General features: G+C 41.2%; 1 protein-coding gene across 1 annotated transcript; it reads right to left on the bottom strand.

Annotated features, from left to right (window-relative positions):
- On the bottom strand, window positions 28,063-31,223 carry LOC8057630 (translationally-controlled tumor protein homolog; the record flags this gene model as incomplete). Its single annotated transcript, XM_021462078.1, has 5 exons — window positions 28,063-28,513; window positions 29,501-29,552; window positions 30,071-30,228; window positions 30,323-30,448; window positions 31,143-31,223. Coding segments are annotated over 5 exons (468 nt in total), but the record flags the coding sequence as incomplete, so codon positions are not given.

Here is a 66,973-nt window from a genome sequence, read left to right as displayed (position 1 = left end):
CATATTCTATATACATACACATATATATATATATATATATATATATATATATATATATATATATATATATATATATATATATATATATGTGCGCGCGCGCATTTTTTATACTCCCAAGAGTAATTACTCCTATGCGTAAACGGGTACATTAGCAATCCAATAGCGTCATCTCAGGCGCATCACCGGGCTAACCATTGGTACGCACCCAGGCACCAGGCCATGGAATTCTCGGTTGCATGCAGGCGTACATGCATTTGACGGCAACAAGTCATGGATACCATGGCGCACTCCCGGAAAATTAGGATGCTAAATAGATCGGTGTAGACTTATATGAATTTTTTGGTATGTGTCAGTATAGTTACATACTATTTTTTGTACGTACATATTATTAAGAATAAATTACCAAAGTATACGTACATACATGGTATATGGGCTGCATGAAAATGCATACATAATGTTTGTTTTTTTGTGCCAGACCCATTAAAGAACGGCGTTGGTTGTTTTTTTTTTAAAATTTGTGAGGAGTTTACGGCCGGTTGTTGTCATATCTAGTTTTCAAGTTTTATTATATATATTTTAGAATGGAGTATCGTGCATACTTTTAGAATAAAGTATTTATATATACTTTTTGTAATAGAGTATATGTACATACCTTTTTAATAGAGTATATGTACATACCTTTTCAATAGAGTATATGTACATACATTTTAGTTTATAGTATCCGTACATACTTTTTAGAATAGACTATTTGTAATACTTTTTTTTAATAGAGTATGCATACATACATCAAGATTTAGATAGTATAAGTGCATACTTAAACTACACGATCGAAGTATATGTGCATACATTCACTTATGGGAGATATATATACAAAACTATTCAACTATTTTTATTAGAATAAAATAAAATATGTGTACATAATGATTGGAGCACATGCAGTACGAGTTCATACATGTTCCACGGAAAAAGTCATCATTGTGAACCCAGCTTGAAATAAACAAAAAACAATAATAACAATGTTGGAGTCATATATGCATATTCAAATTATTTAGATGAAAAAGAAACACGAACACATATACTAGATCGGCTCAGATTGCCATTCAAAGTCAAAGAAGAGCACGGAGAATTAGTGCTTAAACTTCCAGCGGATTTTCCATGGTGAGTATTCTATTGCTTGCGCATACCCTAAAAGACAATCAGATTTTTAATATATATACAGAGGATTAACGGGCCGGGTCAGCTTTTTTCAAACCGCTAAGCAGCCCGCCACCGTGGTTAAACGTGAGCATTCGCCGGACGTATGTAGGAGTAGGAAAAATTTACCATATATATATATATATAATACATATGTAAACATGAACCATAAAATTACATCATACATACATCACATATATATATATATTATAGATATGTAAATATGAAATCAAACATCAACAATAAAATTACATATATACACGTCAATGTTATCCGCACAACTATACAATATTTACATATCATTTTGCTTCAGATTTGGACTTGTTATATCTGTCAGCACTCTACATTTATCACTTGCTCAATCGCCCTCATGATTAAAATATTCTCCGTCACTTGGAATTATTTCTCTTACAATAAAACCGCACAAGTATGCTACTATATTTTCTAGAGTTGTTGGTGTAAAGGGCACGTCCTTTCCTAGCTTTTGTGGTTGGAAAGAATGTTTAAAATCATTATTGACACATGTCCAATATATACATTTGCAGCTTTAATGAGAAAACTTCATACAGATATTATTTACCATATTTTTGTCCCTGACGTATCGTCCCCGCAGCCTTATAAACTCACAGACGTAGTACCCACAATAGACCGATCCAGGTGGTTGCTTGTGGCACTATATAATGAGCAACAAATTATTCTAAAATTATCATGCCTTATGTATTATTTATATGATAATATGTGTTCAGACAACTTACAGGATAGTGGTGTTGTATCATCAATGGCACCCTAGGATCTGAGCGTGCGGCGTCAACCGATCCTTTTTGTTTCCTGTAAAACTGCCATGCCCTGCACATATCGAATATAAATCACTAAAGTTATTTTAAAACTCTAATTCATATAAATACGCATGTGGTTGCATGTTGGCTCACCATTCTAACTGAACCAAGAATGGTTGATACTTCTAAGGAGGAAAATGTAAGGAGTCTAGGACAAGCACCTTCCCTTCGATGGGATAAATATAAAAAATAATATATTGGTCACTGCATGAATAAATCACTGAGCGACACATGTATGTTGTAACTTTCCATCATCTTTACTTTCATTAGAAGCATGCCAGATCATAAGTTCCACATATTTAGGGTTTGCAAACAAACACCTTAAACGATCAACCATGGGGAGATATCATATCACCAAAGCAGGGATTCTTCTCAACACATAATAGTCCACTTCTTCATTGCTAGTGGGCTTTGAACGTTTGTCTTGTTGAGTCTTCGTTTGGGTCTTCTTTCGCTTCCTCCCTATAGAAACAGAGGTTGGATTCTCTTCTTCCCGATAATCTTTGTTCGTCTTGTACCTACTGGCACCACAGTTTGGTTAGCTATCTAAGTCTTTATATTGATCACCCCGATATAGAATATATACAATGATTTCTACATGCGTGGATCTTCTCAACACCTATCGTAAGTGGACCGACTAGCTTCTTTGCATAGTACGTGTTAGCAGGCACTTTGTTCTCCTTAGGAAGAAGGTCTCCAAGTACACGCAAGAAATCATTGATGCTAGCATTGGACCAACCATATCTAGTCTTTATCATCAAGAACTGAAGAATAGCCCATAATGTCGACCACTGTTTGGTACAATCCTTCGACTCATCATACAAAGGCTCCTCTGCTGCCTTAGCATGCTAAGTTCCATTGACATCAGATGTAGCATTATGAGTTTGATTGAGATCTGGCTAGCATGATGGGTTTCATTGATATCTGGCATAGCATGACATTTATTGACATGTGGCATTGGACCCTCCACATTGATATTCATTGCAGTGTTGTCAGTTGTCCGCATATAAGGTGCAAAACTACCCTTACCATGTTTTGTCCAAATCAAGTAGTACTCCATAAATCCTCTGCAAACCAGATGAGAAATGATTGCTTCTACATTGTCAGATACCACAATACTTTTGCAGTGTGTGCATGGACAGCATATGTGCTTCACCGTTGTTCTCTGAGCATGTATCTTCATGGCATCAATAAATTTTTGGACCTTCACTACATATGATGGGTCTAATCTTGATAAGTTGTACATCCATAATGACCTCTCCATATTTAGCTGTAATTAGTTAAGAACAATGTAGGTCAATCTAAAAACAAAACTAATATAACCCCCCAAAACAATCATAACTAAGATACTAACCTCCTTCGATTAAACAGAGATGAAAACCTCCCCCTTACAGAGTTTACAAGTTATGGAATTTACATAATCGTTTAAACTCGTTTTCATAACTGTAAGAAACAATTGAATAACATATAGGAATAATTGAAGTATTTCTATGATAATCTTTACTTTTTAATCAAAAATGCCTTAATATAACCATATTTCAAAAATTTACTCACAAAGATTTCAAAAAGTATTCATTTGCCATTTTATGATTTTTCAACAATTCAATATATGAATTTATAAAGTGTTATTCATTTGAGAAAGATAAACTAAAACTCAATCAAAAATATAAACTTCAAAATGTGCTCTTCATTACTCTATTGCATAGATCTACTCACAAGGATTCTAAAAAGTATTTATTTTCTATTTCTTGATTTTATACAATTTACTATGAATTTACATAAAATTATAGCTAAAACTCTCTCTGTCTTGCCCTATGAACCCTAACCCTAAGCAACAATGCATAATGAACCGTAGATCTAGAGCATCTCCAATACAATAATTGAACCAAAAAATCACAAAAAAATAGCATCTAGGGCACTAACTAACCTTTTGGAAGTTTCTCACCAAAGAATTGAAGATCAAAACCTCCCCCTTGGAAACTGTTCTTGTCTGGACCGCCACACTGTACAGCTCACGGGAGTAACTGTTTTTGTCTAGAGGTGGACAAAGGGTATTTATAACAAGATTAACACAAACGGTTTATAATGAGGACCCTCTATGTAAATACAATTAACACGGTGGTTTCCTATACAAACCGCCTGTGTAAAAAGGTATATTTTCACAGGCGGTGTTGTTAAGACAACCACCTATGTAAATACCATTTACACAGGCGGTTGTTATTGTAAACCGCCAGTGTAAACATATTTACATAGGCGGTTCTCTTGACGGGACCACAGAATTGTTTCTACTGAACGTCATGAAATTGTGAACCGCCTATGAAAAAAACAAAGTGCCAACAAAAATGAGTTTTGTACTAGTGATGTTTGCTCTCAGCAATGTCTTTGTCGGGTGCCCGACAAAAAGATCCTGACAAAGAAATCTTTACGGACGGTTTTTTGCTAGCGGCTCTTTGCCGAGTTCAAAGTAGCCTCTGTCCAGTGTTTTTGGCTCCCGGTTTTTTGCTCGCGGCAAAACACCTAAATCCTGTAGATCATAGGGAAGACAACTCAAGAATGTACTTCGATCAGCCTCTTGGCAAGTAGTACACACCATGCCGAAGGGGACCACATAGACTAGCACGCTAACCATTTTATTAGTGGATGTGAGTATATGACACCAAACATAGATATTCATCATTCTATATATAGGGATACATGCAGTGCACACATGTGAGTAGTTAGGTCACCACCGTATGTATGCAATACGAGGGTTCAGAGTACTCCATAACAAGCTTATTATAAGCAGTTATTTATTAATAACTTATTATGCACGTACTGAACTAAGGATTTGTCCCATTGGCTATCACAGTAGGTCCCGTTGCCACCGGTGCTGCCGCTATAAGCTCCCCGACCACCCCGTCGAGCAGAAGCGCCGCCACCAGGTTGTTTAGTTATTAATTCTAAGTTCAGTTCTTTATTTTATTATTATTTTATTATATATTTGTTCATACTGAGTACTCTAGTTATTTATTGTAATTAAAGTAGTAAACGCTAGCGTAGATGTGGTCTCTAGGCTATAGTTCACTTGAGTTTTCGTTCAATTCCACGGATAGTTGTGGTAGCCTCAGAGGTGACAGCCCTGTTAGGCCTTTATATTCCACCACGTTCGGGTTGGTGTTTCGTAGAGCTTCTAGGCAGCCTTCTTCCAATTACCTTCTTCTTAGTCTTTTTCGAGAGTTGGAAAGAACCTTCTGCTCCATAGTAAGTGTAGTATAATTAGTCTGATGTTGATCACCCAATCAACTTAGAAAACTCTACAAGGTTTCTCTCCACACACTAAAATATACATATATATCTTCCTTCATCCTTAGACGGTCTAGATTCTCTAGTACACTTTACGTTCCCTATGAAAATCGATACTCTGAAATACTCCTGGATGAAAGCTATATCGATATATGTGCGCTTGCAGATTTTTTTTTATACCCAACAATAACACCGTGGAAACCCCAAACCATAGAGGCCCGGGGCCTCTGTCTTTGTCCCGGGCCTTGGCTACCACTAAAGGCCAAGGAGTGGCCAAGGATCGGGTCTAGGCTACTGTCGATCGAGGTAGTTTTTAAAGGTGGGTTTCCTAACGGAAGTGCACCTAGAAATGCATTTTCAGGGATGGTTAAAAGCTGATCACTATGCCCCATCTTTACAATCGCTGGCGTTATAGCGGTTTGGCAAAACCACCCCTGAAAACCCAATTTAACTGCCCCTAAAGAAGTTTGATGTACTAGTGTGATGTTCCGTCGAACCACAGCTTGGAAACTTGGTTTGGTGGGATATACAAATGAAACGTCATGGGGAAGACAAACTCAAGAAAGTACTTCAGCCTCTTGGGAAGTAGAGTAGTACACACCAATGGAATAGCGCGCGTATCATTTTATTAGTGGATATGACACCGCCATACATAGATATTCATTCTATGGGGATACATGTACTGCACACAAGTCAGTGGTTAGGTGACCACCATACTATGTATACAGTTCGAGTATTCCATAACAACCTTATTATAAAGCAGTTATTAATAACTTACTATACGCACGCACTGAACTATGGGTTCGTCCCATTGGCAGTGGCAATCGGTCCCATGTCGTCGTTCACAATATTGTCGAGCAGAATATCCGTCATTTGGACTACGTTGTCCACTGCTGCATCAAATATCATTTGCAAGCCATCAAATGTCTCCTCGATTAACTCCGCCGTGTTAAGCACTTGTGCCCAGATGGGGTGGCAGGCAGTGGTGCTGACGAGAAAGGCAACGAGAAGGAGCTTGGCACCCATTGTCCCTCTTGCTAAGGACTGATGATGCAGGGGATGGATATGGTTGGTTGGCGAAATGGAGGAGTTGGCAGGGGTGGTATTTATAAGGAAAAAGTTCAAATTACACCCCTCAAGTTTGGTATATATCCAGATTACCCCTTAAACTTACAATTGGTTCAATTTACTCCAACTATTTCAGTTAGTCTAATTTACCCCTTAACATGATTTGTTATTTCAGTTTTTCCACGTATTAGTTGAGTTTTAATATCAACTTTTGTGATATAATAGAGAACATCATAGTTATGTTAGAAAAAATATATCTTAACTTTTTACCAAAATTTTGATACCTTAGGAAATTTAACAATAAATTAACAGTAGGGATACAATATCATATAAAATATAATGATGAAAAATTCATAATGTATTTTTCTAACACAAAATACAATGTCCTCTATTACCATGCAAAATTTGAAACTAAAATTTAATTTGTACATAGAGAAAAAAAAAGAAAAATCTCTTTAAGGTGTTAGTTGGACCAGCTTAAATAGTAGGAGGGAGTAAATTGAACCAAATGTTTGTTTGAAGGGTTATTTGAACATACGCCAAACTTGGAGGAAGTAATATGGACTTTCTCCTGTTTATAAATACACAGTTCATCCCGTCCAACCAATGGAGTAAATTGTAAATTTAATATGCACACCCTAACAACCAACGGTACTGATATAAGTACCGTTCCTAATTGACGCTACTAGCCAGCGAAGTTGCACATAAGGTTGAAAAAAAAAGTAAAGTTCACCACCGGTCTCTAATCTTGTATTGGATGGTTCTTAAACTCGCAAATCAACCGCTAAGGTCCTCGAACTTGTTTGTTTATGTTATTCCGGACGCTAAACTTGTTCACATGTGTCATCCCGGTTCCTAAACTTAGAAATCACCAATTTAGGTCCTCAAATTTGTTCAATTGTGTCATCCGGTCTCTAAAGTTGGTTTTGAATCTCATATGGGTCAAAACAAACTGATCAAAAACTCTATATCAAAAAATAATTCATAACTTTTTCATATGAACTCGACTCAAGATAAACTTTATATCAAAGTTGTAGCTCTCAACGCAATCTACAACTTTGTAGTTGAAAGGTTTTTTATTTGAAGTAGTTTAGTGTCACAAAATTTAATTTTAAATTTTAGAAACTTACAAAAAATATTTTGGGATCCTAAATAATTTCAATTTATTTTAACTATAAAGTTGCAGATCGCATTATTGGCTGTAATTTTAATATAAAGTTTCTTTTCATTTGAGTACATATAAACAAGTTCTAAGTTATTTTTTGATATAGAGTTTTTAGATTCGCCCTGTTTTGATCCAGATGAGACTTAAAAACAAGTTAAGGAACTAGGATAACATAACTAAACAAGTTTGATGACTTATATGGGAGATATCCAAGTTTAGGGAATAGGATGGTATAGCCGAACAAGTTTAGGTACCTAAACGTTTATTTTACAAGTTTGGAGACCAGAATGACACATCCGAACAAGTTTAAGTACCGATAATAGACTTTACTCTTGAAAAAATATAGACACAGTGAGTAACGACCAACGTGCTAGGATAGGATGATTGGATCGCCATATATGGGTGATTTAAATATTTTACTCAAGGACTTCAACGCATAATTAATTTCCGTGAATTAAGGTTCTTTCCTAAAACTCTGTAAATTCTCATTTAGAGAGATATTTGTAACACCCTAAAAATTCTCTTGTTTTAAATAGTTGAATTTGATTTATTGAATCAATTTTGTGAGCATCAAAATATAGGAAAAATAATAATTTTTGGGAAATTAAAATTTACTGTAAGATTAGAAATATATTGATGCATACATGCTGCAACATTCATTTTTGTGATGAGTGAAGTTTTGCAAAGAGAATTTATTCAAATTCAAATTTAAAAAAATGAGCTTTGAAAATTTATTGAAAAATAAAAAGAAAAATCCTATTCCCTCCCCCTCTCTCTCATTCCAGCCCGGCCCAACTCGCGCAGCATCTGCCAGCCCGCCTCCACCTTTCCCTTTCTCTCCCTGCCATGTGGGACCCACCCGTCAGCAACTTCTTCTTCCTCCAACCGCCCCCTCCCTCTCCCCTTTCTCTGCTGCGCAACCGCACGAGCCGAAGCCGCTCCCACGTTCTCCACTCGCTAGCCCCCGCGCCTTGGCGATTTGAGTTGCGTGCGAGCCCGAGCCCCATCCTCTCTCCATTCCCCTCTCTCCCTGCCCCTACCTTCGCCTTGGAGCGCGCAGCAGCCGTAGCGAAGGACGCCGCCGGCGACATCCGCGCTCAACTCGAAAACCATGCACCATAGCTCCCGATCCATTTGTGCCGGCGAGCTTTGGCCGGAATCCATGGCCACCGCCGTGTCTCTGCCCAGCTCTGGCCGGTGTGCCACCCCTCCCTCTCTCTCTCTTTTTTTCTTTTTTTTTCTTTTAATCATGCGCATCCAAGCTTGATCCAACGGCCATGATTAGAACTTACCCCTTCGCGGGGATTTTTATTAAAGAGCCCCTCGACTTCATAGATATAGAACCCGCAGTCCTCGGCCAACTCTAGATCCAGATTTAAATTTGATTTAAATTTTATTTTCGACTTCAAAATAATTACAGAATTGCCACTGCAATGTTTTGGCCATAAAATATTCGTTTTAACTCCGATTTGACCCGTTCCAATTGCGTTAGATTCGTAATCACGAGCTTTACATGTTAGTCTAATTGTTTCACCAATTTGAAATATTTTAATTTTGTGACCCTATTTAATTAATTACTTTTCTATATAAGATCCTAGAAAATTCATATCTTCTCCGTTTTAGCTCCGATTCGATCCGTTCAAGTTGCGTTAGTTTCATAATTTCATAAGCTTCGCGTTGGTACCTTTGTTGGCTAGATTCACCACAGTTAGATTCCCTAGTTAATTACAAGTCCGTAAACGGCTGTTGAAGTCCCGTTAAAAGCGTAACTTTCATGTCGTAACTCCGTTTTCCGTGAATTTCTCGTTGACAAGATCGTAGCAGCGTGTAGATGATTTTGGAAAACTTTTATTTAAATTTATTTACTGCTGGTGTACTGTTCTAATTATAATCTTGTTTGCTTCGTGTATGTCTGTCTCCGATTGTTTGTGTGTTGATAATCGATGATCGAGATTAGACAGTGGGTATTACTTCGGTTATCAAGATCAGAGTCTTGGAAGCCAGTAAAATCAGCAGGACTAGCAGGAGCAATTGGATCAAGGCAAGTATAGCATTTGGATTTTAATTCTATGACTATGATCTTGTGATAGATTAATATAAAGCAACAAATGATAATGATGACTTTTTAGCAACTTGAGGATTTATTCGTAAGTGATAACCGGGATGAAAGTGCAACCATGAGGGCTATAATGGCTCTGGCTTTAGTCAAGTATGAGTAATTTTTCTAGCTTGTTAGAGGTTACCCGTGTGGCGCAAATGGGGGATAGCAGACCGTGGATCCCCTGCGGGGTAGAATCACACGGACTGACTAACGAAACCAAGCGGCCCTAACTTGTTAGACGAACCTTTAAAAGACTTCATAGAGATACCTGCCGACCTACCTTGGTAGTGGGTTACGAGGCTGATCACCTCAGACGTCATGGGTAAAGATGTACAACCTCTGCAGAGTGTTAAAAACTGGTATACTAGCCGTGCTCACGGTCACGAGCGGCCTTGGGAACTCTTACATTAAGGGTGATGAATCTTGTGTTAAGAAACTCATTGATTATTGTTTAATGCTCTATATTATTTATGTCACATTGATTATGAGATTGTGGGATCTATACAATCTAGTTGTTATACTTGCGGAGTTCGTCTTGAACTCACTCTTGCTATCTCCCCCACACCTCAGGAGAAGTTTTGGGCTTGTGATCAACCAGTCAGTTGGATCCTGTAGAGTGAAGTTAACACCCGAAGTTTGGAGTTATATTCCGTGGTTTGCTACCTAAGGTTGTTTCTGATTTACTATGTACGCTATGTAATTTATGCGTTGTCCTTTGATATTACCCCTTATTTGTAGCTATACGTGAGGCTTGTCTTCTAAAACTCACATATGGTGCACATCTGATTTTGTTCTTAAAATCGGGTGTTACAAAGTGGTATCAAAGCAATGCTGACTGTAGGACGCAAGCCTAGCTAGAACCGGACGTTTTAGAATGCTTCTATCTCTCCTTACTTCTTGCTTTCACCTTAACCTTGTTAATTGCTAACAAAAAAATTATGCTTACCTCTGCCCTATTCTATTATAAAACTTTGTCTCTATTCTAAATCCAACCTCCTTGTCTATTTAGATGGCTCATAATGAAGAGACCTTTGACATGAAGGAACAAAAGGACTCAGAGATGCCACTCGTAAAAGCATTAGACAAGGAGAAGCTTCTAGCCATGCAAAAGCAAGTAGTGGAAGGAATGACTCAGATTGGGAACTCTCAACAACGCATCTTAGGACCAGTTAAGAGACAAGTAGCAGAAGCTTGGAAAAATGTGAGAGCCCATAGTGGTGTTGGTAGTAGTACATCGAGATATCAGGATCAATGCCATTGTTGTAGGCATTATGGTCTTCCTTGTCTTCAGAATAGGTCATCTAAAAAGGAAGTTAAGGTAAAACCAAATTGTGTGACCAATGAGGATAAGAAGAGGAAGGCAAAATCACTAGAGCCAGCATTGGAAACTGAACAACATTCAAATCCTATGTTGTCACATTTAGCTTTGAACCCTGGCCATGAAAATCCAAACCTTGGAGATGAAGAAACTTCTCAAGCTAACCCCACTGCTCATGAGGTATGCATAGATGGATGGACCATCACTTATAAAGAGTTTCAACCTCGAAGGATCAACCAAGTTAGGAAGAAAGCTAGCCAAACAGAGACAAACCTTCAGAGTCAGCGAGCTGATAACACACCGAGCAACACCTCAGTGGAAAATGATATCATGAAGGATCCAGCTAAGAAAAAGTGTTATCACTGCCAACAGGAAGGACACTATGTAAACTCTTGTCCACAGAGGAATCAATAGATGCATCATGAAAGTAGCCACACTGAGGTTAAGATATAGGAGTTTGTGCCTTGTGTAATAAAAACGTTAGCAGCGAAAGTCGAGTTTGTGTGCCTTGTGAACCTTTACTGCTTGGTTGAATTGTCTTTATGGTTATGTTTGATTTGGATCTTTGTAATGAGTGTAATGATCTTGTGAGTTTCTTCACAATTTCATTTAGTTTACATGACTAAGGCATAAGGATTAATGACATAAACAGTTGGGTTTTGGTTTCTCTCTTGTTACCTTATCCTGCCTTTCTAGAGTATTTCATCTTTATCGGTTTATGACTCTGTTCTTGGATGACTAAAAATCATGAGAAAATTCTGGATGATAGTAGACTTCAATATATTTCTCTGACCACAAGAATCACCCTCATAGCTCTTATTGTTTGGAAGTTACAAAAATCACAAGACGATACAGATGTCCTGTCAAGAATCTGGACCAGTTTTGGTTGCCTGCTGTTTTGGACAAATATAACTATAGAATTTGGAAAAGTTTTCTATAGAAAGGTTGTAGCAAATTCTCTAAGCTTTCTAGCGGTATAAGCTATAGCCCTATTGGATTAACAGAACAAGAGTTATGTCCATTTTACTGCGCTGGTGATTTTCATATCGCGAGGAAAATCAGGATATTTGTTTCTTCCTTGCACATAAGTTCCTTGGGATGTCAAAAGAGTCTCAATGCAAGATAACTTGTCAAGAAAAAGTGCAAGCTACCTTCCTTGTGCCTCCTAGTCGACCTTTCTTAAGGGGGGTAGTACCTTGATATCACGGGTTGATGCATTCTCAATTTATCTTGAAGAGAGTGTTGTCTCTTGAGATATTCTATGATTATGATCATCTCTCCTTCTCGTGCTACTGATGTTGGTCACCTGATGATAGGGAGTGTAGTATCCCATGGATCAGGAGCCCTATATGATGTCTCTTACTGATACGTGCGAAGAGAATGATGATCCTACCTTTGAAGGATGTTATGAGTATGATGAAACTGAGTGCTATCAAAATAATGATACTCAAGAGCAAGTTGGAAGTGAATGAAATCAGAATCCACAACTGCGAAAGAGAAAAAGGAAAAGCTGTAAGAAGCCTGCTCATGGAAGTAGGGTGCAACGAGACTATATCAATGGGAGACTGAGCAATGTGGATAGGCATAACATTCATGGAGCTACCAAAGTGGTTGGTGACTATATTCAAGTAGACTCAGTGCAAGTTTTTGCTCTGTTTGACCCGAGTGCTTCGCATTCTTTCATTTCTACTGACTTGGTAAAGACGATCGAGTGGGTGAAGTGCCCAACGAGGAAGCCTTTACTAGTTCACACCCCAGTGGGAGAAATACAAGCAGATCAGGTGTGCTCAAATATCAATCTGGTCATAAACAAGGAAAACTTCACTGTAAACCTCATTGTGCTAGAGTCGCTTGGTATTCCCTTGGTCCTTTGTAATGGATGGTTGTGTGCACACAAAGGAGTGATCTATGGTATCGAGTACAAAATGCTCTTAACAACACCGTCATGGAAAAGAATTGAGTATCACGGTGGTCCACTCCTACCTGAGGAGGCAAATGCATATTAAGTTTCCATGTCTCTTGGAGTTGTAAGTTAAAAGAAGTTAGTAGTCAAGATGGACTTTGGTCAATTATGAATAATAGTTATTCAACGGAAGTTATGTTCACGAGGTGTGGCCTTGAGACAAGCGTTTAAGTTTGGTATGCAAGTTGTGAAGTTGAAAGGATTATCAAGATATTTTCCTGTTTCTCTGACAGGATCGGAGCCTCTTCCGAATCTCGAGGACGAGATTCATTTTAAGGGGGGTTGAAGGGTCGAGATGGGGGACTAGAGGGGGGTGAATAGTCCTTTCTAAAAACTTATTGCGTCGGCTAACCGAAACAAATGCGGAATTAAAACTATCGGTCTAGCCAAGACTACACCCCTCTATCTAAGTTCTCTAGCACCTTGAAAAGATCCTAAACAAGCAAGCAAGGTGCTACCTTAGCAAGAGCTCACCTAACCAAATCTAGAAGCAAGGTCACACAAACCTATGCAACTAGTACTTTGCAAACCGGGGGAGCTCCTACACAAACTAGTGAGGCAAAGCGCACAAAGCCGAAGCTCACTAGCAAGCTCAATAACAAGGCAACTAATGCCAAATTAGAGAGCGCAACTTACTTAGCTACACAAACTAAGCAATGTGACTAACAAGGTTACACAAACCAAATTAGTCACGCAAGGGAACTACTTCTAGCTACACAAGCAAGAAGGTAACTAGCAAGCTACACAAGCTAACTAATTACAAGAGCAACTACACAAGCACAAGAATATGAATGTAAAAACAAGCTTGTGTTAGGGACTTGCAAACCAAGGGGAAGAACCAAGATGACATGATGATTTTCTCCCGAGGTTCACTTGGTTGCCACCAAGCTACGTCCCCGTTGAGACAAGCTCCAAGGTTGCCGCCGGTCCTCTTGCTAGTGGTGACCCGCAAGTCACACTCTCCCACGTGGAGTGCTTACCACAAGCTCTAGCACTTGACACGGCCGGACCACTTGTCGCTCTTCACGTCTCACTCAACTAGAGTTGCTCTTCGCGATCCCCGCGGGGTGAGCACCGTACCCCTCACAATCTCTTTTTCGGAGCACCGAACAATCTCCTTGCGTGCTTCGATGGAGTCACAAGCCACCAAGCCATCTAGGAGGTGGCAACCTCCAAGAGTAACAAGCGCCACCGGCTTGCAACACGAACACCTAGTGCCACTCGATGCAATCTCTCAATGCAACGCACTAGAATTGCTCACTCACACAATCGGATGATCACTATCAAGCATATGTGAGTTAGAGGCTTCACTAGCACTCCCTAAGCATGGACACTAAGTCCCAAGGGTGCTCCACACCAGCCAAGGCCGGCCACCACTTCTATTTATAGCCCCAAGGGCTAAACTAGCCGTTGCCCCTTCACTTGGCAAAACACGTGGGCACCGGACGCTCACAGGGAGCCACCGGACGCTCAACACCCAGCGTCCGGTGCTCAGCTGACCGCCACGTGTCACTAGCCGTTTGAAGTCGACCGTTGCCGCCAACGGCTACCACGCGCTCGCGCCAGACACAGCACCACCGGACGCTCAACTAGTCCACACCGGACGCGTCTGGTGCACACCGGTCCCGTGCGCAGAGAGCTCCGCGAACTCGCACGGTCACCGGACGCAAGCCACCGGACGCACCCTGACCGTACGGTGCTCACCGGACTCATGCGCAGAGAGGGTCGCCAAACCGCCTGCACACCGGACGCTGAGCACCGGACTCTCTTCGGTGCGTCCGGTGCACTCTGCTGCACCCGACAGCACACCGGACGCTAAAGGCCAGCGTCCGGTGCCTCCGCGCAGAGCGTCCGGTGAGTGTTTCTCAGTGAGAAACACTTCCGTGACTTCTCCAAATTTCCTACCGGTGCAATAGAAAATATGCACTTAATTTTCTCAAAAGCGTCGAATCCCACACCTCTCTCAACCCTAGGAACACCACCTCCTTTGTAAAGTGTGCCAACACCAACAAGTGTACACCACCATTTCCATGTGTGTTAGCATTTTCACAAACATTTTTCCAAAGGAGTTAGCCTCTCAAACTTGCCACGCCACTCGATCCTAACACGTATACAAAGTTAGATCGCTCAAGTGGCACTAGATGACCGATATGCAAACAAGTTTGCCCCTCTTGATAGTACGGCCATCTATCCTAAATCCGGTCATAAACTTCTCTACACACCTATGACCGGTGAAATGGAAATGCCCTAGGTTATACCTTTGCCTTGCGCTTTCCATTCCATCTCCTCCAATGTTGATGCAACACATGCACCAACCAATCACCAAATGATATAATCCACTTCATATCATCACATGACCGTATTAGTTCATCGATCTTGACCTCACTTGCTCTTCACCGTTGCCTTGGTCCATCGGCGCCAAGTCTTGCTCAAGCTTCACCGTCACGCGCGGTCCCTCGCTTCAAAGCCTCCGACTTGCCCTTCACTCTTGCAACCGGTCCATCAAGCCAAGCCTCATCTTGATCTTCTCCACCTTGGTCACATGACTCCATGTCATGTCTCATATGCAATGAGCTCCTCCATCATCACATAATCACCTGTGGACTAATCTCCTCTGTATCTCACATAAACACTATTAGTCGGTAGAATTGTAACACCCTAAAAATTCTCTTGTTTTAAATAGTTGAATTTGATTTATTGAGTCAATTTTGTGAGCATCAAAATATAGGAAAAATAATAATTTTTGGGAAATTAAAATTTACTGTAAGATTAGAAATATATTGATGCATCCATGCTGCAACATTCATTTTTGTGATGTGTGAAGTTTTGCAAAGAGAATTTATTCAAATTCAAATTTAAAAAAATGAGCTTTGAAAATTTATTGAAAATGAGCCGTAGCGAAGGACGCCGCCGGCGACATCCGCGCTCAACTCAAAAACCGAGCCGTCCCTACTGAAATTGGTCGCGCTGGTGAGCTCCTCTTCTTCCCCGAGTTCTTCCCAACCAATTTTTGCGTGAATTGGTACCCTCCAGCGCTCTAGTCGCGTGCTCCAGCAAGCTCTATGGCCGCCGGCCATGGAGCATGCCTCGTGGGCGCTCCCCGGCCGCGCAGTAGGCAGGGGTGGGTTCGTGTCGTCCTTCTCTCTCCCCCGGTGCTTTCGGAATCGAAAACCATGCGCCGTAGCTCCCGATCCATTTGCGCCGGCGAGCTTTGGCCGGAATCCATGGCCACCGCCGTGTCTCTGCCCAGCTCTGGCCGGTGTGCCACCCCCTCCCTCTCTCTCTCTTTTTTGCTTTTTTTTTCTTTTAATCATGCGCATCCAAGCTTGATCCAACGGCCATGATTAGAACTTACCCCTTCGCGGGGATTTTTATTAAAGAGCCCCTCGACTTCATAGATATAGAACTCGCAGTCCTCGGCCAACTCCAGATCCAGATTGAAATTTGATTTAAATTTCATTTTCGACTTCAATATAATTACAGAATTGCCACTGCAATGTTTTGGCATAAAATATTCGTTTTAACTCCGATTTGACCCGTTCAAATTGCGTTAGATTCGTAATCACGAGCTTTACATGTTAGTCTAATTGTTTCACCAATTTGAAACATTTTAATTTTGTGACCCTATTTAATTAATTACTTTTCTATATAAGATCCTAGAAAATTCATATCTTCTCCGTTTTAGCTTCGATTCGATCCGTTCAAGTTGCGTTAGTTTCATAATTTCATAAGCTTCGCGTTGGTACCTTTGTTGGCTAGATTCACCACAGTTAGATTCCCTAGTTAATTACAAGTCCGTAAACGGCTGTTGAAGTCCCGTTAAAAGCGTAACTTTCATGTCGTAACTCCGTTTTCCGTGAATTTCTCGTTGACAAGATCGTAGCAGCGTGTAGATGATTTTGGAAAACTTTTATTTAAATTTATTTACTGCTGGTGTACTGTTCTAATTATAATCTTGTTTGCTTCGTGTATGTCTGTCTCCGATTGTTTGTGTGTTGATAATCGATGATCGAGATTAGACAGTGGGTATTACTTCGGTTATCAAGATCAGAGTCTTGGAAGCCAGTAAAATCAGCAGGACTAGCAGGAGCAATTGGATCAAGGCAAGTATAGCATTTGGATTTTAATTCTATGACTATGATCTTGTGAATAGATTAATATAAAGCAACAAATGATAATGATGACTTTTTAGCAACTTGAGGATTTATTCGTAAGTGATAACCGGGATGAAAGTGCAACCATGAGGGCTATAATGGCTCTGGCTTTAGTCAAGTATGAGTAATTTTTCTAGCTTGTTAGAGGTTACCCGTGTGGCGCAAATGGGGGATAGCAGACCGTGGATCCCCTGCGGGGTAGAATCACACAGACTGACTAACGAAACCAAGCGGCTCTAACTTGTTAGACGAACCTTTGAAAGACTTCATAGTGATCCCTGCCGACCTACCTTAGTAGTGGGTTACGAGGCTGATCACCTCAGGCGAAAGGGTAAATCATGACTCATGGGTAAAGATGTACAACCTCTGCAGAGTGTTAAAAACTGGTATACTAGCCGTGCTCACGGTCACGAGCGGCCTTGGGAACTCTTACATTAAGGGTGATGAATCTTGTGTTAAGAAACTCATTGATTATTGTTTAATGCTCTACATTATTTATGTCACATTGATTATGAGATTGTGGGATCTATACAATCTAGTTGTTATACTTGCGGAGTTCGTCTTGAACTCACTCTTGCTATCTCCCCCACACCTCAGGAGAAGTTTTGGGCTTGTGATCAACCAGTTAGTTGGATCCTGTAGAGTGAAGTTAACACCCGAAGTTTGGAGTTATATTCCGTGGTTTGCTACCTAAGGTTGTTTCTGATTTACTATGTACGCTATGTAATTTATGCGTTGTCCTTTGATATTACCCCTTATTTGTAGCTATACGTGAGGCTTGTCTTCTAAAACTCACATATGGTGCACATCTGATTTTGTTCTTAAAATCGGGTGTTACAAAGTGGTATCAAAGCAATGCTGACTGTAGGACGCAAGCCTAGCTAGAACCGGACGTTTTAGAATGCTTCTATCTCTCCTTACTTCTTGCTTTCACCTTAACCTTGTTAATTGCTAACAAAAAAATTATGCTTACCTCTGCCCTATTCTATTATAAAACTTTATCTCTATTCTAAATCCAACCTCCTTGTCTATTTAGATGGCTCATAATGAAGAGACCTTTGACATGAAGGAACAAAAGGACTCAGAGATGCCACTCGTAAAAGCATTAGACAAGGAGAAGCTTCTAGCCATGCAAAAGTAAGTAGTGGAAGGAATGACTCAGATTGGGAACTCTCAACAACGCATCTTAGGACCAGTTAAGAGACAAGTAGCAGAAGCTTGGAAAAATGTGAGAGCCCATAGTGGTGTTGGTAGTAGTACATCGAGATATCAGGATCAATGCCATTGTTGTAGGCATTATGGTCTTCCTTGTCTTCAAAATAGGTCATCTAAAAAGGAAGTTAAGGTAAAACCAAATTGTGTGACCAATGAGGATAAGAAGAGGAAGGCAAAATCACTAGAGCCAGCATTGGGAACTGAACAACATTCAAATCCTATGTTGTCACATTTAGCTTTGAACCCTGGCCATGAAAATCCAAACCTTGGAGATGAAGAAACTTCTCAAGCTAACCCCACTGCTCATGAGGTATGCATAGATGGATGGACCATCACTTATAAAGAGTTTTAACCTCGAAGGATCAACCAAGTTAGGAAGAAAGCTAGCCAAACAGAGACAAACCTTCAGAGTCAGCGAGCTGATAACACACCGAGCAACACCTCAGTGGAAAATGATATCATGAAGGATCCAGCTAAGAAAAAGTGTTATCACTGCCAACAGGAAGGACACTATGTAAACTCTTGTCCACAGAGGAATCAATAGATGCATCATGAAAGTAGCCACACTGAGGTTAAGATATAGGAGTTTGTGCCTTGTGTAATAAAAACGTTAGCAGCGAAAGTCGAGTTTGTGTGCCTTGTGAACCTTTACTGCTTGGTTGAATTGTCTTTATGGTTATGTTTGATTTGGATCTTTGTAATGAGTGTAATGATCTTGTGAGTTTCTTCACAATTTCATTTAGTTTACATGACTAAGGCATAAGGATTAATAACATAAACAGTTGGGTTTTGGTTTCTCTCTTGTTACCTTATCCTGCCTTTCTAGAGTATCTCATCTTTATCGGTTTATGACTCTGTTCTTGGATGACTAAAAATCATGAGAAAATTCTGGATGATAGTAGACTTCAATATCTTTCTCTGACCACAAGAATCACCCTCATAGCTCTTATGGTTTGGAAGTTACAAAAATCACAAGACGATACAGATGTCCTGTCAAGAATCTGGACCAGTTTTGGTTGCCTGCTGTTTTGGACAAATATAACTATAGAATTTGGAAAAGTGTTCTGTAGAAAGGTTGTAGCAAATTCTCTAAGCTTTCTAGCGGAATAAGCTATAACCCTATTGGATTAATAGAACAAGAGTTATGTCCGTTTTACTGCGCTCGTGATTTTCATATCGCGAGGAAAATCAGGATATTTGTTTCTTCCTTGCACATAAGTTCCTTGGGATGTCAAAAGAGTCTCAATGCAAGATAACTTGTCAAGAAAAAGTGCAAGCTACCTTCCTTGTGCCTCCTAGTCGACCTTTCTTAAGAGGGGTAGTACCTTGATATCACGGGTAGTACCTTGATATCCCGGGTTGATGCATTCTCAATTTATCTTGAAGAGAGTGTTGTCTCTTGAGATATTCTATGATTATGATCATCTCTCCTTCTCGTGCTACTGATGTTGGTCACCTGATGACAGGGAGTGTAGTATCCCATGGATCAGGAGCCCTATATGATGTCTCTTACTGATACGTGGGAAGAGAATGATGATCCTGCCTTTGAAGGATGTTATGAGTATGATGAAACTGAGTGCTATCAAAATAATGATACTCAAGAGCAAGTTGGAAGTGAATCAAATCAGAATCCACAACGGCGAAAGAGAAAAAGGAAAAGCTGTAAGAAGCCTGCTCATGGAAGTAGGGTGCAACGAGACTATATCAATGGGAGACTGAGCAATGTGGATAGGCATAACATTCATGGAGCTACCAAAGTGGTTGGTGGCTATATTCAAGTAGACTCTGTGCAAGTTTTTGCTCTGTTTGACCCGAGTGCTTCGCATTCTTTCATTTCTACTGACTTGGTAAAGACGATCGAGTGGGTGAAGTGACCAACGAGGAAGCCTTTACTAGTTCAAACCCCAGTGGGAGAAATACAAGCAGATCAGGTGTGCTCAAATATCAATCTGGTCATAAACAAGGAAAACTTCACTGTAAACCTCATTGTGCTAGAGTCGCTTGGTATTCCCTTGGTCCTTGGTAATGGATGGTTGTGTGCACACAAAGGAGTGATCTATGGTATCGAGTACAAAATGCTCTTAACAACACCGTCAGGGAAAAGAATTGAGTATCACGGTGGTCCACTCCTACCTGAGGAGGCAAATGCATATTAAGTTTCCATGTCTCTTGGAGTTGTAAGTTAAAAGAAGTTAGTAGTCAAGATGGACTTTGGTCAATTATGAATAATAGTTATTCAACGGAAGTTATGTTCACGAGGTGTGGCCTTGAGACAAGCGTTTAAGTTTGGTATGCAAGTTGTGAAGTTGAAAGGATTATCAAGATATTTTCCTGTTTCTCTGAGAGGATCGGAGCCTCTTCCGAATCTCGAGGACGAGATTTATTTTAAGGGGGTAGAATTGTAACACCCTAAAAATTCTCTTGTTTTAAATAGTTGAATTTGATTTATTGAGTCAATTTTGTGAGCATCAAAATATAGGAAAAATAATAATTTTTGGGAAATTAAAATTTACTGTAAGATTAGAAATATATTGATGCATACATGCTGCAACATTCATTTTTGTGATGTGTGAAGTTTTGCAAAGAGAATTTATTCAAATTCAAATTTAAAAAAATGAGCTTTGAAAATTTATTGAAAAATAAAAAGAAAAATCCTATTCCCTCCCCCTCTCTCTCATTCCAGCCCGGCCCAACTCGCGCAGCATCTGCCAGCCCGCCTCCTCCTTTCCCTTTCTCTCTCTGCCATGTGGGACCCACCCGTCAGCAACTTCTTCTTCCTCCAACCGCCCCCTCCCTCTCCCCTTTCTCTGCTGCGCAACCGCCCGAGCCGAAGCCGCTCCCACGTTCTCCACTCGCTAGCCCCCGCGCCTTGGTGATTTGAGTTGCGTGCGAGCCCGAGCCCCATCCTCTCTCCATTCCCCTCTCTCCCTGCCCCTACCTTCGCCTTGGAGCGCGCAGCAGCCATAGCGAAGGACGCCGCCGGCGACATCCGCGCTCAACTCAAAAACCGAGCCGTCCCTACTGAAATTGGTCGCGCTGGTGAGCTCCTCTTCTTCCCCGAGTTCTTCCCACCAATTTTCGCGTGAATTGGTGCCCTCTAGCGCTCTAGTCGCGTGCTCCAGCGAGCTCTATGGCCGCCGGCCATGGAGCATGCCTCGTGGGCGCTCCCCGGCCGCGCAGTAGGCAGGGGTGGGTTCGCGTCGTCCTTCTCTCTCCCCCGGTGCTTTCGGAATCGAAAACCATGCACCGTAGCTCCCGATCCATTTGCGCCGGCGAGCTTTGGCCGGAATCCATGGCCACCGCCGTGTCTCTGCCCAGCTCTGGCCGGTGTGCCACCCCCTCCCTCTCTCTCTCTTTTTTTCTTTTTTTTCTTTTAATCATGCGCATCCAAGCTTGATCCAACGGCCATGATTAGAACTTACCCCTTCGCGGGGATTTTTATTAAAGAGCCCCTAGACTTCATAGATATAGAACCCGCAGTCCTAGGCCAACTCTAGATCCAGATTGAAATTTGATTTAAATTTCATTTTCGACTTCAAATTAATTACAGAATTGCCACTGCAATGTTTTGGCCATAAAATATTCGTTTTAACTCCGATTTGACCCGTTCAAATTACGTTAGATTCGTAATCACGAGCTTTACATGTTAGTCTAATTGTTTCATCAATTTGAAACATTTTAATTTTGTGACCCTATTTAATTAATTACTTTTCTATATAAGATCCTAGAAAATTCATATCTTCTCCGTTTTAGCTCCGATTCGATCCGTTCAAGTTGCGTTAGTTTAATAATTTCATAAGCTTCGTAGATTCCCTAGTTAATTACAAGTCCGTAAACTGCTGTTGAAGTCCCGTTAAAAGCGTAACTTTCGCGTCGTAACTCCATTTTCCGTAAATTTCTCGTTGACATGATCGTAGCAGCGTGTAGATGATTTTGGAAAACATTTATTTAAATTTATTTACTGCTGGTGTACTGTTCTAATTATAATCTTGTTTGCTTCGTGTATGTCTGTCTCCGATTGTTTGTGTGTTGATAATCGATGATCGAGATTAGACAGTGGGTATTACTTCGGTTATCAAGATCAGAGTCTTGGAAGCCAGTAAAATCAGCAGGACTAGCAGGAGCAATTGGATCAAGGCAAGTATAGCATTTGGATTTTAATTCTATGACTATGATCTTGTGAATAGATTAATATAAAGCAACAAATGATAATGATGACTTTTTAGCAACTTGAGGATTTATTCGTAAGTGATAACCGGGATGAAAGTGCAACCATGAGGGCTATAATGGCTCTGGCTTTAGTCAAGTATGAGTAATTTTTCTAGCTTGTTAGAGGTTACCCGTGTGGCGCAAATGGGGGATAGCAGACCGTGGATCCCCTGCGGGGTAGAATCACACAGACTGACTAACGAAACCAAGCGGCTCTAACTTGTTAGACGAACCTTTGAAAGACTTCATAGTGATCCCTGCCGACCTACCTTAGTAGTGGGTTACGAGGCTGATCACCTCAGGCGAAAGGGTAAATCATGACTCATGGGTAAAGATGTACAACCTCTGCAGAGTGTTAAAAACTGGTATACTAGCCGTGCTCACGGTCACGAGCGGCCTTGGGAACTCTTACATTAAGGGTGATGAATCTTGTGTTAAGAAACTCATTGATTATTGTTTAATGCTCTACATTATTTATGTCACATTGATTATGAGATTGTGGGATCTATACAATCTAGTTGTTATACTTGCGGAGTTCGTCTTGAACTCACTCTTGCTATCTCCCCCACACCTCAGGAGAAGTTTTGGGCTTGTGATCAACCAGTTAGTTGGATCCTGTAGAGTGAAGTTAACACCCGAAGTTTGGAGTTATATTCCGTGGTTTGCTACCGATTTACTATGTACGCTATGTAATTTATGTGTTGTCCTTTGATATTACCCCTTATTTGTAGCTATACGTGAGGCTTGTCTTCTAAAACTCACATATGGTGCACATCTGATTTTGTTCTTAAAATCGGGTGTTACAATATTTGAATAAAAACTTTTCCTATATCGTCTCACCATTCAAGAGCTCTATAACAGGCAAAGCTCTAGCTCTAGGAAATATATGGATTTCCTAGTGCTGGTCACTTGTAACTCTTGGAAATCATGAATCTGGAGCTATAGGCACGTAATGTGCATTTAATCGTTTGTATTTTGTAGATCAACATATAAATATTTAAACCGCTTTAGTTTAGTCTACTAATTACAAATCCAGCGTCCCATCTTAGAGTTATATGCCAAAGATGCCCATCTTATACACTCTTTGGAGAGTCAGTTCCGCTCTTTATGTTTAGGTAGCGAGAAACCAGAAATAAATGATGTTACTATTTCAAGATCTAATTAAAAAGCTGGTGGATTTTTTTGATTCCCATCAATATAGACTTGTCCCACATAAAGTTCATATAATTTACAAATAAAGTCCGATGAAAACAAATATATTATATAAAAAAGCACTAGTACAGAAAAGCTTTTTAGAGGCGGTTAAAATAGGTTTTCAGAGGCGGTTACAAAAACCGATACAATGCAAACGATTGTAAAGATATTCATTTCCAGTGTCAGTCTTTTAACCGTCTCGGAAAACATATTTTCACGTGCGGTTCGCTTACCACCTCGGTAAACGTGTATTTTGAGATACGGTGCCCTTAGTAGCACCGCTTCTGAAAACATATTTCACGGGCTGTAAACGTTTTGCAGGTACAGCGTCATTACTATCCTTGCCTCTAAAATTTATATCTTCAGGCGGTTGCTGCGATGCAACTGATCTTGAAAAAGGATTTTATCAAAGACGGTTGCTTCTCTTAGTAGCACCGCTTCTGAAAACATGTTTCACTGCCTCTGCAAACGTTTTTCAGGTACGACGTCCTTACTACCACCACCTCTAAAATTCATTTCTTGAGGCGGTTGCTGCGATGCAACCGATCTTGAAAAAGGATTTTATCAAAGATGGTTGCTTCTTCGCAAACCGCCTCTGAAAATGGGTTCCAGACAATTTGAATTAATTTTACATTTCCCACCATTTTTAATTCCAAATTTGACACCATATGTACAATATTGTATTGGTTTCTCAATAAAATTGTTACATGATTGCAATTAATGTTTACTTGATGTTTACATAACAATTTCAGATTCATCCTCAACTACTCTAAAATAACTTGAATAGGTGTCCGACTTGAACTAGAGAAGCTCTCTCATCCCAGTTCGAGTGTTTATCCTTCCTGAAGATAATGCTGCTCAATCTTTTTCGAGGATGGAGATGGCCTGAGCTACACAAAACAAAAAGGATGTAGTATATCGTCCCACTGAACAAAAAATGTATCATTAACAGTAAATTCAATAAGAAAACATGAATGAACAAGTTTAAACTAAATCATAGGATCTCGAATCATAGTAACAACTTACCAAAATCAGAGAACTTACCAAAATCAGAGGAGAGCAGAGGCTTGGGCATCGCTAATCTGGTTGGGGGAGGATATAAAGGGCCAAGAAAATGTCACTTATGTCCTGCCTCAACCATATCAGAGCTTTAGAGGTATGAGTAGGAGAGGAAGAGCGACGACCAATAGCCGCTGCCACCACGACGATGGACAGGGCGACGGCGGAGGCATATCTCTGGCGGTGTTGGTGGAACGGGAGGAAGGACGACATACGAGGGGGAGAGGGAAGGGAGGCAGACCTCTGGCGGTGTTGTTGATGGAAGATGAGGAAGGACGATGGACGGGGGGGAGAGGGAAGGGAGGTAGACCTCCGGCGGCAGTGTTGGTGGAAGAGGAGGATGAACAATGGACGGGGCGAGAAGGGAGGAAGAACAGGCAGCGACTGAAATTTTGGGGCAGGCGTTTTGAAACAGCGCGCCAGAGCTTCAAAATTTTGATCAATAATCAGTTTGATCTTTTCTCCCACCTTCAGAAGAATGAAGCATAGATAGACCTATATCCTTCATTTGAATTTTCTGAAAGGTAACTATCTCGATTTTGTTTTTTCTCATATATGAAATTTCTATAGAATCCTAGATAAAGACCTTTTTCCATAAGAAAGAAAAAAGAACTTACTATCTTTGGGATCTGATACTACACCGCTGCTTAATCCCTTAGTGGATCGGCTTTATTATATGAGCGGATTACTAAATTTTGTCCCATATCGTGGTATAATGAAGCAGTTTTTTTAGTTGTATCGACCCAGTCGCTCACTAATTGATCTTTACGGTGTTTTCTCTATCAATTTCAACTTTATCCATAGAATTGTAGTATAGGCTCTACTTTCTTCCTATTTTGATTCTCGTGAAGTGTCGTTCCTTCCTACAGATGATAGGGTAAAATCGTTGTTTTGACGATCCCTATGTAGAAAGCCCTCTTTTCTAGTATTCACTAGAAAATTTCCTTCTTTCTTTTTTTTCTTCTTTCTATAGTGGAGATAGTTGCTCGTAATGACAGATCACGGCCATATTACTAAAAGCTTGCGGTAAGAAGGGGTTTCGTTCTAGCACCCGGAAATAATATTCCAAAGCCTTTGTATGCTCTCCATTGCTTATATATATATATATATATATATATATATATATACACTATTTAGAAGCCTGACCTATGAATACTAGGCCTTGTTTAGTTTCAAAAAATTTTGGGAAATCGATACTGTAGCACTTTCGTTTGTATTTGACAAATATTGTCCAATCATGAACTAACTAGGCTCAAAAGATTCATCTCGTCAATTTCGGCCAAACTGTGCAATTAGTTTTTATTTTCGTCTATATTTAATACTTTATGTATACGTTTAAAGATTCGATGTGATGGAAAATCTGAAAAATTTTGCACCCGCCGTGGACACCTGACCGCCGGTGAGCTTTGAAATTGGCAGCCGCTAGGAATTAATGTTGCCTTTTGAGTTCATGTACTATATGGCCTGTGAATTTTTCCCGGTGATCTATCGGGTGCAATAAAGGGCAGCGCTTTTTTCTTTCTAGCATGCATGCATTTGCGTCATTGACCGGCTGATGCCACATTAAAAAAATACCGGGTCCAGTGCATGGCATTTAGGGTATGATAACACATTAACACGTGAAATTCAACCGGGATAATCGTTGGGGCATCCGATCACGTTTGAACTATTTTTTGTTACTGGTAGTATCATTTTATTAAGAACAAAATTCCATCATGTCTCAGGAGAATTAAATTCTCCCGTGCTAGTCACCGGGTGACCGGCCGGCGTTCAAATTTTTTTATTGCTGATAATATCTTTTTGTTAAGAAAATAATTTCATCATGTCTCGTCAGAGATAAATTCTCCTGAGCTAATCATCGAGGTGTTTGATATCACTCGGACTAACTTTTTATTACCTATAGTATTATTTTGTTACGGAAATAATTCCATCTTGTCAAATAAGAGGTAAATTCGTCTGTGCTAAGCACCGGGGTGTCTGATAATCGTTCAGAATTTTTTTATTACTGATACTATCATTTAGTTAAGAAAATAATTACATTATATCCCTTGAGCTTTAAATTCACATGTGCTAATCACTAGGGAGTCCAGTCAATGTTCTGACTTTATTTTATTACTGATAGTCGCAATTTGTTACTAATAGTATAAATTTGTTAAGTAAATAATTTCATCCTAACATGTGAGCGGTAAAGTATCATTTTATTAAGTCAGAATATTTTTTATTACTGATAGTATCGTTTTATTGAGAACAAAATTCCATCATGTCTCGTGAGAATTAAATTCTCCCGTGCTAGTCACCGGGTGTCCGGCGTTCAAATTATTTTATTGCTGATAATATATTTTTGTTAAGAAAATAATTCCATCATATCCCATTAGACATAAATTCTCCGGAGCTAATCATCGAGGTGTTGGATACCGCTCGGATTAACTTTTTATTACCTATAGTATTATTTTGTTACGAAAATAATTCCATCTTGTCAAATAAGAGGTAATTCGTGTGTGCTAAGCACCGGAGTGTCTGATCATCGTTCAGAATTTTTTTATTACTGATATTATCATTTAGTTAAAAAATAATCACGTTATATCCCTTGAGCGTTAAATTCGCATGTGCTAATGACTAGGGCGTCCGATCAATGTTCTGACTTTTTTTTATTACTGATAGTAGCAATTTGTTAAGAAAATAATTCCATCATATCCCATGAGCGGTAAATTACTGGAATTCCTTTCTTTGCCGACTGACAAAGGCCCTAAAACAGGTGGCAAAGACTTTGCCGACTACTTTACACGTGGCAGTCGGCAAAGAACACATGGCAAAGAATTCATCGGTAAAAAAACCTTTGCCACCTGCCAAGTGAAAAGCAGTCGGCAAAGCCTTTGCCACCTGCCAGTATGGCAGTCGGCAAAGGGAACGTACGCCGTTGTGAAATGACGGAGCGCATCCCGTTTGCCGACTACTACGCGACAGTCGGCAAAGACTTTTCTTATTTTTTTATAGTAGAATTTCTTTGCTGACTGTCTTGATGGGTAGGTGGCAAAGGCTATTTTAATTTTTTTGAACAGAAATTCTTTGCCAACTGTCTTTATTAGCAGGTGGCAAAGGATTCTTGCCCAACTGCCTTTATTGGCAGGTGGCAAAGCTGCCATGGTTCATGAGATTCCAGCTTTGCCACCTGCTTTCCACATGGCAGATGGCAAAGCTGGAATAAGTAAAGTTTTGGTCTGTTTTTTCTGTTTTGCATCACAACAATCAAGTCACACTAGTATAGTACCCGTGCTAACGCTACGGCATCATCTATGAATGCAAATTAAAGAACCAATGAACTAATATCTTTTAGTAATGAAGCATAGATTGGGAAAATATTCATAATTCAGACAAAAAGCAGTTTAAACAATTTTAAATAACAAACATCACCTAGTCACACATGCTAGCTCTACAATCCTGCAGTATAGTTATAAACAGAAAGCCCCAAATAAGATATTGCAAGTACTAAACAGCAAGATGGCTTCATATCTTCAAACTCCACTATCTTCAGATGGTGCCTTTAGAGCTTCAATTAGCTGGTGCTTTTTCTGGATGTCCAATGACTCAAGATGCACCAGTTAGTAGGTCCTCTCTACCCTTGGTATTAGAGCTTCAAACATCAAGCACCATCTTCTCTACTGATGCAGATATTTAATATGGCATAGTTGCTCCCAATCCCAATTCTACTGCTGCAGATATCTAATATGGCATAGTTGCTCCCAATTCCATTTCACCTAGATTTTTTTCATAAAAAAGAAGGGCACATAAGAAAGCATGCCAGCAAATTCTGAAAAAATGAAATATAACCTATGACGGTTAAGGATTACACTATTTAAGAAGGAATGTAGCTTTCTAATATGCCGATAGTGATTAAAATTGCAAAAGGCAATTGCAATCGTGCCACTTTCAGGGCTCAACAAACACCCAGGTAACATTTTCTGTACCAAGAGATCATTGTCTTAACCCCCCCTTTGATTTTAGGTAAAAAAGGCCACATATAATTATGTCCAAAGCATTCATAGATGGAATATGTGTAAAACAGAAAAACCAAAGAAACTAAAGGAGCTCCAAAAAGAATATTGGTATAGAAAGATGCGACACAAAAGAAAAGGTAAAACATATGTAGTATTTACCCAACCATTCATGAAGACTTTATAAGTAGAAAACAAAGAGACTATTATGTGTTTTTTTACCTCTTGCAAGGTATAGAAAAATAATTTCTTATAGCCATGAATCTATGTTGTTGGTGTGAAGAAAGTTTAGACAGCGACAATTCAATATTTAAAAATTTAAACCTAACACTACATGAAAAGAACTAAATTTCTAAGAATTCTTAGATGTTCTGTCCTTTTGTTGAAAATCAAATAAACACACACACTCACTAAATGTTTCAATACTATTTAATAAACTAAATGAGAAATCAATTGCTGGCAAAATACTTATTAACAGCTAAATGCTTCAAAGTTATTCTTTTTTTAGGACTGAGTAGCAGTGGAGTCCAAAACTAGGATAACAAATTTCTTTTGACAAAAGCGATGAGAATAAAATCACTGTCAAACACCAATTAATGATTCAATTTTATAAAGTGAACTTATAGTTTTTCTAGAACTTCTTGACAAAATCAACACTATATTGGTGTGCTTATCAAGGCACAGACAGAGAGGTATCCCGTTGTGACCCCTTCATCAATCTGGAGAACAAGCTGATGGTCAGAGGCTCACTTCGCAAGCCGCAGGGATTAAAGTTCTCAAGATAAAAGACTGCTCATTACACCTGTTAAGAAGATGACCATGATGAAGGTGGATGGTAGTTACCCGTATCTGCATACCTAAATTATGCAAAGCAACATGAATTTAAGACCACAGCAAAATTAAGGTGCAGATTTCAATAAACCATTACATTGTGCGTGTAAAATAGGTATTGAAACAGCACATAAACCATTACATTGTGCGTGTAAAATAGGTATTGAAACAGCACACCACAGTAACATAAATATAAATAAGACTATAACAGATGCATGAAACAATTGTGCATGGCAAATAAATAATCACAACGACAGACACATTTGTCCATGTGAACATTCAATGACCGAGAGAAACAACATATGAATTTATTAACAAAAAGGAAATGAATAAGACAACACAGTTTTTTCATCTAAATTGACTAGCAGAAAAGATAGGATAGTAGTTCACATAGTATTTTACTAACATAAATAAACCAACAATACATGAAATGCATTTTCAACAGATTATGACATGCATTATCTATAGAACTTTGAGTATATAACTTACAACTGAAGATCTTTGAGCTTGCTAAGAAGGAACTTGGTGGCACCCTCAATGCCCTTCTTGAATTCATCTGCCTTGTCTGGCTCCAGCTTGCCAGTGAGGTTCTTGATGTAGCGCTTAATGTTAGTCACAAATGTTTTATTGTCAAATGTGGGTTGCTCCTGCAAACAGGAATACACAGATTAGTACAAAAAAAACTATGCACAGAGTAGACTGAAGAAAAAACAACTCCTGCCACATTTAGAGGGCAGCAACCTGGAGGCGAAAGGTGTCAACAATGTCAACAACCCTTTCAGTCTGGTCATCAACACCCTCATCTTCACCACCCTCGGCAGATGGATTGGCACCAATATCCACATCGACAGCTCCTTCGACGACCCACTGCAAGCATCGGGCACCATGTAAATAAACAAAATAAACCAAACCAGCTGAACGACATAATGAACTAAGCAAAACAGAGTATTAGAGCAGCACATATCATGAGTCATATATGTCTATAATTTACTAAGACAGGTTCATGTGCAAACTGATAATTGTCAGTGGTACCAAACACATAGAATACTCAAACTCAAGGCAGGCGCGCACATAAAAATTAAGTGTTGGCAGCTGACTGCCAGTTACACAGTAATGAAACGCACACAAAAAACCTGAGTTATCAACATCACTTGACTAACCTAGCTAACAGTAGCACACATCAATCTGAACCAGGAATAAACTACATGACATGCCACATAATTTGGTCATGCAAGAAAAGCACAAAATAACACCAGGAATAAACTAATGGTGTGCCAAATAATTTGCTCCAACAAGAAAACCACAAAATCACTATAAAATACAACTGAGGGCAGCACAAGCAGTACATCCAGATGGATGGAGGACTGCCCACCCCCCTAAACACAGTACATCAAGACTGATGGATGGCCGCCTACTCCCATACTAAGCACACAGTACACAGGCTAGAATAAATCAATTCTCTAATAAGCACACACGTTCGGTTCGGATGAAGGAATCAAATACTAGAATTCATCAATCAATTCTCTAACAAGTGCACGGCGTTTGGATAAACGAATCATACCTTGCCCTTGACCTCCCAGAGGACGCCGTCAAAGATCTCCTTATACTGGAAGGAGTCGGAGAGGAGCTCGTCGCCTGCAAGACATTAGCAACAGCAACTCAACTCAGCAGACCCCCAAAAAGAAAAAATAGCCAAGGCAAATAAACCGATCTAGATCGGCCACGACTAGACCCCGACGGCGAACGAGATCCGCCACCCAGTTGCCGATCGGGAGCCAGAGCCAAGCGAAACCAAGCAAAGACAAAAAAAAATGTTAACAAGGCCCCGTGTCATGCCCTGGCTGCGCCCCGGCGACCCTCTGGCAGGGCGCGGCGCGGCCGGGGCGCAAGCGGCGCGCGGGAGAGGCCGACGGCGGGCGGGGCGCGGGGCAAGGCCGGCGGCGGTGGAGGGGCGCGGGGCAGGCCGGCGGGCACGTGGTAGGCCAGGGGGGGGCGGCGCGGGTGGGACAGGGGAGGGGGCGGCGGCGCAGGTGGGGCAGGGGAGGTAGCGGTGGCGCGGGTGTGGAAGATGAGAGAGGGAGGGGATAAGGTTAGATGGGCCTGGCCACAACTTTAGGGATGAGCCCTTTGCCGACTGCTCCAAGCCCAGGCAGTCGGCAAAGCCCTGTCCAATATTTTAATTAATTCTTTGCCGACTGCCGTAGACGTTAGGCAGTTGGCAAAGCCCTGTCTAATATTTTAATATAACTCTTTGTCGACTGCCGTAGACTGAGGCAATCGCCAAAGATTTTACGTATTTTTTTTCTTTTTTTACAGCTATAAACTTGCTTTAAATCTTTTGAATTTTTTAACATAGGCTTCACATGTGATTTTGTAACACCTCGACAAATTTCGTAATTTTGTGACATTTTTTGCTATATTTCGTTAATTAATTTCTTTAAACTGAATTTTCCATCGCATAATCCAACTTTGAACTGCAGGTGCATGAAATAATAAAACTTATGCATTAAAAAATAATATTCGTGTTGGAGAGTTTATTTTGAGGTCATGTCCAAAAACTCACCCAAAATTTTGAAGTCCTTGTCCAAAGAACATGACCATCAAGGTATGGTATAGTGCTTTTTAATTATATAAAATTTGACCAAACTCGAAAAATTACGAAACTTGTTGAGGTGTCATGTTATCACATATGTAGCCTATGATAAAAAATTTAAAAAGTTTAGACAAAGTTACGATGTCAGATGTGTAAAACCCACACATCTTCGCATGGGTTCACATGTGATCACATGTAAAGGTGTTTGGATTTTGGACATTCGACGTCGCAACTTGCTCAAAACTTTCTCAAACTTTTATCATAGGCTTCACATGTGATAACATGACACCTCCTCAAGTTTCCTAATTTTCCGATTTGGTTTGAATTTTATATAATTAAAAATCACCTCTACCACACCTGGATGGTCATGTTCCATGGATAAAGACGTCAAAATTTTGGGTGAGTTTCTGGAAACGACCTTTAAATAGACTCTCCAACATGAATATTATTTTTTGAATGGCTAAGTTTCATTATTTGATGCACCTGCAGTTCAAAGTAGGATTCTGCGGTGGAAAATACAATTAAAAGAAATTAATTAACAAAATATAGCAAAAAGGGTCACAAAATCATGACAGTTTTTAAGGTTCACTCTTATTGTATGTGGAGGCTATGAAAAAAGTTTGAGAAAGTTTGGAGCAAGTGACGATGTCGAATGTCCAAAACCTAAATTCAAATTTCAAAAATAAAAAAATTTATCTTTGCCGACTACCTGATGGCCTAGCAGGTGGCAAAGGGGACAGCGATGGGGCCGTTAGTGGCCCGTGACCTTTGCCACCAGCTTTTCTTTGCCACCTGCCAGGCAGCCACCTTTGCCACCAGCTTTTCTGTGCCACCTGCTAGGCAGTCGGCAAAGGACGTCTTTGCCGACTGTTTTTTTTTTTGCACCTGCCAGGATAATTGGGAAGTCGACAAAGAATTCTTTGCCGACTGCTTTTAGGAGCGGTCCGCAAAGTGTATATTTGCCGACTGCCCTGCTTTTGGCAGGTGACAAAGGATTTTAGCAGTCGGTAAAACTCAGTTTTCCTATAGTGTGAAATCGTGTTGTGTAAGAGCATGAAAGGTATTCTTCCATTCCGCAGAAAACACAAATCCCCAATGGTTCTATGCGATGGAGATTGGCTCTGCTTCTATATGTTTAGCCAATGCGCATCACCCATTCGCAGTTGAGTGTTAGGGCGCCGGCCCTCACTATGCTAGCCTTTCCTGCAGCTCTTTCTCCACAAGCAAGCGATACGCCAACCTCACTGTATGGTGTTCACCAGACGAGGCCCAGAGGTCACCTTGACGCCGCGTCGATGCGCCCAATTTAGGAAACAGATAGGCCGACCGCCTATTGCTCCCGGGCTCCATCGATCATGCCAAATATTTGTGGTCTCCCCATCACCTATTCTTCTGATTAGGCCACATTGGAGAGCCTTCCTGCCCAAGGCGCGTATTTTTTGTGCGAAAATGCATGCATGGCTGCAGGGCCACAAACCTGCGACCTCGGCGTCATGTGCTCCTTCCTCTTACCACTACGTCACACATTCACTTGCATCTATATGATTTTCTTTCCCCACATATTATTCTAGACCAAGTTTAAATTGATCATTTAAGGTTGTAAACAAATTCAAATAAAAAATTATCAACTACAACTTTTATTTTGGTAGTTCCTTTATCTGAGGCCGTTTACGAAATTTAAATTTTAAATTTGATAAATCCAAGCATAGTTTTCAAAACAAAATATTAACAACTACGAAGTTTTATAGCTTTTCTAGATCTACAGTTTTTGTTTTTGTTGTTTGTCCATTAGAGGTCATTTAAAAATTTTAAAGTTCATTTTTTTAGAAATTAAAACGTAGTTTTCCTTGACGGGATGATTTCAAATAAAAAATTAATCAACTATAAAGTTGTAGAAATAACTTTATGATTTCAAATAAAAAATAACTTTATGAGATCTACAACTTTCATTTTAGTTGTTTCTCCATCCATGGTCATTTGAAAAATTCAAACTTTAAATTAGTGAAATTTGAACATAGTTTTCCTTGACAAAAAAAATTAGGCCTTGTTTAGATGTGAATTTTTTTGGATTTCGCTACTGTAGCACTTTCGTTTGTTTGTGGTAAATATTATTCAATCATAGACTAACTAGGGTCAAAAGATTCGTCTCGCGATTTACAGTCAAACTGTGTAATTAGTTTTTATTTTCGTCTATATTTAATGCTTCATGCATGTGCCGCAAGATTTAATGTGACAGAGAATCTTAAAAACTTTTTGGTTTTCGGTGTGAACTAAACAAGGCCTTAAAATAAAAAAACTTGTCGACTACAAAATTCTATAACTTTCTGATATATTGTATAACATAATTTTGGTCATTTGTTTATATGACTAGTGGTAGTAACATTGTTCATAAAATTAACATCTCTCTCTTGTAGTAACATTGTTCACAAAATTCTATAACTTTGTTGGATGAAGAAATGACCAAAATAAAAATTATAGATCTTTTTCAGCTAAAATCATTTAATATTTTAAAATGATATTTGAAGTTGCCATTTTTTGAAACTAAAATTCAAATAGATAAAACACAGACACATGAAAAGATGGAGAAAATAATAGTTGTAAGAATACAATAAATATATAGAGCATGATTTTAGAAAAATTTAAGAAAAAATCATCAAATTTGAAGTTAGTATAAGACGGAAAAACTAGTAACAAGTTTTAGCCAGAGATTAAAAATAGAAATTATAGTTCTTCAATAATTTTAAACTGAATTTCGAACAACATTTTAAAGTAGTAAATAATTTCAAATAAAAAGTTGTAAATAACAAAGTTCATTAACTTGTCGAGGTCTACAACTTTTATTGGTTATTTCTCCATCTCAAGTCGTTTAAAAAATTCAAATTTTAGCACTTCATTTTTACTATTGGTCGCCTATTTATATGGGTGGTTCAATATTGTAGTTGTATAGCTACAAATACTTTTTGTAGTAGTGTAGCTCTTGTGACATGATCCTGGCAGACCAAAGGGAGACAAATATTATTTCTAAAAAGTGTCCTCCTTCATTCCTTCATAGCAACCGAGCGCATGACCATGTATGGCGCAGGGCACTTATTCTTCAACCGTGAGCTGCACACAACTAGGTGCTTATTAGGCCAACAGGGGTGCTTGTGAGTTGTGATCCTAGACCAAGCAACGGATGCTTCAACCCCGTGAGCTGCACGCAAGCCAACATCCTAGAAAAAACCTATGCGAGCATTGGGACGAAGCTAGGCACTTATCAAATGGGAATTTTCGGTTGTTAAACGTCTATCGTCGCAAGCGAGTTTACATCCTAGGTTATATAACTAGTATTAATTGTCTCTTCTAAGAGTTTATTGCATTGTACACGTGTCATGTTAAGTCACCTTCTGGAGTTATAATAGTTGTTGTGTTATACAAAGCATCTCCAACAGTTTCCTAAACGAACTTGCTATTTCTTGTTTATTTGGCAAAATTATAAAATAGTCACTCCAACCGTTTGGTAAATGAGTTGCTATCTTTTGGCAACTTGCTATCCAGCAGCACAGCGCGTCCATATCTGTTAACTTGCTATCCAACAGATTAGTTGATTTGATTGTTGGTTGTGGGTCTTCTTTTTAAGTTTATCAAGCCCAATTGACAAACTGTTGGAGAAAGAAAAAATCTCACTTGCCATATGTTTTAGCAACTTGCCAAATCACGAAATTTGACAAGTAAGTTTTACGAAACTATTGGAGATGAATAGACTGTTAATTTGTTACTGCGTGTATATCTCTTTTAATGAAGACCAAAACCTGTCATGATTTATCTACTGTTCACGTGTGAATTAATTAATAGAATGCGAAAATTGTTTGCTCATTGATACAATAACACGCCAATTCTCCATACATGGATGTTTATTCCACAGGAATTAATACATGATACATTCGTACATGCTCAAAACGAGCAAAATTATTGTTACCATAGCAGTTATATATATGTTATTGATTTATTATCAAGGTATTGTTAGGCCCTAGAAAAATCATATGCGAGCGTTGGGAAGCTAGGCGCTTAGGCCAACATCCTAGAAAAATCCTATGCGAACGTTGGGAAGCTAGGCACTTAGTAAATGGGGGTTTTCGGTTGTTAAACGTCTATCTTCACACAAGAGTTTACATCGTAGGTTAAGCTATAGCTAGTATTAGTTGTCTCTTCTAAGAGTTCATTGCATTGTACTTGTACACGTGTCATGTTAAGTCCCCTTCTGGAGTTATAATAGTTGTTGTGAGGGCGTGCTCAACAGTTAGCTATTTGTCTAGCTATTATGATGTGGGCAGTAAAAAAGTAAGAAATAGAATAGTCACTAGCAACAAACAAATAGCTGATCTATTTCAAGTAGTCCAAGAGTCTAAGAGATGAATATAGAAAAATAAAGATATATAAAGTAGTATTTGCTTTTGTCTCTCACCTCCACGTCAGCTAGCTACATAGCTAGCACCGTTACGGCTGCATATAAGAATACAACTATTTAAACGTAGCATATTGACTATTAATTTGTTACTGCATGTACTCCTTCCGTATCAGATTTATACTCTCATATCAGATTTTAGAAGTCATTTATAACATCAACACAGTCTCCAAAACACAACTTTGACCTCTTATTTTTATAAAAAAAATTTAGAAAAAAGTAATATATCTATACATATATACTTTTATGAAGTATTTTTCAAGACAAATCTATTTATATGATTTTCACATTTGCAAACCACTAGTACACAGAACCACTAGAAAGACGGTTCCCAATCTCTTTCCACAGGCGGATTGGCGAATCGCCTGCACTAGGTGCCTGTAGAAATAAAGTTTCTACAGGCGGTTTAGTTATGCCACCCGCATGTAGAAATATTTTTATAAAAAATACGAAATTGGCTTTTAAAAATAGACAAAAAAAGATTTTAATCCTAGGGAAGGCCCACTAGCTAATGGCCCGCCCATCTCCTTTGAAGGAGCAAGTCACGCATTTTTTTCGCATAAAATTACGCGCTACGCGGCTGATGGGATTCGAATCTGAGACCTTGCCCTCGCGCGTAGCCTCCTCTACCACTCCATCTATCACTTAGTTGTGTCAATATTAGAGTTTAGTTCCCCACATATTATCCTAAACCGAGCATATATTGATTATTTGAGGCCCTAAACTGATTTCAATGGAAAAGTTGTCAACTACAAAGTTTCATAACATTTTAAGATCTACAACTTTTATGTTGGTAGTTTCTCCATCCGAGGTCATTTATAAAATTTGAATTTCAAATTTGAGAAATTTAAACATAGTTTTCGATGGCAAGATGATTTCAAATGAAAAACTTATCCACTATAAAGTTTCATAACTTTTTGAGATATACAAGTTTCGTTTTGATGGTTTTTTCAAACGAGGTCATTTGAAAAACTCAAAAAATTCAATTTTAAATTATTTCTACAGGCGGTTTTCTTAAGGAACCGTCTGTAGAAATATGATTTTCACTAGCAGTTTCTTAGGAGAACCGCTTGTAGAAATACATGATTTCTACAGGCAATTTTGTTAGGAAAACCGCCTGTGAAAATTGATTTTTACTGGTGGTTTTTTAGTCGGTCAAGCCAATTTCTTTCCACAGGCGTTGTTTAATTGAAACCGCTTGAAAAAATTATATTCCACCGCTAGCGTAGTGCTTCTTTGTACTAGTGAACTCAATAATTTAGAAGTTATTGATGATTTATGTTCTTAATGTTTGATTCAAACCTTGTCAAAAGCGACTTCTAAATCCTATGCGGAGGGAATATATCTCTTTTAATGAAGACCTACACCTGTGATGATTTATCTACTGTTCATGTTAATTAAATTAAATAATTAATAGAATGCAAAAAATGTTTGCTCATTGATACAACAACATAGGTGGTCGCCAATTCACCATACATGCATGGATGTTTATTCCACAGGAATTAATACGTCAAACCTTGGTACATGCATGCTTAAAACGAGCAAACCTATTTTTACCATAGTACTTATATTTATGTTATTGATTTATTATGAAGGTATTTTCTTTATTGAACCAGAACGTTAACTTAACTAAGGGTACATAGGTCTCCAATCATTCAGTGTGACGTTCGATAAATCGATGCATGGAATCACGCGGCTTGCTGTGCTCCTAACGTCAACAGCGCCGTCCTGATTGTCTCCACTGATTCTTCCACCGATGCCCTTACCGCCTCGGCCGCATTCACCGCTGCTTCCACTTCTGACTCCAGCCCTGACAGCGCCTCCTGCAAGTTGGCCACTACCGTCGCCGACGCCGTCTCCGTCGTGGTCGCCAACGCCGCCGCGGTTGCAGCTGCCGTTTCTGCCACTGCCAGCTCGGCCGCGATCTCTGCCAGCCGAGCTTCTGCGATTGCCTGCGTGTTTGATCAGGATGTCATCGATGGTTCCTATCCATGCCATGGAGCCCGCTTCACGGCCTTGCGCTCGTAACCCGAGTCTCGGGGCAGCACTCGTAGACTCTTGTAAGAGTGGCGCTGCTAGCTACGCAGGGAAGAACCAGGAAGAACCAAAAATATACGATAGGAAGAGTACTTGAAATTAAAACATAGTATTGTTACATCTGGTTCTTCATAACCCTAGAATTGCTCTCATCCTCCCTTCTTATACTAGCCTCTAGTTGTTCCAGACTGGGCCGAATACTCGGGTGTTGGGCCGTCGCTTCCTGCTGGGCCGAGAGTCTTGGACTTGGACAGCTGGGTCGCTAACATCCCCCTGGTCTTCAGAACCGGCATGTCCCCAGGCCGGTGCTCTTGGAAACTGCTGACGTAGAGGTAGCAGAGGCTCCCAAGTGGCCAGCTCCGGTGGTCACTGGGACCACTGGATGAGGCCCTGCTCCACAGGTCGGTCACCCGAAGTCCAGCGACGTTGCAGAATTTTCACCGGAACCTGAAACTCCTGCAGGTCAAAAGGAAACGAAGGAGACACCAGATGCGAACCAACCGCAGCCTTTAGTTGAGACACATGAAAAACATTGTGAATAGCTGCAGACGCAGGAAGCTCCAACTTATAAGCCACTGCTCTAATGCGTTGAATGATCTTGAAGGGCCCAAAGAACTTGAAGGAGAGCTTGTTATGAGAGCGGCGAGCCAACGAAGACTGGACATAAGGTTGCAGCTTCAAAAAGACTGAATCACCGACTGCAAACTGTCTTTCGGATCGATGTTTATCAGCTTGGCGCTTCATGCGGGCAGATGCTCGAAGAAGGTGTTGCTTGACCACAGCTTGCATAAGTTCACGCTGTTGCATCCATTCGTGAAGATCGGGCACATCCTGTAACGCATCGACATCCAACCCGAAATGCCGTGGCGGAAACCCATAGAGCACCTCGAATGGAGAACGGCCCAGAGCAGAATGAGTGGAAGAATTGTACCAAAATTCAGCCAATGATAACCAGCGGCTCCACTGAGAGGGGCAAGTATGCACGAAGCAACGGAGGTACGTCTCCAAGCATTGATTCACACGCTCAGTTTGTCCATCCGTCTGTGGATGGTAGGAAGAGCTCAGGTGGAGGTCGGCACCAGCAGAGCGAAACAACAACTGCCAAAACTTGCTGGTAAACACACGGTCACGATTAGAAATGATAGTCTTAGAACATCCATGCAATCTGTAAACCGTGTCCAGAAAAACCTGAGCCACCACTGCAGCAGTAAACGGATGACGGAGGGGAATGAAATGCGCAAACTTTGAGAATTTATCAACCACTACCAGAATTGCATTGGCTGTCTTGGACTGAGGCAGGCCCTCGATGAAGTCCATAAAAATAACTTCCCAGGCGGCTGATGGCACCGGAAGCGGTTGTAGCAACCCGGGATAGCGGGCACGATCAGGCTTGGCTTGGAGGCATATCACGCATGACTGTACGAAGGAACGAGTTGCTGATTTCATACCAGCCCAGTAGAACAGTTGCTTGATACGATTGTAAGTGACAGGAAATCCGGAATGGCCACCCACTGGACTAGAGTGGAATGCTTGGAGCACAAGCTGCTGAGCGGCAGGACAGGAGCCAAGCCAAATTCTGTTCTTATAACGAATGACGCCCTGAGACAAGGTGAATGGAGGAACCGAGGCCGGGTCAACAGCAAGGCGCACCAGCAAATCCCGAGCCTTAGGATCCGAAGCATAAGACTGGGTGACTGACGCGAGCCACTGGTGCTGGACAGAAGAGATAGCACTCAACTGCTCCGGATGAGAACGGCATGACAGAGCATCAGCGGCGCCATTCTCAGTGCCTTTGCGATATTCTATCCTGTATTGCAGCCCCTGTAAACGAGCAAAGACCTTTTGTTGCCAAGCTGTGTGGAGGCGTTGCTCGTTCAAGTGAGTCAAGCTATCAGGATCGGTGTGGATCACAAACTCAGCATGAAGTAGGTAGTGACGCCACTGATCCACAGCCATAAGCAGCGCCAAATACTCCTTCTCATAGACTGTGAGTCCTTGATTGCGAGGGCAGAGAGGCCTGCTCAGAAACGCAAGTGGATGACCATCCTGATGCAACACCGCGCCAACGCCTGCTCCCGATGCATCAGTGTCGATATGAAAGGGTTTAGCAAAGTCAGGAAGGGCTAATACCGGTGCTGAGCAAAGCGCATCTTTCAGCAACTGGAATGCCTTGTCATGGATTGGAGTCCAGACAAACAACTGATCCTTCTTGAGGAGCTCTGTGAGTGGCTTAGCAACAATGCCAAAGTTGCGGACAAACTTGCGATAATAGCCGGCAAGCCCTAGAAACCCTCGTAGTGCTTTAACTGAGACCGGAGTTGGCCAGTCCACAACCGCCTGAATCTTGGACGGGTCTGTGGCCAAGCCTGCTGCTGAAATAATATGACCCAAGTAAGAGATGGACTGCTGAGCAAAACTGCATTTGGACAATTTGAGCTTCCACTGATCGGCACGTAGCCACTGGAATACGAGCCGAAGATGCTGAACATGTTCCTCAAACGAGTGGCTGTACACCAATATATCATCAAAGAAGACGATCACAAACTGCCGCAGCCCGGGAGCAAGTGTAACATTCATGGCGCCCTGAAAGGTGCCAGGCGCGCCAGTCAGTCCAAACGCCATGACACGGAATTCATACTGGCCAAAATGTGTCTGAAATGCGGTCTTGTGCTCTTCTCCAGCCTTAAGCAAAATCTGATGGAAACCAGCCCGCAAATCCAATGTTGAAAACCAGCGAGCACCATGGAGCTCATCCATAAGTTGATCAAAGACGGGCACAGGGAACTTGGACTTCTGAGTAATGGCATTGAGGTGCCTGAAATCCACACAGAAACGGTATGTGCCATCCTTCTTCTTCACCAGTAGAACTGGGGAGGAAAACGCACTAGCACTGCGCTGAATAATACCATGAGTCAACATGTCCTGCACTTGGCGCTCGATCTCATCTTTTAATTTGGGCGAATAGCGGTACTGCCTGAGAAACACAGGTTGAGCGCCTGGAATCAGCGGTATCTCATGATCACATGCGCGAGAAGGAGGCAGAGACACTGGTTCCTGAAACAAGTCCTCAAACTCAGACAACAAGGATGTAATTGCCGGAGGAACTGGGGCACACTGAGCTGCAGGACTGGGCAAGGCGGCTATCTGCTCGAGATGAAGCAGCATGTACTGAGGAGCAACTGGATCATGTCCCTGGAGAACCCGGACAGAACCCTCATACGGAACTGCCAACCACTTATGCTTCCAATCCACTTGCATTGGGCTGAAGGCCTCCAACCAATCCATTCCAACCACTACATCAATACTAGCCAACGGTAATACTCTGAAATCAGAAAAGAACAAGCAGCCATCGACAGTCCAGGGAATAGAACGAACCAGACCCTTACTGAGAAGGATGCTGCCACCAGCAATCTGCACAGAGCTTGACACCCCTTGGATCGGCGCATCGACCAACAAGTGTACTAGGGACTCATTCACAAAAGAAGAGGAACTGCCCGAATCAATAAGAATGGTGACAGGGATATCTTGTAACTTGCCTGTCAGCCTGATGGTGCGAGCGGCCGGCACGCCCGAGACCGCAGACTTGGATAGAGCCAACAATATCTGCTCGGAGGACGAAGAGCCGGGGCAGGAGTCCGCCAAAGAATCCTCAGAAGAGAAGGACTCCCACAGGGCATCAACAGCCTGCAGGACCTCCGGAGAACACCGATGGTCCTTGCTCTAGTTGGCGCCGCACTTGTAGCACAATCCAAGCGCGCGCCGATAGGTCTTGAGGGCGGACAGCTTAGCATCCGCTGGTGGGGACCCGTTGCCGGAGGCGGCGGAGCCACGATCGGCGGCGCCGACGGCCGTGGTGGAGGCGGGGGCAGGGGCAACGCCGGCCGAGACACCGCGGGCGGGGCCGGCAGACGGAGTTGAGCAGACCAATCACCACGCCTGGCCTGAGTGGAACCAGAAGGCCCAGACGCCTCTTCCTGCAACAATGCAATAGAGCTAGCAGCATCGAGAGTTTGGGGTCGCATAACCAGAACAACAGACTTAATCTCAGGACGTAAGCCATCAATGAAACGCATGGTGAAATACATGGGGTCTGTGTTACTGGAATAGGCAGAGAGCTGATCAATCAATTCCGAGAACTGCTTGACATAATCAGCGACCGAGGATGTTTGACGGATATGGAAGAGTTGGCGAATGAGAAGTTCTTTCTGATCACGATCAAAGTGATCATGCATCATACGACAGAAGTCCAGCCAGGAACAGTGCGGAATCTGCGACTCAATGGATTGAAACCAGAGTGTGGCAGGACCATCGAGATGCATTTCAGCCACGGAAATCCACATGGATTCGGGCACTGTGTACATGGCGAAATACTTCTCAGCACGTGAACGCCACAAACGAGGATTGTCACCATCGAAACGAGGAAAGTGGAGTTTGGGAAGGCGACCGGTGTTAGGAGTGTTGAATTGAGGTGAGCTAGGTTGGGATGAAATAAGCGGCGGCGGCGAAGAATAAGCCGGGTGAGGTATGTAGGGGTGCGAAGGTGGAGGGTTTGGTGGAGGGCGATGGTAGGGAAACATTTGAGGGCGGAACGGCGACGGCCAAGAGGAGGAAGGAGATGGATGAGTGGGCAACGGTGGTGGCGGGGGAAACACAAACTGAGAGTAGGAAGAAGCAGGATCCGGAGGCTTACCATTGGCCGGGATATGATGCAGGGTCGTGACAGACCCATGGCCACTATCCCGTGTAATCGATGAAGAGCCGTGCCCCTTGGGCCCGTCGACGTTGAGCCCGGCAGACACGTGCGCGGACGCCGACGAAGGTGAAGCCGCGACGCCGAGGCGGGGAGACATTGTGTCGAACACCCCATGGTCGGTCGTCGAAGACAGCTTGGTGATTTGGATCCGGAGGTCCTCCACCAGGGTTTCGGTCCCCGAGACCGCAGCCTTGAGTGCCTGGACGCGCTCGTCTTGCTCGGCGCGGATCTGGTCGAGGCGGAGCGACTCGAGGGCGGCGACGCGGAGTTCGACGCCGGTGGAACGCGCTCGATGGCCGCGAGGCGTTGGTCGATGGCGGCGTCGCGGGTGGAGCGGCCGGACTCCCAATCCGCGAAGCGGCGCTCCCACTTCGTGTCCTGGTCGTCGAAGCGGCGGTTGAGCTCTTCCTTCGTCTTCTGGATCTTGTCCAGAAGAAGCTTGGTGTTCGGATCCATGGCGCCAAGAGCTCGTTGACGGCGGGTGTAGTGGCGATGTGGGGGATCGGAGGCCAGGACTCGAACTGAATCTGATACCAATTGTAAGAGTGGCGCTGCTAGCTACGCAGGGAAGAACCAGGAAGAACCAAAAATATGCGATAGGAAGAGTACTTGGAATTAAAACATAGTATTGTTACATCGGGTTCTTCATAACCCTAGAATTGCTCTCATCCTCCCTTCTTATACTAGCCTCTAGTTGTTCCAGACTGGGCCGAATACTCGGGTGTTGGGCCGTCGCTTCCTGCTGGGCGAGAGTCTTGGACTTGGACAGCTGGGTCACTAACATCTCTCTACCTCCACGCTGCGCCCACGTAGGGTTGCCGGCGGTGGCGACGAGAAAGAGGACGGTGAGGAGCTTGATACCCACACTGCTGCATGATCGGGCATTAGCACCGGTCGGGAAGGGCCTGTTGCCCCGGTTCCCGAGCCGGTGCTGCCCTTCCGGGACTAAAGGCCCACCCTTTAGTCCCGGTTCGGGCAACCGGGGCTAAAGGCACCCCCTTTAACACCGGTTGGTAATACCAACCGGTGTTAAAGGGTCCTGCTAGGGCTGCCACGTTGCAGGACCCTTTAACACCGGTTGGTATACCAACCGGTGTTAAAGGGGTTTTTTTTTTTGGTTTACTTCTTCGGTTCTGTTTATTGTTTATATATAATATATAATAATAGGTTTTTCAATACATGTTTTTCTGATACAATAATATATTTATATTACACGCATATTAAGCATATATAAATGAAAATTATAGGCTTAGCTTAATAATTAAGCTTTGCCTATAATAAGATGAATAGACCACATCAAAAATTAAATAGATATGTAAATAGCTTTATATATATATATAGTTTTATATGTACAAAATTCGTAACACATATATACATAGAGTTTTTTCTCCCAATGTCTACAAACGATACAAATGATCATCATTGTTTGGAATAAGAGTTTCGTTGCCGTTGAAGTGAAACTCGCCGTTTGGATTGATCACTTGGTCGCGGAGAAATACTGCTATCGTCTCTTGGATAGCTTTGATTCGGTCTTGTTGTAGGACCTTTTCCCTCGGCCATTCCGTCTTTAATTTGAAATAAATAAAAAAGGTATTAGTTATCTAAGTTATTCAATATAATTCAAGAGATAATGAAAAGAGACATGTAACGTACTCTGAGCGTCTCTATGGGTGTTTGATTGACTTGTGCCATCATGAATTTGCACACGTAATATGCACATAGATTGTTCCCCCCTTCTTGTCTTAAACACCACTGTACGATATATATAAAAATATTCACGACCACGACAATAAGAAGGCTAAAAGTTAGCGAAAGTTTGTTAGCTAGTAGAACTTACTTGTGGATGTATTATGTTAAGCGGCGCTTTACATCCACTGAGATGTTCATGGTCAATGAATCTTTTCCAAACCCTATACACAGCCATTGTGGATCGTGAACTAATAATTACAGAGTCATATTATGATATTTTTGTAGCTGAGATCGACATTACGTACCTTTGAATAATGTTTACCATTTGTTGATAATTTTCTTGTGGTTTTCTCATTGAGTCAAAGATTATCAACCGGTTCTTGGGAATTTCAATGACCATGAGTATCCAGTGAAAGTTGTTTACACACACATATATATAGTCAGTCCTATAATGTAAAATAAAATATGCATGCACTTAATAACTATATAACTCACTCGAAGTTGAAGGGGAAGAGTATTTTTTGTTTTTCTTTTTGGTCCACAAAGAACCTCATAAGATTGGTGCAGACTTCTGTCTCATGATCTGCTGTCCACACTGCCTGCGGAGCCTTGAAAACAATATAAGGGTCAACGAACCCAATACTATTGTCATTTTTCATTCTGAGCTCTCTCATTTGGTGCCTGCATATATACATACAAATCCTAAGTGTGTAAGGATTATATACATGTAATTAAAGAACTTAGAAGTATAATAAAAAGAAAAAAATACTTACAGACAAAAGCAGCTGACAAGAGATTTGTCAAGAGCGTCGAGGTGGCATAATTGGTGCAATTCTTCGAACTGCACGTATATGAGGTCATCTCCACAGAAGTAGTGATGTTGTCTAATACGAACAGAAATCCAATTATCTCCCCTTTTAGATGCCTCAATGCACCATTTGTTTATTGCAAACACGAGCTCGTGTAAACGCTTAGGGTCGAATAGACTCCTGCCCGGTTCATATCTTGCCCTCCATTGATCAACTACCTCGGCTTTTTCAAATGTTTGGCATCCAAGAATGGCGGCAATTTCTTCCATATTTAAACCGCTCTGTCCAAAGTAACGCTCAAGCGAGTCTAGCTCAGACAACGCTAAGGATTTCTTTAGCATCAAGTCTTCATTTGAGCCGTATTGATTTGGCACAATCAAAGGGGGCACCGGTTTTGATACTTCTCCGAGCTGTGGGACCCCCGTTCCTACTCTCTTCTTAGTAGGCTGTGAAGACTTGACCAGAGACCGCTCATAGTCCGAAAGTGCTGGCTTTTTCTGAGCTTCGCGTTGCTTCTTTTGATGGTCCGCCACCTTCTGCCTCAGTTCTGATGGCTTCACATAAAAGTACGGCTTTTCTGGGTTAAGCCGTTTTTTCCTTTCCTCCTTTATTTTATCAAAAAATTGTTGGACCTCAGCTTTGGATGTAGCAATTACCTCTTCTTCACTCTTTTCGTAAGGTAATTTTTCTGGCGTCTTAGCTCTCTTTGCTGAGGCAGCCTTCTTTGGAGGTGGGACCGATGACTTCGGTCCTTCTTGGGCGGACCGCTTCTTACTACCTCGCTTTGGAGGCGAGGGGACCGACCGTGCACTCTTTGGAGAGGGCGGTGCAGGCGGTGGAGGTGGTTGGGCCGATCTTTTTGGCGTTGGAGAACGCAGTGGAGGAGTTGGAGACCTCGGTAGAGGAGGTGGAGACCGTGGTGGAGGCGGTGGCGGGGTCGGTGTGGCCACCGCAGGTGTTGGTGGAGATCCAGCATTGTCACCGCCCGCAACACTATGATGCGCTGGGGAGAGAACTGGACTTAGGTTGGAGGGACTGCACTATGATGCGCTGGGGAGAGAACTGGACTTAGGTTGGAGGAGTCCCTGCAAAGAAAACAATTACAAGTTTTGTGAGCAAACTTTTTTTTAATTTCAATACATAATAAATAATATAAGAAGTAAAATCACACACAAACCTATGCTGAGGAATAATTATGAAGCGCTTGCGCCAACAAATAAATGTCTTCTCAGCTTCACCTAAGGTCTTCTCTCCGTCTCCTCCTTCTATGTCTAGTGGCACATTGCCACAACCTTTCTCAACCCTATCAACCGAGACGCTAGCATATCCACCAGGTACTGGTCGATTATGGATTCTTGGAGTTCTCGTTCGGTCGATAGGGTTGACAACAGCGATAGCCACCTTTTTGGTGGCATTCCCATCTGGTACATGCAGCTCACAGGTAGTAAAAGCCTCTGTGACATCATCCACGGGGAAGTGTAGCTTCGTGTCATCCTGAATGGTTGGTACTTCGGTGGATGCGCAGCTGCTTTTCAACTGGCCTGGGGGGCTAACATTGACCTCAGGCTGTGATGTACCTTGCCCTTTCATCATTTGACTAAGTGCTGCTTGCACTTGCCTTTGAATCTCTGCCTGCATCCATTCTTCACGAGCTTTCTCGCGCTCTTGTGACTGCAGAACAAAAGCTTCCAGGCGGCGGATCCGCTCTGCCTCCTCATCCTTCTTTCTCTGGCGGCTTCTATAGGTATCTTGATCGGCTTGGAATGATTGCAGCCACGGAACTGCCCCATAGCCTCTCGTACGCCCACCGTGCTCAGGATTTTCAAGCGCATAGGTGAGTTCATCCTTCTCCCTGTTAGGCCTGAACTCACCAGACTGAACCGCCTCTCGTGCACGGACTAGTCTCTCTGCTGCTCTAGAGATTTCTTGGCCCCAAACTAGCGCCCCGGTGTCTGGGTCCACGCTTCCCCCATGACCGTAGAACCAATGCTTGGAGCGCTCGCTCCAATTCTTTGCTATTGTCTCGGGTGTGACCCCCTAGCAAGCATCTCCTGTTCCATTCGGTCCCACTTGGGAACAACACTCTTATAACCACCTGATCCTATATGATGGTGGTATGTCTTTTTACTGGCATTCTCTTTGTTTCTATTGGCTCGTTCCTCGCCCTCTTCTGATGTTTTGTACTGCACAAAGTCATCCCAGAAGGCCCTCAGCTTTACATAATGCTTGAGGTTGAAATTTGGAGTCTCGTTTTTCTTGACATATTTATTGTACAAAGACTTCTTCCAATTCTGGAAGAGTACTGCCATCTTCTTCATAGTCCAGTCATAAATTCGCACCTTCAACTCTTCATCGTTGGTGTCGAAGGTGAAAACGTCTGTGACGGCTTTCCAAACTAACTCCTTGTCACGATCAGAGACAAAACTGATCTCAGGAGCACCTCGCTTCTCTCTCCATTCACGAGCACTGGTCGGTATTTGATCTCTCACAAGATATCCACAGTGACTAACATATTTATTTGTATGCTCACCAAGTGGTCTGCCTGTAGCTATCTCAAACTCAGAGGTTACATAGCGGCCCTCCAACGGCTTCTTTGGCCCTCGTGGAGGTACGCTTCTCCCTGTAGAGGTCGACCCAGAAGGCTACACGTAGATATAGAAACAAAAATACTAAATTAATAACTAAGTAATAAGTCTAAAACCTAATGTAAGAGATGCATTAATTATATATGTTTATATTTACATACCTCGCTAGTATTTTCTTCTTGTTGCACGACAAGTTGTTGGTCAGGGGCATTGCCCTCTTGTTGCTCAGGGGCATTGCCCTCTTGTGGCTCAGGGGCATTGCCCTCTTGTTGCTCAGTACGATTGCCTTGCATGATCTCGTGGTAATCAACAAAGTACTGACTACCGTCGTCGATCATATTTTGAATGACATCTTCCATATAATCAGGATCATCATGAGGACGGTCAGCCATTTCTATGTCTGCAACCATACATATATATATATTCTATATAAGATAAGAAATACACTAGAATAATATACTAAAAAACAATACTAGAATAATAGTACAAACAATAATATACTACAAATATATACTAAAAATACTACAAGAATATATATATTACAAGAATACTACAAAAATAATGAAAGTGTTGGAGTGCTCTAAAAAATAATACTAGAATCTTAAGCCTAGTAATACACTAGAATAATATACTAAAAGAATAATACTAGAATAATAGTACAAACAATAATATATACAAAACACTACAAAATAAAATAGATATTAGAGACTTATATACTACTAGTACTACTACAAATGAAAGTGCTGGAGTTCTCCAAAAATAATACTAGAATCTTAAGCCTAGTAATACACTAGAATAATATACTAAAAGAATAATACTAGAATAATAGTACAAACAATAATATATACAAAACACTAGAAAATAAAATATAATACAAGAATAATACAAGAATAATAGTACAAACAATAATATATACAACACACTAGAAAATAAAATATGATACAAGAATAATACAAGAATAATAGTACAAACAATAATATATACAACACACTAGAAAATAAAATATGATACAAGAATAATACAAGAATAATATACTACAAATATATACTAAAAATACTACAAGAATATAATTTATAACAGGTCAACACTACACTTATACTAATGTACTAAAAACTATTACTAGAATATACTAGCTAGCATTCATTAATTATTATTTTTGTGTAAAAATATATAGAAATCACTAAAATTGCAAAGTGTTGGAGTATAATTCATAACATTTATTTATTTTATATATATAAACTGCAGTGGAGTATTTATTATATATATATATATATCGATCTCGGTTTTGGATTATACATATGTGTGCAGTGGACGCGCGGGGCCGGGCGTGGAGATCGAGGCGTAGATGGCGGCGCTGGTGGAGATGGTGGTCGCGGCGGCGGCGCTGGTGGCCGGAGCTGGCCGCGGCGGCGCTGGAGACGGCGGCGCTGGAGATCGGCGAGGTCGCGCGCGGGCAGATGAACGGGCGGCGGCGCTGGATACTCGACGAAGACGAAGATAAACTGCTCAGATCTAGGGCGCCCATGACTTAAATAGAGGCGGACCCTTGAGCACCGGTCCGTGGCTGGAACCGGTGCTAAAGGGCCCAGCGCGCGCTAGGGCGGGCTCCTGAAATTTTCAGGACCCTTTAGCTCCGGTTCCCACTATAGGCCGGTGCCAAAGGCCCATTTTCTTAGTTTAGGGTTTTTCAATTATTTTATATATACAGTTTATATTATAAATTGTATAGTAAATTAAATATTTTGCATAATGTTTTTTAAACAGTGTAATTTGTTTTAATGTACACATGAAAATTTTTAAACTAAAATATGTTATTGTATTTTTATAATTTGCAATGATTTTGTAAGAAATGTTTAGTATTTTGTTAATGCAAAAATATATTATTCCAATAAATTTACAAAAACTATATCCAATGAACTGGAAATTTATTTTCATATTATATTGACGTAAAACTTTTTATTTTTGTTATTTATTACTAGGAATGCTAGTTGGGTATAATTTTCATCAAATAAAAAATCATATAAAAATATATTTCTTGATGAACACACCCTTTGACCGAATCCTACATTGTCCCAAATGGAAAAGTCATGAATACAAAGATTGCTACACTCATCAAGTTCTACATTTTGTCTAATGGTCAACTTTTCATTTGGAAAAGTTTGAACCACTGAATTTTGAATTTTCATAGAACTCATAGCCACGCAGCGGTTTCGGAACCATAGATAGTCTCGAATGGAAAAGTCATGAATACCAATATTGTTCCACTCATCAAAATCTACATTTCATATATAGACCATTTTTGCATTTGATAAAGTTTTGGGAAGGTGTAGTTGAAAATCAACAATTGACACATATAGTTTTATATAGTTTGTGTGAGATTCAAGAATTGGTGGGTATTGTTAACTTAGACTTTCTCAAATGGAAAAGTTGTGTATATAAAAAGTTTAGATCTTGATGATATCTAACAACTTGGTATTCAAAAGTTTTTTATTTGAAGTAATTTAGTTTGTCATTTGACCAAGTTTGACCAAAACCCGTCTTGGATTTTATAGAAATGTGATTAGGATTGGCTCAAAATTATCCAAATGGAAAAATCGACAATATATAAAATATAGATCTTGATGATCTCTAACAACTTTGTATTCAAACTTTTTTCATTTGAAGTCATCAAATGGGCCATTTGACCAAGTTTGACCAAATTCAAAGCATTGGTTTTTACAAACACACCCTTTGACCGAACCCTAGATTGTCCCAAATTGAAAAGTCATGAATACAAAGATTGCTACACTCATCAAGTTCTACATTTTGTCTAATGGTCAACTTTTCATTTGGAAAAGTTTGAACCACTGAATTTTGAATTTTCATAGAACTCATAGCCACGCAGCGGTTTCGGAACCTTAGATGGTCTCGAATGGAAAAGTCATGAATACCAATATTGTTCCACTCATCAAAATCTACATTTCATATATAGACCATTTTTGCATTTGACAAAGTTTTGGGAAGGTGTAGTTCAAAATCCACAATTGACACATATAGTCATGACAATTTTTGCATTTGATGATCTCTAACAATTGGAAAAGTCATGAATACAAAGTTTGTTACACACATCAAAATTCACAATTCTCAAATATAGTTTCATACAAAGTCAAGCCGACACAATAGTGAACTTCTTCTTGACGTATGACCCTTGGTTATGATCCTACCGTAACCATGGAGTATCCTCATTGTTTAACAGAATGCTTGGGTCTTTGCTGACTAGGAAGGGCGGAATTCGATCATCCCTTTCGTAATCGCCTGACATGTCTGACTTGTCCTCAATTCTGACAATGTTTCTTTTCCCGGAAAGGACAATGTGGCGCTTTGGCTCATTGATGATTGAGTGGTCATCATTTTTTCCTCTCTTTGGTTTCGTAGACATATCTTTGACATAGAACACCTGACTCACGTCTGCAGCAAGGACGAATGGTTCGTCTTTGAACCCACTATTGTTAAGGTCCACGGTTGTCATCCCATACTCCTTGTCGACTGTTACCCCACCTCCGGTCATCTTCACCCATTGGCACCGAAACAAAGGAACTTTAAAATTAGCTGCATAGACTAGTTCCCATATGTCTTCTATGCGTCCATGATATGTTTGTCTGTTCCCATTTGGATCCGTGGCATCCACGCGTACACCACTATTTTGGTTGGTGCTCCTTTTATCTTGGCCAACTGTGTAAAATGTGTTACCATTTATCTCGTACTCTTTGTATGTGAGGACATGCCATGATGGTTGCCTGGCCAACAAATAAAGTTGCTCATCAATGTTTTCATCACCTTGACATTTTTTGCGCAACCAATCGCCAAAAGTTTCCATGTGCTGACGCATTATCCAAGCTTCATTCTTCCCGGGCCACTAGGACCGTAGGAAATCTTTGTGTACCTCAACATATGGTTCCACCAATGAGGAGTTCTGGAGAACTGTGTAGTGTGCTTTATTGAAGTAATCGTCTCCCGTACCAATATATGTTTTCTTCCCAAGTGTTCCCTTTCCGCTGAGTCTGCCCTCGTGTCGAGATTCAGGAATGCTAATTGGGTCAAGGTCTGGAATAAAGTCAACACAGAACTCTATGACCTCCTCTGTTCCGTAGCCCTTGGCAATGCTTCCTTCTGGCCGGGAACGACTATGGACATATTTCTTTAGGACACCCATGAATCTCTCGAAGGGGAACATGTTGTGTAGGAACACAGGACCGAGAATACGAATCTCTTTGACCAGATGAACTAGGAGGTGTGTCATGATATCGAAGAAGGATGGAGGGAACACCAACTCAAAGCTGACGAGACATTGAACGACATCATTCTGCAGAGTAGCTAGTTGCTCTGGATTGATTGCCTTCTGAGAAATTGCATTGAGGAATGCACATAGCTTTACGGTGGCTAGACGTACGTGTGGAGGTAGAATTCCTCTTAAAATGACCGGCAGCAATTGCGTCATTAGAACGTGACAGTCATGGGACTTCAAGTTCAGGAATTTCTTCTCTGGCACATTAATTATTCCCTTGATATTGGAGGAGAATCCAGATGGGACCTTGATGCTGCTAAGACATTCAAACATGCTTTCCTTCTCTTCTTTGCTCAGAGTGTAGCTAGCAGGGCTTAAGTAATGACGTCCATCATCTGTCTTTTCTGGATGCAGGTTGTCTCGTTCTTTCATGCGCTGCAAGTCTTGTCGTGCTTCAAGTGAATCCTTAGACTTCCCGTAGACACCCATGAATCCGAGCAAGTTCACACAAAGATTCTTTGTCAGGTGCATCACGTCGATCGCGTTGCGGACCTCTAGGACATTCCAGTAAGGTAGCTCCCAAAATATGGATTTCTTCTTCCACATGGGTACGTGTCCCTTAGCATCCTTGGGAATAGGTTCGCTGCCTCGTCCCTTTCCAAATACTACTTTTATATCCTTGACCATTTTGAGTACATCATCCCCGGTTCGATTGAGAGGTTTGGTCCGGTGGTCTGCTTGCCTTTAAAATGCTTGCCTTTCTTTCGTACTGGGTGGTTCATAGGAAGAAACCGACGGTGGCCAAGGTACACGACCTTTCGACATTTTTTCAGAAATACATAGTCAAGGTCTTCATAACAATGTGTGCATGCATTATATCCCTTGTTTGACTGGCCTGAAAGATTACTTAGAGCTGGCCAATCATTGATTGTTACAAACAGCAATGCTCGCAGGTCAAAGTGCTCTTGTTTGTACTCATCCCACACGCGAACTCCTGGTTTGCTCCATAAAAGTTGAAGTTCCTCAACTAATGGCCTTAGGTAGACATCTATGTCATTGCCAGGTTGCTTCGGTCCTTGGATAAGCACCGGCATCATAATAAACTTCCGCTTCATGCATAGCCATGGAGGAAGGTTGTAGATACATAGAGTAACTGGCCAAGTGCTGTGACTACTGCTCTGCTCACCGAAAGGATTCATACCATCTGTACTTAAGGCGAACCGCAAGTTTCTAGCATCATCTGCAAAATCTGGGAATTCTCTGTCTATCGCTCTCCACTGGGATCCATCGGCAGGGTGTCTCAGCATATTGTCTATTGTTGGGTATTTTAAACGCAAACAGAAAAAATCCGCAAACGCACGGATACCGATGTAGCCTTCACTCGGGAGTATTCCAGAGTATCAATTTTCCACCGGAACGTGAGTGTACTAATTAAGATCCAAGATCGCCCAAGGATAACTATATGAATATTTTTGGTGGGAAGAGAGAAAGTTTCCTGAGAGTTCTCTAGTTGATCTAAGAATCAAGAATTACTTCAAGATTATCTATATCGGGAGATCAGAGCACTAACCACAGAAAGAGATGAGAAGGGGGCTAGGAAGGTCTGACTACGGTCCTACAAACACCGATCCGAACGTGGTGGAATACGTCGACCGTTAGGGCTGTCACTACCCTAAGGCTACCACAACAATCCGCAGGATTGGGTGCAATTCCAGGTAATTGCAAGACTAAACACCACGTCTAATCTATTAATTACTACTCTAGCGTTATAAAGACTAGAGCACTTGATGCAAGCGGGAATCCAATAAATAACTTGAATGTAAATAAAAGTAATTAGAGAACTCAGGAATTATGAATTGAAGAACCTGGAGAACGATGAAGAACGAACCAGATGCTGCAAAAGTATAATGTTGAGGAAGATTCGACAGATCCGGCTCCTCCTCCGCTCTCCTCTTCTCTCTCCCTATTTTCTAGATTACAACTAGAACTAACTAGAACTAGAACTAGAGGAACTAGAACTAGAACTAGATGAACTAGAACTAGATCTAGATGAACTAGAGGTAGAACTAGAAGAACTAGAGGGATCCTCTCTACTTGGATGAAGAATTGAAACCTTAACTTTGATTCTGTAGAAGAGGTATGATCTCCAGGGGCCAGGGGGGTCTGGTTTTATAGTCCCTTCAAGTGAATCTGGGCCGTCGGATCAAACCGACATTGATCGTGTGGTTTTCCTAGAAGTATTTGGTCGGTGGAGCATGATCCGCGAAGTTGAAGCTGATTGGTTACTGTAGCTGGGCGGGCACCCAAGGGGGGAGGGCGGGCACCCTGCCCCCGGGCCCGATCGGCCTCCCGTTCTTTTCCGTGGCTTCTGGAGTCTTCTAGATGGTAGAAAATTGCGCGGCACGTTAATATCTCTTTGTAAACCCGACATGTGGGTCTTTCTTCCGTATTTCCTGATAACCCCCTGCAGAAATAGACAAACACCAAAACTTGTGGAATTCTGTCAGATAAAACCCTAAGTCTAGGTGTTGGTTGCATTTGGATCCTTTTCCATGATTAGTTGATGGTTAAATATGAGCATTAAGGACCATCAACAAGCTCCCCCAAGCTTAACCTTTGCTTGTCCCTAAGCAAAGATGAACTCAAGAGTTTCTGCAGTGATTTCATACTTTAAAGGTACACATGCGTTCGAACAAGATCTCATCTCTGGGTTAGGGTAAACTTTTAAGATTTAAACTCACTCATATTACCTTCCACCATGGGGCTTGCAACCGTCACTTGTGTCTTGAGCAGTTAAAAGATAGAACGGTCTAGTCAAGTGCCATGTCTGAAAGCCCTAGTTTGGTTTTGGATAATTGATGAAATCCTAGTACTAACCTCTATGCTAAGTGTGTGTAGACTTGATAAGGTTGGTACATGCCATGTGATGGAGCAAGTGATAATCTTGGTGATGATGGTGAAGACCACAAGATGATCAAGTGCTCAACTTGGAAAAGAAGAAAGAGAAAAAACAAAACCCTTTGGAGATCAAGGCAAAGGTATTGCTTAGGGTTTTGGTTTTGGTGATCAAGACACCATAGAGGGTGTGATCACATTTAGGATAGATAGCCGTACTATAAAGAGGGGAATTCTTTGGCTAAGCGGTTATCAAGTGCCACTAGGTGTCATTGTTCATGTGCATGCATTTAGAACCTAGTGAGCTAACTTAACTCCTTCAAAGAAAATGTTTGTGAAAATGCTAACACACGTGCACATGTTGGTTCACACGTTGTGGTGTTGGCACACTTTGAGAAGGGAGTTGAAGTTTGAAGGGTAGAGAGAGGATGGGTTCCTCTCTCCCTCCCGCCGAGCTTGCGAGGCGGGATTCGGCGCTTTTCGAGAAAATGAAGTGCATTTTTTCTATTGCGCCGGTGGGAAATTTGGAGAAGTCGCGGGAGTGCTTTTCGCCGAGAAACACTCACCGGACGCTGCGTCCGAGCGTCCGGTGTGCAGGCTGCCTGGCCCAGCTAGGGTAAGGCACCGGACGATAGGCACCGGACGCTGGCTTGAGCGTCCGGTGCTGCGTGTCCGGTGTGCGGGCGTTTTGCGACCCTCTCTGCGCATGGGTCCGGTGTGCACCGGACGCTAAGGGTGCGTCCGGTGGCTTGCGTCCGGTGACCCTGCGAGTTTGCGGAGCTCTCTGCGCTTGAGTCCGGTGTGCACCGGACGCGTCCGGTGCTCTGCAGGTTACCGTTAGACTCTGACACGCGGCTGACGTTAGAGCACCGGACGCTGGTGTTGAGCGTCCGGTGCCCCTTTAAGAGCGTCCGGTGACCCCGTATTTCGCCCAGTGAAAGAGCCAACGGCTCTATTTGCTTGAGGGGTTATAAATACGTGTTTGGCCGGCTTAGGGCTCACACTCTTGGCATTCTTGACTACTAGACATCCTTGTGAGCCTAAGCAAACACCTCCCACTCATCTCCTTCATAGATTAAACATCTTTGTGAGATTGGGAGTGATTCCAAGTGCATTTGCTTGAGTGATTGCATCTAGTGGCACTTGGGGATCGTTCTAGCTGCGGTTTTCTTGTTACTCTTGGTGGTTGCCGCCACCTAGACGGCTTGGAGCAGCGGAGGAGGATTGGCATGAGTTGGTGATTGTTCGTGGCCATTTCCCGGTGATTGTGAGGGGTATTGTACCTTCCCCGGCGGAGAGCCGAAAGGTAACTCTAGTAAAGTGCTCGTGTCATTGAGTTACCTCACTTGTGGGTAGGTTCTTGTGGTGTCCTAGTGAGGACGAGGTTCGTGCTACACCTCTTAGCCACCGAACCACCAAGTGTTGGTCGACACAACGGGGACGTAGCGTGCCGGCAAGCACGTGAACCTCGGGAGAAAAATTGTGTGTCTCCTTTGTGATTGTTCATTGGATTTCTCCCGGTGATTGGACTTTATTTTATTGATTGGTTCATCCCCTCTACGCGGTGGTATAAAGTTCAAACCATCTCTTTACTTTCCCGCAAACTAGAGTAGCTTACTTACTTGTATAGAAACTTTAGGTAGCTTTCTAGTGTAAGTAGTGACATAGCTCTTGTGTGCCTAGTGATTATATCAACTAGAATTGTTGGATAGGTGGCTTGCAAACACCCCATTAGAGCTAGAGCAAAAAGCTTCGCTTTGTTATTTACTAACCTCTTCCTCTAATGAGTTTGTAGAATTTTTAAATAGGCTATTCACCCCCCTCTAGCCATATTAGGACCTTTCAATGTCTCTTGTTCTTCGATTAACTATAGCTCTGGAGTTTTTGCAGATTTTCAAATAAAACTCAGAGATTCCTTGTATGACTCTCTCTAGTCTCTCTTTTGTGGTATTTCTGGATCCTTACCAAGGCAGTAAAGGTGTATGCCTTCTCTCAAAGTATGTAGTATTTGTGGTATGAGGCATAGTGACATTGCCTTCTCTCTCACCCTACTCTAATAAGGCTTTTGATATCTGGGGCTCATAGTTGGGAGACAGCTAATACATACTTACAAGACATTTATTGCATAGTCAAACCATGGATCCAGAAGAACAAGTCAATAAGTCAAATCAAGATGTGCATGTGTGGCGAATGAATGGTGTATGGTGATGATGGTGATAACAATGTTAAAAGTCTAATTCTACTTGTGCTCTTTTGAAGGGATACATATCTTTCTTGCTCTTTTGAAACTTTTTGAGGAGAATGAGATGCTCTATATTTTCTTTTTCTTTTCTCTCAGGTGGGTATCATACCCCTAATTCTACTGTCGGACACTTGTCCATTTTTACCTCTCATCTCACTTTTTCTTTTCTTCGAGGTTCCGGGCACTTGCCCCTTTTTATTTCCTCGTATTCACTTTTTTTAGAGCACTCATCCTCCTAGAATAATGTAGCAAGTGGTAGTAACCAAAATATCTTGAGCATTTATTTCACAGGGAAAAACAGGAATAGAAGAATGTTTTTGGCTATTCTCTCCCGGATTAGGAGTAGAATATTTTTGGGTGGTTCTGGAGATGGAAATGGATGGATATATGTGGGTGCATACTTCTGGAGTAGAAGCAGCATGTGTGAGTGAACGTGCAAGTGAATCTTGATTTAACCACATGACAAGCTCCTAAGGGTCTACACAGCTTGACCACACTCAATGCTCATAAGTAGTAAAGTAAATGTGTGGTTCATAGTCTAGCAAGCATGTATATATGGCTGTGGTAGGAATTTAAACTCTCATCATACAGGAACTCATCATGCAACATTTTAAAGATTTTTTTCAAAGATAAAATTCTCCAGAATTCTAGCATCTCTAGGAACAGATAAACAGCAGCTCAACCTTCCCATATCATATCCGTTAACAACTTAGACTTTAGATCAAGTACTCTTCCCACAAATTCAGGTTTAGAGCAAATCTTAATTAATAACAGTCATGCCTAAACTTGAAGAGATTTCAATTTTGAGAACTAGTCATGGCAAAGCAACTATTCATCATTTCCATGTGAGAGGTTATCATGAGGGTTCATAGAAAACTTTATTTATTTATTTATTTAGCAAACTAAGCAAAGATATATAAGCACAAAATCTTTATTTGGGTTTTTATGATTATGCATCCTTTTATTATTTGAGTAAAATATAAACGTGAGTAGAACACTTAGCTGGATAAATGGGGGTGCTCTCCCCCAAGCTGGATTTTGCCGTAATTCCTTCTGATGTAGCTAGCAGGCGGCGGAGGTGTATTTGAATGTTGGCAGCACCCTGACAGCGATTAGGATGTCCTCCGTCTGCTAGTCTTCTTTGATCCTTGAGTTCTGTGGAGCTCAAATAGACAACAAAGCTTTGTGGAACTAGTTAAGTGTTAGCATAAATATCTAGCCTTTATCATGTTGAGCCTCCTCAATAAATGTTATACTCTTTTTAGTAGGATCATAATCTTATTTATATTTTCATTTTTATAGGACAGGAATATATATTTATTTTTTACGCCACCACAGTGAATGTACTTATGGGTTTTATGCCATGAGCATACTCACATGGGGCTTACTATTTTTAACATTTTTATTTTCTTTTCAAGATGATATGAACCTGATTAACTAAGCAAACTGTTTTAAATAATTGAAAGGTAAAGGATAACTACCAAGTTTACCTCTTGGCAAGGCGTTCGGTGTCTTTAAGTCCTTCGAACAGGATTCTCCGTTTTCTCAATCATCCTGGAATTCGCTGGATGGCGTAGTCGGTGGTTCCGGCGGCGCGTACTCTTCATGTATAACTATCTTCTTTCTCCACACCTGCCTTGGTGCACTTCTCCTTCGTACTCTGCCCATCCGTCCTTTATGATTTTCCTCCTCTGGTTACGGTTGCGTCGTCTTCTTCTTGTCCTGACCTACTTAGAGTCTTCAACTATATAGTTAGGGTCAGTAAAATAGCGGCGTACCTTCTCAGAGGGGAAATGCATGTGGACTTCTCCAGTTTCAATGTAGATGATTGCTTTAACGGTGCTGAGGAACGGTCTTCCAATGGTGATGGGTGGATTGTACTCGTCTCCTCCCATGTCAATAACCTTAAAATCATCTAGCGCAGAATGTATGTTGGTTTTAAGGGTATGGTTCTGAACAGGAGCTGATAGGTGACTGGGTCGTCCTTTTTGGTTAGGAACGGTGACTTATGTCGACGATCTTGACCTCCTTGAACTGTAGTGACCATCTTAGCTGACTCGGTCCACATTTGCTGGTTCCTGTTCCTCTTGTTGGTCCTCTTCCTTGGTTCATGTCGGGAATGCTCTGAGATTTGTGTAGTCTTGTTCTTGAAGGAAAATGTCTCCTTCCTCCCCTTGATGTAGAAACTAATGTTAGCAGCACTAGCATAGATGATAGCTCCCGAGGTGTTCAGGAATGGCCTCCTCGGATGCAGAAGTTCTTCAATATTCCCTTTGGGAAACTTAGTGTCTGATCTACAAGCATGCCGATGGAGATTAGGATGACGGGGCGTCCTGGATTGTCTCTCTTGACCGGCATAAGGTCAGTAGTTACTTGCACAACAGGGTTACTCCAGTAGTTACGTCCTCAAGCATCTCAGGGCAGTGATTGCCTGAGTGTCCAGTATCTCCAGTGTGTTTGTGCTCGTAGATCTAGGTTCTTCACTTGGTGGAGTCTGGGAGTTGTAAAAGTCCTTCATATTTTGCTTGAAGTGTACCTGCTCATAGAGACTAGGCAGAGATCAAGTGCATGGGCCCTGTTGGTGGAAAACACCAACAGAACCAAAAGTATATTTGTTCTACTCTAACCTTAAGCATAGTGAGCAAGACAAAGTTGATGGATAATAGGATCATGAGTGTAGCATTTAAAACATTTGTCAGATCAGATAGCTCAACCAAATGGAAAGATAATCTATCTATACTTATGTTTGTTTTTATATATATACCTTCCAAAGATTGCGTGTGCAACATTTTAGCTCATATGATTAGGAGTGTGGGATCACAAAGGTGGAAGGATTAAACATGTTGAATCGATTGGGTTGGTTAATCTAAAGTTGTAAATCATACATGTTTGTCTCTTTTATTCATGTGAACGCCAGAACCAAGGAGAAGCTTATAGAAGTGATAGTCAAGTACCTTAAGATGTTACCTTACTTGAAGAGTGATGGTACAGTATCACCTTGTGGAAGCTTTCCTTTCTTAGCGGTTGTGCATCGTGTTTGTGGCACCCTCCATGGATCATCTCTTGTGAGCTATGTCTTCCTTGTGTAAATTGTTAAACTTCATGTGTCTGTCTGTTTGTCTCCAATGTGGGTTTATCTCAGGACTTCCTAGGTCGATATTGAAAGTTTTCCTGCAGGGGTTAGTCCAACAAAATATCCCATATCTACTATAGCATACTATCGGCTCAAAAATCAACCTAGACACCATGTCTAATTTGATTTAGGAGGGCATTTTAACCTAAGAATCATGCTTAATTTAAAGTCCCTTGGAACTAAGATCATCAGCCCTAAACTAAGCACCATGCTTAATTAAGAGATAAATGAAACTACTCCAAACCTAGACATATACTAAAGCAAATAAAGGTAGCATGAGAGTATTTATAGAGATCTACTGAAGTGGAGATGAAGTAGTGTGATTAGTATTTAACAAATTTAGCATGTCTCAAAGGTAGGGACAACCAACATAGCAACATGGCAAAGAATGTTTTTATGTAAAGTACTCCCCCAAGCTTGAATTTTGCAAAATTCAAGATTGGATGAATTTAATTCAATGTTGCATGATGATTGGTTGGACATACCTTGTGCTTGTCATTCATCTAATCTTGCTCCAATCCTGGAAAGGTTAGTGACAAGAATACCCGAAGGAATATTTTTACAATTATTCTTATATGCTCAACACACAAGGTAATGTTGCAAATAATTCAAAGCTCATGTTACGATCTGATTAGTGCTTATTTTAGGACAATAAGCTTGTCCTTGGGAAACCATTAATTTATGTCAGTGAAGTGGTTTCCCCTCCAACGCTGACCTATATCAAGATCAACTCAACGAGATCTGCAAAATTTATTATAGACATATGCATTGACAACCGCCCTTTTAAAGTTTTTATAAATAGAAAGGAAGTGGGGGTTGGAGATCTCGAATGTGTTGATGTTGGAGAGACCAATGGATTGTGAAGATGTTGCATATGAGCATGGAGTAAATGAAGTGGCTATAAAATAAATTCCATGCTCATTAATGCTTAGAGTGAAATCCATGTGGTGTGGTGAAAATGGTAAGGTGAGTGTGGTAAAAAAGGAAAAGAAAAAGGATACGCGGATGACTTGGTTCGAAACTAGCACAGCTACCGTTCCCCGGTAACGGCGCCAGAAAGCTTGTTGTGTATTTTAAACGCAAACAGAAAAAATCTGCAAGCGCACGGATACCGATGTAGCCTTCACCCGGGAGTACTCCAGAGTATCGATTTTCCACAGGGAACGTGAGTGTACTAATTAAGATCCAAGATCGCCCAAGGATAACTATATGAATATTTTTGGTGGGAAGAGAGGAAGTTTCCTGAGAGTTCTCTAGTTGATCTAAGAATCAAGAATTACTTCAAGATTATCTATATCGGGACATCAGAGCACTAACCACAGAAAGAGATGAGAAGGGGGCTAGGAAGGTCTGACTACGGTCCTACAAACACCGATCCGAACGTGGTGGAATACGTCGACCGTTAGGGCTGTCACTACCCTAAGGCTACCACAACAATCCGCAGGATTGGGTGCAATTCCAGGTAATTGCAAGACTAAACACCACGTCTAATCTATTAATTACTACTCTAGCATTATAAAGACTAGAGCACTTGATGCAAGCGGGAATCCAATAAATAACTTGAATGTAAATAAAAGTAATTAGAGAACTCAGGAATTATGAATTGAAGAACCTGGAGAACGATGAAGAACGAACCAGATGCTGCAAAAGTATAATGTTGAGGAAGATTCGACAGATCCGGCTCCTCCTCCGCTCTCCTCTTCTCTCTCCCTATTTTCTAGATTACAACTAGAACTAACTAGAACTAGAACTAGAGGAACTAGAACTAGAACTAGATGAACTAGAACTAGATCTAGATGAACTAGAGGTAGAACTAGAAGAACTAGAGGGATCCTCTCTACTTGGATGAAGAATTGAAACCCTAACTTTGATTCTGTAGAAGAGGTATGATCTCCAGGGGCCAGGGGGGTCTGGTTTTATAGTCCCTTCAAGTGAATCTGGGCCGTCGGATCAAACCGACATTGATCGTGTGGTTTTCCTAGAAGTATTAGGTCGGTGGAGCATGATCCGCGAAGTTGAAGCTGATTGGTTAGTGTAGCTGGGCGGGCACCCAAGGGGGGAGGGAGGGCGCCCTGCCCCCGGGCCCGATCGGCCTCCCGTTCTTTCCCGTGGCTTCTGGAGTCTTCTAGATGGTAGAAAATTGCGCGGCACGTTAATATCTCTTTGTAAACCCGACATGTGGGTCTTTCTTCCGTATTTCCTGATAACCCCCTGCAGAAATAGACAAACACCAAAACTTGTGGAATTCTGTCAGATAAAACCCTAAGTCTAGGTGTTGGTTGCATTTGGATCCTTTTCCATGATTAGTTGATGGTTAAATATGAGCATTAAGGACCATCAACATCTATCTTACGGTCTTCTTTATGCCACCGCAACAACTTTGCATTGTCCTTATTTCTAAACAGACGTTTTAATCGTGGTATTATAGGAGCATACCACATAACCTTGGCTGGAATTTTCTTCCTATGACGTTCTTCACCCTCAACATCGCCAGGATCATCTCGTCTAATCTTATACCGTGATGCCTTACATACTGGACATGCATCCAAATTCTCGTATTCCTCCCTACGGTAGAGGATGCAGTCATTAGGACATGCGTGTATCTTCTGGATTTCTAATCCCAAAGGACAGACAACCTATTTTGCTTCATACGTAGTGGTGGGCAATTCGTTGCCTTTCGGAAGCATCTTTTTTATGATCTTCAATAACTGTCCAAATGCCTTGTCAGATGTACTATTCTTTGCCTTCCATTGCAGCAATTCTAGTGTGGTACCCAGCTTTTTTTGCCCCTCTTCAGCGGTGGGATATAGCGATTTCCTGTGGTCCTCTAGCATGCGCTCGAACTTGGCTTTCTCTTTATCACTTTCACATTCTCTTTGTGCATCACGGATGGCATCACCAAAAGCATCATCGCCCCGATCATCTTCTGCCGCCACCTCTTCTTCATTATCTCCCCCCATTGCAACATCATTGAAGCCACCGTACTGAGCAATAATATTGGCATGGTCCAATTCTTCTTCTTCTTCTTCTTCACCTTCATCCATTATAATCCCGCTTTCTCCATGTTTGGTCCAACAAATGTAGTTTGGTACGAAACCTGACTTTAATAAGTGTGAATGAAGAGTTTTTGAGTTAGAATATTCCGTCAAATTCTTGCACACGACACATGGACAGCACATGAAACCGTCCCTCTTATTTGACTCGGCCACACTTAAGAAATAGTGCACGCCATTAATGAACTCTTCGGAGCGCCGATCGGCATTATACATCCAATTACGTGTTACCATCTGCATTAAATATAACATATATATTATGAAAAAAATGCACACATATAGTTTCTCATCTTATTGCACAACATGTCTAAGATACATAGTTGATTAATTTAGGAAAGCTTGGCTACAACAAATACAATCGCAACTAGCACTAAAAAAACCAAAACTAAAATGCACTTAAGCAACATAATTAGTTCGCGTCCGATCCCAACTATAATAGATAGATCATTCGCTTGATCAACATCATTGAACTCCTTTCGTCGGCTCACTGCCTCACCACCTTCAGCCTCAACCACCTGTGCAAAAGATTTCTTAATGTGTTCAATGTATTCTTCCTCCCAGTACCAACCTGTACATCCGCCGGTACCGTCCCACTGAAATTAAAAGAGAGAATCAAAAGTTTAATTAATATCATTTAAAAAAATATGCACATATATAAGCAAATGTCTGGAAATAACTCACATTACGATCTGGACACTTGTAGAATATACGACCCTTGTTTACTCCCTCTTTCGACACTTTGTACTCCATCAAAATCTTCTGCCCACACTTGCCACAAGTAATGAGAGGGAGTTCCGGACGGTATCGCTTTTGAACCCGTTGAGAGACCGAAGACCCGGTCACGGTTGCCATCTACTATCCATACTCAATTTTTAAACAATTATAAATTCCACATTTACTAGTAAACATGTATGATACAATAGACATTATATGTAGTAATAAAAATAAATCAAGTGATATTAACAAACCAATTAATTTGAACTATCCTACTTTCTAAGATCATAAAAATATACTATAATTTATTCTTGCAAACTACATTAATACTAGGTCAACCATGAAATACGATATATATATATATGTATGGATACTAATTCATGTGAATGATTCAAAATAACAACGTGGATTTGAGCTAAAAATAATGCGAACATCACAAGCCAAAAACAACATGAAAAGACAAAAAAGACAAAAGTTAGTCACCTCCAAGCACGAAGAGACGATGACGGAGTCGAAGAAGATCAACGATGGGCGTTGGAGATGAAGAACAAATGAAGAACAAGCAAGAAGAAGCTCCAAGAACAACAATGGTGCTCTCGGTTTCAAATGGGCAGAGGGGAGGAGGGAGCCGGTCTATAAACCGGAACTTTAGCACCGGTTCAGGGAAAAAACCGGTGCTAAAGGGTTACCCTTTAGCACCGGTTTGAAACAAAAACCGGTGCTAAAGGGTTTGCCTCGGACCGTGGCTCTGGCCGGTGCTAAAGGGACCCCTTTAGCACCGGTTTGTAATACGAACCGGTGCTAAACGGTCTCTGCCCCGACAGCATCTGTCAGTAGCCGTTGGGCAGGACCCTTTAGCACCGGTTCGTGTTACGAACCGGTGTTAAAGGGGTCTTTAACCCCGGGCCGTAAAATGGCCGAGGTTTTTGGCCATTTTGGACATCGACCAATGCCTCATTCTGTAGTAGTGCCACCTCCATCTCTTAGCGCTTAGGATTTGGTGCTTGGTAGCAAATGATGCAGGTGAATTTGGTGATATCTGATGCGCTTGATACCACGAACAATGAGGGTGTATTTATTAGTAGGAAGGCAGCAAGCTGGTCCATTCTATGGATGGAGACTAATCTTATCTTATCTTATCCATGGTCTGTTTTTTCAAACTTTTGTCCATTTGGTTCACCGCTTTTGAAAAAAAAATCCTATATTTAATGCCAATTTAGGCTCGATTTTTATCCTATTCATACTAATTTTACCGTCATTATTTTTGTGTATATTCTACATAGAAATGGTGTAACTAAACATTTAGATGTGAAGAAAAAATATTTCATTGAATTATTACAACACATTTAATCTAGACACGGAACTCCCTTCCATTCATCCAAATTCTTTCTTAGGAAATAATAACATGTTAAAAAAATTGGATGTCATTTCATAAAAAAAAGATGTCTGAGAGATTATTTTTCCCGATACAGAGTTTTCTTTTTTATAGTGCAATTTCGGTTATTTGTTGAATCAAATAAAGGTTGTAAGATATGGAACTCCTCTACGATTTTCCATAATATCTATATCCATATCTATATCATATCTATATCTATATACATACCTAATATTAAAGTGTTAAAATTTCATTATATTTTTTCCTTCACCTTCCTCTAACTACCCGAACAGTGAAGAGTTTCCCTCTCGCCCGGATTTTGTGATGATTGATATAGGATCTGATTGTAATACATATTGTGACATACCCTCCATATCTCATATCTGACCTAGACTCATGACTCGTCCCATATATACAAGAGAACAATTTGTGTCTATCAATGATATGGAGTCTGTTTCTTATACATAGTGGATTCTGTTACAATGCACAGACATGTTCGTTGGGCTAATATTAAAAAGATAAAAAAATTTCCTATACACTTTTTTATGTCCACCTTCCCCTACTACCCTGACCGTAGAGTGTTTCTTCCATTCCGTATTTTTTTACTTTCCAAACTGCACTCATGTTCTTTGTCTCATATGTGATCCGGACACATGATCCATACTTAATTATAATAGCTAGTTAGGGCAATAGTATTTAGCGATGGTGAATACGGGGTCTGGATCTCTTATACGATCTGGACGTATGACCCAGGCTTGTATGAGTTAAAACAATACACATCTAGCGATAATATGAAGTCCGATTGT

The sequence above is a fragment of the Sorghum bicolor genome, chromosome 5, assembly GCF_000003195.3.
Source record: "Sorghum bicolor cultivar BTx623 chromosome 5, Sorghum_bicolor_NCBIv3, whole genome shotgun sequence".
Classification (NCBI taxonomy): Eukaryota; Viridiplantae; Streptophyta; class Magnoliopsida; order Poales; family Poaceae; genus Sorghum; species Sorghum bicolor.
The sequence above is the reverse complement of the archived record's forward strand: the minus strand, read 5'-3'. Positions and strand labels throughout refer to the sequence as shown.